Source organism: Hyperolius riggenbachi, chromosome 7 (genome assembly GCF_040937935.1).
Source record: "Hyperolius riggenbachi isolate aHypRig1 chromosome 7, aHypRig1.pri, whole genome shotgun sequence".
In the NCBI taxonomy this organism is placed as follows: Eukaryota; Metazoa; Chordata; class Amphibia; order Anura; family Hyperoliidae; genus Hyperolius; species Hyperolius riggenbachi.
In genome coordinates, this window is record NC_090652.1 from 58,086,937 (window position 1) to 58,159,025 (window position 72,089).

Here is a 72,089-nt window from a genome sequence, read left to right on the forward strand (position 1 = left end):
CTACTTAGCGACAGCAAGCGTCCAAAACCAGACAGACTGGAATGAGGCAGCCAATGCGATGCGGCGATGGCGTGCCTCACAAAGACAGGACAGGATAGTCAGAAAATAGCAAGATTAAGATAGATGAACGTAACACAGATAAATATACAATAAGTATGTTTTCCTAGCGTATTACAATTACAGCTATCAATGAAACTATTTGTAACGTCTGACTAACATATGTATATATCGGCAATGAACCGATATATGACATAAGCAGGAACGCTGACTAGGACTGGAGTAATACAGGGAACAGGACTCAGAAGGATTCGCTATCTCTTCGCAGAGATGAAACGCAATCCACAAACGGTAACAGAACAGGATTCCGAAGGATTCGTTATCTCTTCGCAGAGATGAACGCAATCCACAAACAGTAACAGAACAGGATTCAGAAGGATTCGTTATCTCTTCGCAGAGATGAACGCAATCCACAAACAGTAACAGAACAGGATTCAGAAGGATTCGTTATCTCTTCGCAGAGATGAACGCAATCCACAAACAGAACCAGGAGCAGGGTAACTACCTCAGCACGGGTGGTCACGGTACGCGCAACCTACCAAAACATGCTGGAAGCTGACTAACTGCACACAGGATATAAACAGTTCGTGTACGTATACATCAGCGACACTGATGTATCAAACGTAACACGAATACAAGGAAAATAATAAACGTGCTGGTATGCATATATATTGGCAATGAACCAATATATGATGCAAAGACCAGCAAAGTATCTTTATAACAAGAAACACGATCGGGGGCTAAAGCGACAGCAAGGCAGGCTTAAGCTGAAGCTATGAAAACCCCAGGAAACCCTGCAGGAAGCAGATCTTTATACTGAGGTCATCCAATGGGAGCAGACATGCAGATTCCCACACAGGTGAATGATAATCAGTCACAAGCTGACAGCAGGGAAAGACAGACAAGGCTATGCAGCTTGCATGGAAATAGATCAGAACTGCCTGAGCTGCAGCACTACTACTTCCAGCAATAGCTGCTGCAGCAGCGATCATTACATTTATGTGTTTATATGGTTGGATTGCTCTGTACTAGTGATGGGCAAACAGTGTTCGCCACTGTTCGGGTTCGCCTGGATTTTGGCCTGTTCGGGTTCGGTTCGGCACCCCCGAACACCTCATGGTGTTCGGGAGGGTGCTCGGGCACGCTGCCCGAACCCGATCAGGCCTTCTGTGTTCGGCCGAACACAGCCGTGTCCGGCCGAACATAGCCCCCTATAGAGTCCCAGCATAAAGGGAGAGCATGCCCCGAGCGCGGGGGGGGGGGGGGGGGGTGTCGGAAATGCCCCCCATCCCTCCCCGCTAAGCTCTCCCTTCTGCTGGACCCTATAAAATTAAATAGAAGTCCCCCAAAGTACCTGTAGCAGGCTGGCAGGGTACGTGTCATCATGTAGATGACTCGTACCCTCGTACACGTCATCGTGGTACTTCTGCTCTCTCTTGACGCGACTTACAAATGTAAACAGGAAGTGCATCAGAGAGTGGGCGGAAGTACCAGATGGTACTATCACCTATGCCCTCCGGCACTACTCTGTACATCTTGCTTTGACTGTAGTTCATCAATATCTTTACCTGTATCACATATATCACATGCAATATAAACTTTATGAGATGCATTTCCACCAATTTGAGTGTTGTGTGGTTTCTGTGTCTCTTAGCTAGACAGAGAATATTCACATCATAGGGGAATTGAATCCACTGGGTTGCAGATCTGATATCTGCTAAATCATCTTGTAGCTGCCTCCGATGAAATTGAGCTATCAGAATTCCTCTAAGTTAGATTATGAAAGATCTCTCACTTCTGACAATTATCAGTTATGGGCAAAAGCCAGACATGATCACAAATTAGTACTACTCAATAGAGCAAAGCGGCGGGAATTTATCACACATCAGAGAATGTTCAAATGTGGTAATAAATCGAGCAAGATTCTTGCCTCTATGCTTTGTGCTCAGCATTCCCCAGTTGCTATACCCAGAATTGTCTTGGAGTCAGGTCAGGAATGCTGCAACTCTGAAGATATTCTGGAAACTTTTATAGCAATTTATATAAAAAGACCCCTTTGTGTAACCAGTCTTCCCTGAATCACTTTCTGCTAGATTGTCAGCTCCCGCCTTTGGACGATTTGGATAGGCAAATGCTTGATGCCCCATTGTCTTTGGGAGAGATCTCAGACGCTATTAAGGACCTGAAATCTAATAAAGCTCCGGGCCCCGATGGTATCCCATCGGAGTGGTACATTAAAAGCAAGTCACTCACTGCCCCTGCCCTGCTGCAAACTTTTAATAATGATCTGGAGATGGAAACATTACCAGACTCAATGTGTGAAGCCCACATAACCCTTCTATTAAAACCTGGGAAAAACCCAGATTCCTGCGATTCATATCGCCCTATATCGTTACTTAACACTGATGTTAAGGTACTTGCCAAAGTTTTGGCGGGTAGATTAAAATTGTAATGAACTCTGGACAGGTGGCTGCGGTAGATAGCGCTACTACCGCAGCTGCCTCCGGTTCCCTGCCTGGTAGTTTACCCGTGTCTCGGGCGTCTAGCACGCTGAGAACGGGTTTGTCAGCTGCACATAGAGCGGTCTTGTCGTGTGCGCGTGCGCACAGACAGGACCTTTATGCGGGGAGGAGGCGCGTCAGCTGACCGGCCGGTCGGCTGACGTCAGAGGAGACACTCGCCGCTCCTCATTGGCTTAGAGGAGTAGGCATGCCCGAGGGGTCTCCTCTGCTTCTTAAGCCACGCTGATTCACTCGAAACTTGTCTGCTGTTGTGAATACTTCATGTTAGCGCTCAGACCTTTGATAGCTATAATTATAATTCATTGAAGACTGTATTTATCTGTGTATGACTCTGGCTCGTTCTGACTTCTCTTCTGTCTTACGATTCTGTACCTTTGCCCATCTGATCTCGCTGCCGACTCTGCCTGTTAAAACCTTCCAGTCTTTGCCTCCTGATTTTGTACTTTATCTGCCTGTCTGTTGCCAACTCGATTTGCCTGACCACTCTACTCTCACCAGAGGGCCCTGACTCTGGTGAGGGGCTCTGAACTGCTAGACCCACCAGCTCCTCTGGTGAGGTATTGCAAACTGTCAGTTCTTACTGTTGCACCAAGCACTATACTGTACATTAGCTATCACATCAGCGGTCTGGTATACTTGTATTATTGGTGATTCTGCAGATCACCATACAATCAGGTATATATCTGGATTATAGGTGATACTGCAGATCACCTAATAATCAGAATTCTGTTTCTTGCTGACACAAATCGTTACAAAAATCAGTTATTGAGAAACTGATATCCCCAGATCAAACAGGTTTTATCCCCTCCAGATCTACTAAGTTAAATTTAAGTAGACTGTTGTGTAACCTACAACACTCTCATAGCAACGCGGGCTCCAGGATCTTACTTGCTTTAGATATGAATAAAGCATTCGACACTGTTTCCTGGCAATATCTCCTGGAAGTTCTTACGGCTTTTAGATTTGGAGGTACTTTCAGGAAATGGGTGAAACTCCTATATACTAACCCACGTGCGAGATTACGAGTAAATTGATATCTGTCAGCTCCTTTTGACATCGGTAGAGGCACTAGGCAGGGATGCCCATTGTCACCGCTGCTCTTTGCTTTAGCTATGGAGCCTCTGGCAGCATACTGTAACTATTGGTGTTAGCAAGAACAGAGTTCTGATTATCAGGTGATCTGCAGTATCACCTATAATGCAGATATATACCTGATTATATAATGATCTGCAGAATCACCAATAATACAGATATATAGATACTGATGTGTTAGCTAGCAATGCTAATACCACCAAGAAGTAACGTGACCTAGTCACACTTTAATGCACTGAGTGTAGTGATTGGTGCAACAGTAAGTACTGATAGTATTTGCAATACCTCACCAGAGGAGGTGGTGGGCACTACCAGTACTGTACCTCTCACCAGAGACAAGGGCTCCCTGGTGAGAGTAGAATGGTCAGACAGATCAGTTCGGCAACAGGCAGACAGATAAGGTACAGAATCCACAGACAGAGGCTGAACGTATTTAAGGCAGGGTTGGCAACAAGATCAGATGGGCAGAGGTACAAAATCAGGAGACAGAGACAGAACGGTAATCAGGCTAGGTTGGCAACAGGATCAGATAGGCAAAGGTACAGAATCACTGAGAGTAAGGATTGGTCAGAACTAGCCAGAGTCATACACAGATAATAAACAGTTTTAGTACAATTAAGCTATCAAGTCGATTCTAACTTAGTGTGAATTCCCAGCTCCTGCTGGTTCTAACACACTAGGGAACTGACTAAGGTCTGAGCGCTAACACAAAGTATTCGCAACAGCAGACAACTAGCAAGTGAAGCCGAGAGGCTTAAGAAGCGGAGGAGACCCCCAAGACACGCCCACCAGCCTCGGCCAATAAGGAGCGGCGAGCGTGTCCCCTGACATCAGCCGACCAGCCAATCAGCTGACGTGCCTCCTCCTGGCATAAAGATCCTGACGGTGAGCGCGCGCGCGCGCGCTAATGTCCCCCTGAGCAAAGCAGAGACACGCGTCCTCGGCGTACTAGACGCCCGAGACGCGGAGAACCCGGCAGGAAGGGACCCAGCAATGACCGCGGTGGACCCACCATCCACCGCAGCTGACATGTGACTATCCCCCACACCCGTCCTCGGCGTGCTAGACACCCGAGGTGCGGGGAGACTGGCAGGCAGAGAACCAGAAGCAGCTGTGGTGGTACTGCTATTCACCGCAGCTGACATGTAACTATTCATTACACATACATTAGAAAAGACCAGGAGATTGGAGGGTGGGGAATTAAGCGTGTGCACGAAAAAATCTCTTTATTCGCGGACGATGTCCTTCTATATTTAGATAATCCTGGATCTTCTTTGCGGAGAGTGTTGCGGGTATATGATCTATTTGGGGATTTATCTGGGTTACGGGTAAATTGGTCAAAATCTGTTCTTCTGCCTGTTGATACTCTTCCTCCTGAGGTTCTCCCAGATAGCCTTCCCTTACAAGTTTGCTCGTCCTTTAAATATCTGGGCATAGTAATCACTCCACGTAATGAAGATTTTATTCAAAATAATTTAGCCCCTGTTATGACATCTATTGGTAAAAAGCTTAAAAAATGGTCTTCTTTACCCCTGGATCTTTTGGCCTGTACGAATACTATTAAGATGATTATAGCACCTAAGGTGCTATATGTGCTACTTATGTCCCCAGTGTGGATTCCTAATCAGTACTTTGCTAAGCTAAACACGTTGGTTCAAAGCTTTCTATGGGCTAATTGACCCCCTTTACTATCTATGGATACTCTAAGGCTGCCAGTATCTAAAGGAGGCCTTGCCCTCCCTCATTTTCAACAATATTATTATGCAGCCCAACTTACCAATGTATACTGTTGGCTTCATAATATAAGAAATGATGCCTCTATGGATGCTGAGGCGGACATGGCGTATTCATATGAAACTCTATGCAACATTATATATAGGGGAGAAATGTTTGCGGATAGTGGTGTTGACATTCTAAAATATTCCCTCAAGATCTATTATAAATGTCAAAAATTAGTTGGGGATAGTGTCAGAAATAGTGAAGTTACCTCCAATGCGGATAGCGGCGCGACCACTGCTTCTGCATCTGACGTCGCGGCTGTCACCACTGCGGCGTCTCCGGGCCTCCCAGCAGTCTCTGGGAGGTCTGGTCTGTCAGTGCTTCATAGAGGACGGCTGGCTCACGCGCGCACGCAGCGCGAGCATCTTTATGGGCTACGGAGACATGACCCGGAGGTCGGCTGACGTCAACCTGCTCTCTGATTGGCTGGGCCTTCTGGGTGGCTCGGGGAATTGCTGTTTGTATTTAAGGATGTGCGGGTCATTTGCTCCTTGTCTGTTGTTGCTGAAACTTCGCAGTGAAAGCTCTCAGACCTTAGTCAGATCTGTGTGTGCTTGATTCGGCAGGGGATTCACACTTAGCTCAGGAAAATATATTATTGTTATTGTGTATGACCTATTGCCTGTTCTTCTGACTATTCTTTGCTCAACGATTCTGTACCTCTGCCAATCTGATCTGTTGCCGACCTCTGCCTGAATACTTACCTTGCTCTTGTATCTCGATTCTGTACTTCTGCCAATCTGATCTGTTGCCGACTTCTGCCTGTATACTCACTACGATTTTGCCTGATGACTTTGTACCTACACTGACCGATCTGTTTACGACATTGCCTGTACGACTACGCTCTGAGTTAGTGATAGCCCATGTCACTAGGGCTATCACTCATATGTATTCCGGAATACAACTGTGCACCTAATCACGTGTGATCACACTCTAATAAAGTACTGACTATTGTGCTGATAGAGCTCATTCTGTTTATCAGATACATCACTGATCATTACATAACAACAGACCATGACCACTATGGAGGCCTTATGTGCGCAGGTTCAGGCTCTTACTACAGCGGTGGAACAGTTAAATAATACTGTTATGGCACAGCAGACTCAGATGAATCTCCTGTCTGATACTGTACACAATTTGCAGGAATCTGCATCATCATTGCCTCCCTCCTGTGTAGTTGAACCTAAAATGGCACTCCCAGTAAAATTTTAAGGTCACAAATCAGACTTTAGAAATTTTAAGAACAGGTGTTTGTCTTATTTTGAAATGAGACCTATATCGTCAGGCACTGAAACTCAAAGGGTGATGTTAATAAAAACTTTATTACATGAGGATTCTCAGACCTAGGCTTATAATCTGCCTGACGGCCATGGGGCATTGCTGTCGGTACAGGCATTTTTTAAGACAATGGCAGTCATTTCCGCTACAGCTGAGAGGCAACTGAAAAATCTTCGTGAGGGCCACAATACTGTCGAAGATTATGCCTCTGAATTTAGAAAATGGGCAATGTCTTCCCGGTGGGAACACTTTGCCTTGTTGGATCATTTCCTTAAGGGGTTGTCAGAATCAGTTTCAGACATCATGATTAGTCACCCTGAACCCAAGACATTAGATGAGGTAATCACCTTAGCTATTAAGGTAGATCGTAGGATCAGATACCATAAACAGGGCAGATCTCGTGCTCCTCTCAGAGCTATTGCTTCCACACCCTCAGTCCCGGCCAGCACTGTTGAGCCTATGCAAATAGGTCATTCCAGATTATCAGAGTCAGAAAAGGCTAGGAGGAGAAAAGAGGGCCTTTACCTGTACTGTGGGGAGAAGGGTCATCTGGTACAAAACTGTAGCAAGAAGTCGGAAAACTTCTCCGCCTAGGTGTAGTTTGAGGTACTACCCTGGGCGAACCTGTTTTACCTCCAAAAGATTCTAAGGTGTTGCTGCCCTGTTTGGTTACGTGGGGAAACCAAATTCACGCCACCCAGGCTTTTATTGACTCAGGTTCAGCAGCAAACTTTATTGACACAGATCTCGCTTTAAAATGGAATATTCCCATCCTTTCCATGAAAAGGCAGATCTATGTAACTGCTATAGATGATTCTCCCCTACAGAACAGGCAGCCACTCTCGCAGACCCCTCCTCTCACTTGTCGAGTGGGGGTTCTGCATAAAGAGGAGATACAATTTTATGTGCTAAATATGTCCTCTTCCTCTGTTGTCCTTGGTCTCCCCTGGCTACGTAAGCATTCCCCTCAGATTGATTGGAATACCGGGCAACTACTGGCCTGGTCCTCAGAGTGTCAAAGGAATTGTTTAGAGAAAAATTTCTCTATGTTCTGCTGTGGTCCATGTTGAGGGTGTACCTTCTCAGTACATGGAGTATTCAGATGTCTTTTGTCCGCGCTCAGTGGATAAACTCCCACCTCACAGGGAATTTGATTGTCCTATTGACCTAAGACCCGGTACCATGCCTCCCAGGGGACATCTCTATAACCTCTCAGATCCGGAGCAGTTGGCCATGAAAAACTATATAAAGGAAAACCTTGAGAAAGGTTTCATCCGCCCCTCCAAATCCCCAGCAGGGGCAGGGTACTTTTGCGTTAAAAAAAAGACGGTGGTCTCCGACAGGGCCGGATTTGTACTTTCCAGCGCCCTAGGCCGGCTGTCACCAACCGCCCCCCCATTCTGTCCAATTCAGACTAGTTTGAATGGGCCCTCCTCTGTTTTGCTGCTTTGCCCTGTTCAACAAAGAAGCAGTGCATGCTCTGTCCACTCCATGTAATTTTGCACTCCTGTCTGCATGCACAGCAGGCGATAGTGTTGTGGGGTTGCATACTTCAGAAATGATGCTCATGTATGAGCAGCACTTGTCAAGTACGCATACCCATAACACTCCCTCGGCTCCTGTGCACATGCATACAGGAGTGCAAAATCACAAGGAGTCCCAGTGGACAGTGCTTCTTCTTTGTCCTCTGTGCTCCTTGCTGCTGTCAGAGCCACAAATAGGGGACAGTGCAGCACAATGCAGAGAAGCCCATCCAAAACAGAGAACAGGTAAGTAGAAGGATCTGACACTACACACACTGGCATAGATGTAGTGTAATGCTATGTACATATGATGCAACTTTCTGACAGATTTACTGTCAGGTCGATTATTTCCATCATGTTTGATCTGATTTCAATTTTTTGATCAATTTGCTGTTCACTTCTATGAAAAATCATTCAGAAAATTGATTGGAAAGCAGATCGGACATGTTGAAAATAGTCGATCTGACAGTAAATCTGTCAGAAAATTGCATTGTGTGTACCCAGCATAAGCTCAGGTGTACTTTAAACAGTGACAATTTAGCACTTAAGACAGATCTTAAAATCAGTCAGCAGGAAGTTTTGTAACAGAATAACACTTTTTATTGGCTAACCAAAAGAAAAACAGTGAGCCTTTGGCTAATGAGCCATACAAGATGTTAGGGCACACAGCTTTATATATACAGTCAGCAGGAGATGCACGATTGTTTTGTAAATATAAATAAATGTAACACAGTTGTCATTCTGTTTCAAAACATCCTGCTTTCACTGATGGTCAACACAGTACTTTGCTGGCAAAAAAAAGCCAGGAAAGAGTTAAACTAGCACAAAGAATGTTGTTGTCATTCTCTAGGAGAAGAAAAAGCCATAAAATTAACAGATCTGAGGTCTTTAACAGCACTGACCTACTAGTAATAAACTAACATCAGTCAGGAAGGGGGAGAGCTGCTAATTCCTGCCCGTGAATGTGTGCTGCATGAAAAAAACCAATCGGAACTCAAGAGTTCTGCTACTTGAGCCCATATATTTTTCTTCTCACAGCAGATTGTTTGTCCCCTCTCATCATACAGGTGACAGCAGATGCTGACTGCCATAACACACACTTTGCACAAGTAAGAGAGATGCAGGGATCTCTGGAATTCAGGCAGACCAGAGCAAAGCAGGAGAGGTGATTTACTTTGACATGTGACCTCTTATCTCTCCAAGTCCTGCGCCCTGCTGATTTTTATCACCCTAGGCCGTGGCCTCTGTGACCTTCCCAGAAATCCGGCCCTGGTCTCCGACCTTGTATTGACTACAGGGCCCTGAATAAAATTACCATTCCCAATCGGTACCCCCTGAGGTTGATTGAGGATCTTTTTTCGCAAGTAGCCGGAGCCCAACTGTTCTCCAAACTATACCTGAGAGGAACTTACAATTTGATTCGCATAAGACAGGGGGATAACTAGAAAACGGCCCTCAACACACCCGATGGGCATTATGAATATTTTGTGATGCCCTTCGGGTTGTGTAACGCTCCTGCAGTTTTTCAGAAGTTAGTTAACAAAATTTTCAGAGAGGTACTAGGTCGATTTGTTGTTGTATATTTAGACGACATTCTGATTTTCTCAAAAAATCTGGAGGAACACAGAAAACACGTAAAGTTTGTCTTGAATAAACTAAGGCAAAATTGTTTATATGCTAAAATCGAGAAATGTTCATTTGAGGTCTCTGAGGTTCCTTTCCTGGGGTATGTTATATCCAACACAGGATTGTCTATGGACCCCAAGAAAGTCTCTGCTGTTTTGGAGTGGCCTCAACCCGTGGGGTTGAAGGCACTCCAAAGATTCCTGGGTTTTGCTAACTATTACAGGAAGTTCATCAAGGGCTTTTCCTCTGTGGTCGCCCCTCTCACCAATTTGACTAAAAAAGGGGCTGATGTTTGTAACCGGTCCGAGGAAGCCTGTGTAGCCTTTTCACAGTTAAAGGCCCTGTTCTGTTCTGCCCCTATCCTCAGACATGTGGATGTGACCTGTCCTTTCATCGTGGAGATAGATGCCTCCGAGATAGGGGTGGGGGCTGTTCTGTCTCAGCACTCAGGAACTCAGGGACGTTTGCACCCATGTGTGTTCTTGTAATAGATTGCGGAAAAGCCGCCGCACGGACTGGCAGTGAGGCGGCTGGTTCCGCATCCAGCTCAGCGGTTTACATGCGGCAGCGTGCGTCTGATATGGCTGGGCCTTCTAGTGCACACAGATTGAGGAATACGCGCGCGCGGGCTGAGAGGCAGAACCTTTTATGACAAACGAAGAGGGATCAGCTGACCAGGTTGGTCAGCTGATCTCAGAGCGGGCGGCTATTGGTTGATCAGCGATGGGTGGCGCCGGGGAGCGCCGCTCTATATATAGTTATTGCTGGTCAGTCTCAGGTTGTCTGCCGTTGTGAACACTTACGTGAAAGCACTTGGACTATAGTCAGATCCCGCAGTGTGTTAGAACCAGGAGGACCTGGGAATTCACACTGAGCCAGATTACTACTGTGTTACTATTGTGTTATACATCAGACTAGTTCCAGGGTGTTGAGACCACGGACCTCACACCCAAGACTAGGGATACTGTGTTACTATTGTATTATACTTCAGACTAGTTCCAGGGTGTTGAGACCACGGACCTCACACCCAAGACTAGGGATACTGTGTTACTATTGTGTTATACTTCAGACTAGTTCCAGGGTGTTGAGACCACGGACCTCACACCCAAGATTAGGCCTTGTTTGATATCTGTTATGACCTATTGCTTTCCTGACTCTCCTTCTCCTTTCTGATTCGGTACCTACGCATATCTGATTACCTGTTGCCAACCCTGCCTGTCCCTGGTTACCGAATCAGCCTTCTGTCTCTGTACCTTATTTGCTCGTGTGTTGCCGACCTAGCCTGCCCAACCTTGTGAGCTATCCCTCTCCATTGAGAGATTATTCTTCAGTCCTGCTTGTGACGCCCACCTCCTAGGTGTCACTTAGCCACAGGGCCTTCCTGCTATTCAGCCTGGGGCTCCACCCCCTTGGAAGTCTCAGGCTGCTGGAGGGTCTTCGCACTTCCCAGAGGGAGGTATTTCTCATACTGCCAAGGACCACCTGCTCCTCGGGGGGTCCTACTCAAAGTCATTACTGTTGGACCAAACACTCACACTATATAGGTGTCCAGAGGTTAGTTATACTTGTATTATTGGTGATTCTGCAGATCATCAATAATCAGGTATATATCTGTATTCTTGGTGATACTGCAGATCACCAATAATCAGATTCTCTCTGTGTGCTGACACCGATCGTTACAGAACGGCAGACCATAAAAATAAAATGGACGCACTTAACAGCCGTCTTGATGCACTCACCACCTCGGGGGAAAATTACATCCGAGTGCTGGACAGTCATCAGACCCAGATCAACGCTTTGTCTGGGTCTTTACAAGTCCTTCAGACGGCTGTGAATACAGTGCGATCTCCTCCAGGTACAGACTTACATATGCCTGTGCCCGAAAAGGTTTTCTGGTCACAGATCTGACTTTCAGAATTTTAAAAATTGAGTGTTGTCATACTTTGAGTTGAGGCCTAATTCATCAGGAACCATGACACAGAGAATTACTTTTATTAAGACTCTGTTGTCAGGGGATTCCCAGACCTGGGCATATAGTCTCCAGACAGATCATGAGGCCCTAACTTCAGTTGAGGAATTTTTTAAAGCGATGGCTATAATTTATGATGATCCGGACATTGCTTCCACCGCTGAGCGGAAGCTCAAGACTTTGTGGCAAGGCAAGGATCCGGTTGAAATTTACGCAGCTGAGTTCAGGAAATGGGCAGTATCAGCTAGATGGGGGTCATTTGCACTTCTGGACTGATTTTTGTCAGGGTTGTCAGACGCGGTCTCTGATCTAATGTTGGGACATCCTGAGCCGAAGTCTATTGATGAGGCCATTTCATTAGCAGTCAGGGTTGATCATCGTCTATGCTACCAGAAGCAGACTCGGAGTAGGAACAATGTGAAATATGTCTCCTACGCCTCTCCTCCACCCGCTTCACCTCCGCCTGAGCCAGTGCAGATTGGTCGGTCAAAATTGTCCCGGGTGGAGCAGAATCGCAGAAAGACAGAACAGCTCTGTTTATACTGTGCAGAGGAGGGTCACAGAGTGCAGAATTGTCCCAAAAAGTCGGGAAACGCTGCCGCCTAGGTGTAGTCAGAGGTAATACCCTAGGCGCGCAGTCTTTACCTCTAAACGATAAACGTTTGCTCCTTCCTTGTTCTATATCATGGGAGGATCAAACAGTTGCTACTGCAGCCTTCCTAGACTCTGGCTCAGCAGCCAACTTTATGGATTACGAATTTGCGAAAAAATTGGGGATTCCTATTTTTCCTTTGAATCAACAGATTCTGGTCACTGCAGTAGACGACTCTCCTCTGAAGAGAAATACCCTCTGTCTCAGACCCCAGAGTTAAGGGTCATGGTGGGGTTGTTACATAGAGAGAGTCTACAATTTCTGGTTTTGCGGATGACAACTTCCACGATCATTCTTGGCATGCCATGGTTACAACTTCACTCCCCTCAGATCAATTGGGCTTCAGGTCAGCTTACGAGCTGGTCTACCCATTGCCATCATCATTGTTTAGCGAAGGTAACCATGGGTAACACCAAGATTCAGGTGGAAGGTTTGCCAAGCCAGTATTCAGAATTTGCTGACGTGTTTTGTCCCAAATCAGCGGATAAACTTCCTGCCCACCGTCCCTTTGATTGTCCCATCGATCTCAGGTCTAGTTGTATGCCCCCTAGAGGTCATCTCTATAATTTGTCTGGGCCAGAGAAATTGGCTATGCAAGAATACATCAGAGAAAATTTGGCTAAAGGTTTTATTTGTCCCTTTCGGTCACCAGCAGGGGCAGGCCTCCATCCCTGCATTGATTATCGGGGCTTAAATAAGATTACAGTGAAAAATTGCTATCCTTTGCCTTTAATTAACGATTTGTTTACTCAGGTCACCAATGCAAAAAATTTCTCGAAACTGGATTTAAGGGGTGCATACAACCTTGTACGTATCAGGGACGGTGATGAATGGAAGACAGCCTTTAACACACCCGACGGGCATTACAAGTATCTGGTGATGCCCTTCGGGTTGTTTAACGCCCCGGCCGTCTTCCAGGAGCTGATTAACGAGGTGTTCAGGGAGGTGTTGGGCAAATTCGTCTTAGTGTATTTAGATGATATACTAATTTTTTTCATCCAACCTCTCAGAGCATAGGAAACATGTTAAGTTTGTGTTACGGAAATTGAGACAGAATCTGCTGTATGCCAACTTGGAAAAATGCATTTTCGAAGTGACCTCTGTCGACCTTTTTGGGGTACATTATCTCGACCTCTGGCCTCTCTATGGACCCTGGAAAGGTTTCTGCTGTCTTGGAGTGGCCTCAGCCTGTGGGACTGAAGGCACTCCAAAGATTTCTGGGGTTCGCCAACTACTACAGGAGGTTCATAAAGGGGTACTCTACGGTGATCTCGCCTCTCACCAGTCTCACCAAGAAAGGGGCAGATACTCACCACTGGTCCACAGAGGCCCATGCTGCTTTTTCCACTCTAAAAAAAACTGTTCTGTTCTGCACCCATATTTAGACATGTAGGTGTCACCTTCCCCTTTATCGTGGAGGTTGATGCCTCAGAGGTGGGGGTGGGGGCTAGTGTTGGGCGAACAGTGTTCGCCACTGTTCGGGTTCTGTAGAACATCACCCTGTTCGGGTGATGTTCGAGTTCGGCCGAACACCTGATGGTGTTCGGCCAAACCGTTCGGCCACATGGCCGAACTAAGAGCGCATGGCCGAACGTTCCCCGAACATTCGGCTAGCGCTGTGATTGGCCGAACGGGTCACGTGGTTCGGACCCGAACGCGCTCTGATTGGCCGAACGGTTCACGTGGTTCGGACCCGAACGCGCTCTGATTGGCCGAACGGTCACGTGGTTCGGGTAAATAAATACCCGAACCACGTCATATCTCCGCCATTTGTCTGTGGGTTTAGCTTTGGGTAGGCAGGCAGGGTAGTTCTCTCTCCAGCCAGGCTAGCCAGGGTCCCCCCAGTCATTGTGTCGCTGCTGGAAACAGTAGTACACCGCTCGCTCAGCCACACTATATAGCATTGTGTTTACTTACTGCCACTCTGTGTACCTCGCTCAGCCACACTATATAGCATTGTGTTTACTTACTGCCACTCTGTGTACCTCGCTCAGCCACACTATATAGAATTGTGTTTACTGCCACTCTGTGTCTGCTGGGAATAGTAGTACACCGCTCGCTCAGCCACACTATATAGCATTGTGTTTACTGCCACTCTGTGTACCTCGCTCAGCCAGACTATATAGCATTGTGTTTACTGCCACTTTGTGTCTGCTGGGTATAGTAGTACACCGCTCGCTCAGCCACACTATATAGCATTGTGTTTACTGCCACTCTGTGTACACCGCTCACCCAGCACTATATAGCATTATTGTGTTTACTTACTGCCACTCTGTGTACCTCGCTCAGCCACACTTTATAGCATTGTGTTTACTGCCACTCTGTGTCTGCTGGGAACAGTAGTACACCGCTCGCTCAGCCACACTATATAGCATTGTGTTTACTGCCACTCTGTGTCTGCTGGGAACAGTAGTACACCGCTCGCTCAGCCACACTATATAGCATTGTGTTTACTGACACTCTGTGTCTGCTGGGAACAGTAGTACACCGCTCGCTCAGCCACACTATATAGCATTGTGTTTACTGCCACTCTGTGTACACGGCTCAGCCACACTATATAGCATTGTGTTTACTGCCACTCTGTGTACACCGCTCAGCCACACTATATAACATTGTGTTTACTGCCACTCTGTGTACACGGCTCAGCCACACTATATAGCATTGTGTTTACTGCCACTCTGTGTACCTCGCTCAGCCACACTATATAGCATTGTGTTTACTGCCACTCTGTGTACACGGCTCAGCCACACTATATAGCATTGTGTTTACTGCCACTCTGTGTACACGGCTCAGCCACACTATATAGCATTGTGTTTACTGACACTCTGTGTCTGCTGGGAACAGTAGTACATCGCTCGCTCAGCCACACTATATAGCATTGTGTTTACTGCCACTCTGTGTACACGGCTCAGCCACACTATATAGCATTGTGTTTACTGACACTCTGTGTACACGGCTCAGCCACACTATATAGCATTGTGTTTACTGCCACTCTGTGTACACGGCTCAGCCACACTATATAGCATTGTGTTTACCGCCACTCTGTGTACACCGCTCAGCCACACTATATAGCATTGTGTTTACCGCCACTCTGTGTCTGCTGGGAACAGTAGTACATCGCTCGCTCAGCCACACTATATAGCATTTTGTTTACTGCCACTCTGTGTACACGGCTCAGCCACACTATATAGCATTGTGTTTACTGCCACTCTGTGTACACGGCTCAGCCACACTATATAGCATTGTGTTTACTGCCACTCTGTGTACACCGCTCATCCACACTATATAGCATTCTGTTTACCGCCACTCTGTGTCTGCTGGGAACAGTAGTACACTGCTCGCTCAGCCACACTATATAGCATTGTGTTTACTGCCACTCTGTGTACACGGCTCAGCCACACTATATAGCATTGTGTTTACTGCCACTCTGTGTACACCGCTCATCCACACTATATAGCATTCTGTTTACCGCCACTCTGTGTCTGCTGGGAACAGTAGTACACTGCTCGCTCAGCCACACTATATAGCATTGTGTTTACTGACACTCTGTGTACACGGCTCAGCCACACTATATAGCATTGTGTTTACTGCCACTCTGTGTACACCGCTCAGCCACACTATATAGCATTGTGTTTACCGCCACTCTGTGTCTGCTGGGAACAGTAGTACACCGCTCGCTCAGCCACACTATATAGCATTGTGTTTACTGACACTCTGTGTCTGCTGGGAACAGTAGTACACCGCTCGCTCAGCCACACTATATAGCATTGTGTTTACTGCCACTCTGTGTACCTTGCTCAGCCACACTATATAGCATTGTGTTTAGTTTACTGCCACTCTGTGTACATGGCTCAGCCACACTATATAGCATTGTGTTTAGTTTACTGCCACTCTGTGTACACGGCTCAGCCACACTATATAGCATTGTGTTTACTGCCACTCTGTGTCTGCTGGGAACAGTAGTACACCGCTCGCTCAGCCACACTATATAGCATTGTGTTTACTGCCACTCTGTGTCTGCTGGGAACAGTAGTACACCGCTCACCCGCCACTGTATAGCATTGTGCTTTGTGTCGCTGCTGGCAATAGTGGTACACCGCTCACCCACCACTGTATAGCATTTCTGTACTGCCACTGTACTGCTGCCAGTCAGCGTGTACTTTAAGGATAAGTGAAATGAGGAAGAAATCCGGTGAAAGAGGGAGGGGCAAGGAAAGAGGTGTTTCCCCTGACGGTTCACGTACAGGCCACAGGGGAGCACCCAAGAAAACCCACTCAATACCGCCCATGTTGTCCAGGACAACAACCCTCACAAATCCAAAAGAACAGGACCAGATAATTACTTGGATGACCTCTCAAGCGTCCAGCAGTGGGTTAAGCAGCACCAGCACATCACGCACGAGGTCCGAGTCCTCAGCCAGTTACAAGGAGCCAGTGGGCACAAAGCTGACACAACCGGCAGCGACACCACGCACACAACTGCCAGATAACCAGTCCGATGAATTTCCTCAGGACACAATGGGGTATTCGCAGGAGCTATTCCCAGCCCAACAAACTTCCACCTTTCAAAGGTCAATGGAGGAACAGCCAGAAATGTTGTGCCCGGATTCACAACCATTAACTGTGGGAAATGCACCGCGCACTGAAATACAAGGCGAGTCCGAGGACTTTGAAACCCAAATCCCAGAGCAAGTTGGGCAGGAGGGTTGCAATTGCAGGAGGTCGGCCGAGAAGATCTGGAAGACGACGTTGGAGTGAGCTGCGCAGAGGTTGTGCTGGGGAGCTCTACTCCACGGCGGCGGCCCCCCACAATGACATATGACGAGTTTGAGGAGATGGAAGAGGAGGGTATGGACAATGTGGACATAGACCCAGATTTTGTTTGTGAACGAGAACATCGCCGTCGTAGCAGCACAGATGAGTCTGTTGAAGAACCCACTGCTGCACGAGTTCGCCTTGTGCCACAAGGTAGGCGGCGCGCAATTTCAGGCAACACAAGCGTGGAAGTTCAAGTGAGAGGCAAAAGAGGCGCAAACAGAAATCGCCAGCAAGGCAGGTGCTCCAAAGTCTGGGCTTTCTTTGAAGACTGCACTGAGGATGGTACCATGGCGATTTGCAAGGTGTGCAAGACCCGCCTGAGCAGGGGGAAAAGTATTAACAACCTCTCCACCACCAGCATGAGCCGCCACATGCTATCCAAACATCCCACTCTGTGGGCAAACGCGGCAGGACAGGGTACCATCAACACTGCCTCCCTTGGGGTCACCAGACTCACCTCAGCAGCAGCAGTAGCCCAGCCATTGCGTGGTTCACAACATTCACAAACATCAGACGACGCTGACACTGTCACTTTCCGGAGTAGTGCTCTGGTCTCCCAGTGTTCATCATCAAACACAACAACCAACAGCCCTTCAGTGTGCAGCCCTACAGTTCAGTTGTCTGTGTCGGAGATGTTTGAGCGCAAGAGGAAATTGCCAGCAAATGACCCCCGGGCCGTGGCAGTAACAGCCAGCATAGCCAAGCTTCTGGCCTGCGAAATGCTGCCATATCGAGTGGTGGAGACAAACAGCTTCAAGGGCATGATATCAGTGGCCATCCCACGTTACGTGGTTCCTAGCCGCTACCACTTTGCGCGCTCTGCAGTGCCTGAGTTGCATGAGCATGTGGTCAGCAAAATAACCCGAAGCTTGAAGAATGCCGTTGCCTGCAAGGTTCACCTCACCACTGACACCTGGATGAGTGCGTTCGGCCAGGGTCGATACATCTCCCTTACCGCGCACTGGGTGAACCTTGTGGAGCCTGGCAGCGATTCCTCACCTGCTACGGCGCGGGTGTTGCCCACGCCGCAAACAGCTGCACCGCCGTCCCTCCCACTGGATAACAACAGCAGCACCTACCTCTCTGACTCCTTCTCCTCCAACACATCTCAAAGCTGTACCTCATCCGGAAACGCTAACCCAGCACCAGCAGCAGTAGGATCGTGGAAGCAGTGCAGCACAGCTGTTGGCATGCGTCAGCTAGCGTTGTTGAAGCTGATCTGCCTTGGGGATAAGCGGCACACAGGGGAGGAAATTTGGAGGGGAATAAAGGAACAGACGGATTTGTGGCTGGCACCGCTGGACCTGAAACCGGGCATGGTTGTGTGTGATAATGGGAGTAATCTCATTCGCGCTTTAAGGTTGGCTAAGCTGACACACATCCCTTGCCTGGCGCACGTGATGAACCTAGTAGTTCAGCGGTTCCTGAGGACATACCCAGGTGTCGCCGATCTTCTGTTGAAGTAGCGAAGAGTGGCCAAACATAGTAGAAATCCCAGTACTGCTTCGGGGGCACTCGCCATCGCTTGCTGTGTGATGTCCCTACGCCCTGGAATTCTACGCTGCACATGCTAGCCCGCTTTTGCGAGCAGAAGAGTGCAGTGGTCCAGTACATGACGGCGCAGTACCGAGGCACATCCGGACAGCTGCCAAGCTTCTGTGGATCCGATTGGGCCAACATGTTGGACCTCTGCCAAGTCCTCCAAAATTTTGAGCAATCCACGTTGCTTGTGAGCAGTGACAACTCTTCAGTCAGCATTACCATACCACTGCTGTGTTTACTGAAGAGGTCAATGTTGAAAATCAAGGAAACAGCTGCCATGATGCAACTGGGGGAATGTGACGGAGAAAACGATCAGCGTGATGGTACCAACATCAGGCCATCTGCCTCAGGAAACGCTGGCCCCAGCAGCAGCTATGACGAAGAAGAGGAGGAGGAACAGCTGGAGTTGGAGCAGGAATTTCAGGCCACCACTGACGAGGGCCAGAGCGGTGCACGTTGGACTTCCACAATTCAGCGCGAATGGTCAGCAGAAGCAGACCAGGAAGAAGGTGACGACTATGATGCATCACAACAATCACAACGCCCACAAGAGGATGATGATGGTTCTGGCAGGACTCTGGCACACATGGCTCAATTCATGCTAGACTGCATTGAACGCGACCCACGCATTGTGCGTATTCAGGACAACACCAATTACTGGGTTTATACCCTTCTGGATCCACGGTACAAACACAATGTTCCAAAACTGCGATGACCTGGAGGGCAGCAAACAACACAATCCGCAGCTAGTGCCCAAAAGGGAATGGTATCGGCAGTGTCCTTGGAGTGGGAAAATTTTCTGACACCCATGCAGCAGCCCACAGAACAGCAAGCGTGCGCATCCACCTCCAACACCGATCGCCTGGAGAAGATGGTCAAGGACTACATGTCAGATGGCGTAGCTGTGTTGAACAATCCATCTGCACCCTTCAACTATTGGGTATCGAAGCTAGACACCTGGCACGAACTGGCAATGTACGCAATAGAGGTGCTGGCTTGCCCGGCAGCCAGCGTTATGTCGGAACGCTGTTTCAGTGCTGCCAGAGGCATCGTCACAGATCGGCGTATCCGCCTCTCCACAGAAAATGCAGACCGTCTGACTCAAATTAAAATGAATCAATCCTGGATTGGAAACGACTACGCAACACTCCAGGACCCCAACCAAGTAACATGACCAATGAACATCTGGGATGGTTTAGTGTTGCCGGTCCCTTGTTACGGAACCTCTCATCTGTATTACATTTGTGACTGCATGGCGGCAAAAAGCATTGCTGCTATATCCGCACGCTTTTTGTCCTCATGCAAGGCCTGTGTTGTTGTGTCTCAAAAAGCGTGGCCTTCTCCTCCTGCGCCTGCTCCTGTTCCATCACGTGTGCTGCTGCTGGGTTAGCGTTGCCGGTCCCTTGTTACGGAACCTCTCATCTGTATTACATTTATGACTGCATGGCGGAAAAAAGCATTGCTGCTATATCCGCACGCTTTTTGTCCTCATGCAAGGCCTGTGTTGTTGTGTCTCAAAAAGCGTGGCCTTCTCCTCCTGCGCCTGCTCCTGTTCCATCACGTGTGCTGTTGCTGGGTTAGCGTTGCCGGTCCCTTGTTACGGAACCTCTCATCTGTATTACATTTATGACTGCATGGCAGCAAAAAGCATTGCTGCTATATCCGCACGCTTTTTGTCCTCATGCAAGGCCTGGGATGTTGTGTCTCAAAATGCGTGGCCTTCTCCTCCTGCGCCTCCTTCTGTTCCATCACGTGTGCTGCTGCTGCTGCTGGGTTAGTGTAGCCGGTCCCTGTTTATTGAACCTCTCATCTGTATTACATTTATGACTGCATGGTGGCAAAAAGCATTGCTGCTATATCCGCAAGCTTTTTGTCCTCATGCAAGGCCTGGGATGTTGTGTCTCAAAAAGCGTGGCCTTCTCCTCCTGCGCCTCCTCCTGTTCCATCACGTGTGCTGCTGCTTCTGCTGGGTTAGCGTTTCCGGTCCCTGTTTATTGAACCTCTCATCTGTATTACATTTATGACTGCATGGCGGCAAAAAGCATTGCTATATCCGCACGCTATTTGTCCTCATGCAAGGCCTGGGATGTTGTGTCTCAAAAAGCGTGGCCTTCTCCTCCTGCGCCTCCTCCTGTTCCATCACGTGTGCTGCTGCTGCTGCTGGGTTAGCGTTTCCAGTCCCTGTTTATTGAACCTCTCATCTGTATTACATTTATGACTGCATGGCGGCAAAAAGCATTGCTATATCCGCACGCTATTTGTCCTCATGCAAGGCCTGGGATGTTGTGTCTCAAAAAGCGTGGCCTTCTTCTCCTGCACCTCCTTCTGTTCCATCACGTGTGCTGCTGCTGCTGCTGGGTTAGCGTTTCCGGTCCCTGTTTATTGAACCTCTCATCTGTATTACATTTAAGACTGCATGGCGGCAAAAAGCATTGCTATATCCGCACGCTATTTGTCCTCATGCAAGGCCTGGGATGTTGTGTCTCAAAAAGCGTGGCCTTCTCCTCCTGCGCCTCCTCCTGTTCCATCACGTGTGCTGCTGCTTCTGCTGGGTTAGCATTTCCGGTCCCTGTTTATTGAACCTCTCATCTGTATTACATTTATGACTGCATGGCGGCAAAAAGCATTGCTATATCCGCACGCTATTTGTCCTCATGCAAGGCCTGGGATGTTGTGTCTCAAAAAGCGTGGCCTTCTCCTCCTGCGCCTCCTCCTGTTCCATCACGTGTGCTGCTGCTGCTGCTGGGTTAGCGTTGCCAGTCCCTGTTTATTGAACCTCTCATCTGTATTACATTTAAGACTGCATGGCGGCAAAAAGCATTGCTATATCCGCACGCTATTTGTCCTCATGCAAGGCCTGGGATGTTGTGTCTCAAAAAGCGTGGCCTTCTCCTCCTGCGCCTGCTCCTGTTCCATCACGTGTGCTGCTGCTGGTGCTGGGTTAGCGTTACCGGTCCCTTTTCCTGGAACCTCTTCTCTGTATTACATTTATGACTGCATGGCGACAAAAAGCATGTTACCTGTGCAAAGAAACATGACATTTTCCACATTTAAAAGACAGTTTTTCCTTTGAAACTTTACAATCAATTTTCTCAAAAACTATAAGCTCTTTTTCAAATATTTTTTTTCCTCTTGTACCCACTCCCAAGGTGCACATACCCTGCAAATTTGGGGTATGTAGCTTGTAAGGAAGCTTTACAAAGCACGAAAGTTCGGGTCCCCATTGACTTCCATTATGTTCGGAGTTCGGCGCGAACACCCGAACATCGCGGCGATGTTCGGCGAACGTTCGTGAACCCGAACATCTAGGTGTTCGCCCAACACTAGTGGGGGCTGTATTGTCTCAGCGTTCTGGTTTGCAGGGAAAACTCCACCCATGTGCCTATTTCTCTCGTAGGTTTTTACCCGCAGAGAAAAACTATGATATCGGCAACTGGGAACTTCTAGCCATCAAGTTGGCCTTTGAGGAATGGCGACATTGGCTAGAGGGGGCAGAACACACCATCACAGTTTACACGGACCACAAAAATTTAGAGTACATAGAGGGCGCCAAGAGACTTAGCCCCCGACAGGCCTGGTGGTCGTTGTTCTTTTCAAGATTTAGATTTGTAATTACGTATACCCCTGGTAGTAAGAACATCAAGGCCGATGCCTTATCCAGGTGTTTCGAGCCTGAGACAGCACAGCCCTCAGCCCCTGAGACCATTCTACCTCAGAAGGTGGTCTTGGCAGCCACTGAGACCTGGAAAGACTGGACTGTCACTCTGAGCCCATACCAACAGGATGTTCCAGAGGGGAAGCCTGAGGGGGTTCTGTTTGTGCCATTGCCTTTTCGCCTACAACTGTTGCAGCTGTTTCATTCCCACAAGAATGCTGGGCATCCTGGGGCCACCAGAACTCAGGACCTGCTTGCTAGATGTGCTTGGTGGCTGTCATTGGCAACAGACTGTAAGGAGTTTGTGAGAGAGTGTGCAGTGTGTGCTAGGAGAAAACCCTCCCGTCAGGCACCTGTTGGAACGTTGCAGCCGTCACCAGTTCCGAGTGAACCTTGGACCCATTTGTCCATGGATTTTGTGGGAGAACTCCCCAGGTCTGAGGGCAAGACGGTCATTTGGGTGGTAGTTGATAGATTCAGTAAGATGGCTCATTTTGTCCCCCTGAAAGGACTCCCCTCGGCCCAGGAATTGGCTGATCTCTTCATCCAGCACATTTTCCGGCTGCATGGCATTCCGGAAAATGTAGTGTCAGATCAGGAAGTCCAATTCGTATCTAAGTTTTGGAGGGCATTCTGCCATCAGTTAGACATGGATCTTTCGTTTTCATCAGGCTACCACCCACAGACCAATGGCCAGACCGAAAGAGTCAACCAGTCCCTGGAACAGTTTCTTAGATGTTGCAGATGCACAAACTGACTGGGTAAAGTTTTTGCCGTTTGCAGAATTTGCACACAACAATCTGAAAAGTTCCTCTTCAGGATTTTCCCCATTTCATGTGGTGTCGGGAAGGTCACCCAAGTTTTCCCCATTGCCAGTAGTGTCTACTCTGTTTCCAGCCCTGGAGGATTGGCAGAGGGCCTTGAAACAAATTTGGGGAATGGTTAAAGGAAATTTGGGGAAGGCTTTTCAGAACCAGAAGAAACAGGCTGACAAGAGACGATCCATAGAATGGGAATTCTCTCCAGGGGATTTGGTCTGGGTGTCCACACGACATTTGGCTCTGAAACAACTGTCACCCAAACTGGGCCCTAGATTCATAGTAAGGGAGGGGAACACCGAGAGCCCGATATGGTGCAGTATGTTTTGTAAAATTGGAAAGAAAATGGTATAATGAGATTTATACTCACAAACATGGGTTGCCCTCCAGGCAACCACTGTATAAGCAGGTGGGGAGATTAGACCTGTCCCCACTCAGGATTAAGAAGTCGCTCTCTGTAGTTAGGAAGAAAGAAGGGGGCCAACCCCTCCACCAAGGGTGGACAACTTGTGTAGCACGGAACAGAGGCGCCAAAAGTGTAAAACAAGATAAAAAGTTTAAAAGTCGGGGGGGGGGGGGGGGGGGGTGATGGGTGGATCCACCTCTCCCGCAAGCAAACAAGAGAAAATGTTGATTTTTCAACATATATAGGATTTTTATTCATACACTCCAAACAGTATTGCAACGCGTTTCGCGGGTTCAACCCACCTCATCGGGCTATGAAACGGAGTATAACACTTGTGTGCAGGGTTTGTCAGCTTAGCGCTAAGCTGACAAACCCTGCACGCAAGTGTTATACTCCGTTTCAAAGCCACTCCGTTTCAAAGCCTGATGAGGTGGGTTGAACCCGCGAAACGCGTTGCAATACTGTTTGGAGTGTATGAATTAAAATCCTATATATGTTGAAAAATCAACATTTTCTCTTGTTTACTTGCGGGAGAGGTGGATCCACCCATCACCCCCCCCCCCCCCGACTTTTAAACTTTTTATCTTGTTTTACACTTTTGGCGCCTCTGTTCCGTGCTACCCTAGATTCATAGGTCCTTTTCCAGTGACCAGAAAAATTAATAATGTCACTTATGCTATTGATCTCCCTACCAGCATGCGAGGTGTAAGGTCATTTCATGTGTCTTTGCTTAAGCCGGCAGTACACGTGGATTCCGCTCCCTCCCCCCCCCCTGTGTTGATTGATGACCAACCTGAGTATGAGATAGAAAAGATTCTGGACTCCCAGCTTGTGCAGAACTCCGTGCAGTATCTGGTTCACTGGAAGGGATATGGTATAGAGGAGAGAACTTGGGTGCCAGATTGCCGCATGCACGCAGAGGAATTAAAGAAGGAATTTCATGACTCACATCCTGGGAAGCCTGGTGGGAAGTGTCCGGAGTCCACTCCTTAGGGGGGGGGGGTACTGTAATAGATTGCGGAAAAGCCGCCGCGCAGACTGGCAGCGAGGCGGCTGGTTCCGCATCCAGCTCAGCGGTTTACACGCGGCAGCGTGCGTCTGATGTGGCTGGGCCTTCTAGTGCACACAGATTAAGGGAATACGCGCGCGCGGGCTGAGAGGCAGAACCTTTTATGACAAACGAAGAGGGATCAGCTGACCAGGTTGGTCAGCTGATCTCAGAGCGGGCGGCTATTGGTTGATCAGCGATGGGTGGCGATGGGTGGCGCTGGGGAGCGCCGTTCTATATATAGTTATTGCTGGTCAGTCTCAAGTTGTCTGCCATTGCGAACACTTACGTGAAAGCACTCAGACCATAGTCAGATCCCGCAGTGTGTTAGAACCAGGAGGACCTGGGAATTCACACTGAGCCAGATTACTACTGTGTTACTATTGTGTTATACTTCAGACTAGTTCCAGGGTGTTGAGACCATGGACCTCACACCCAAGACTAGGGATACTGTGTTACTATTGTGTTATACTTCAGACTAGTTCCAGGGTGTTGAGACCACGGACCTCACACCCAAGACTAGGCCTTGTTTGATATCTGTTATGACCTATTGCTTTCCTGACTCTCCTTCTGCTTTCTGATTCAGTACCTACGCATATCTGATTTCCTGTTGCCAACCCTGCCTGTCCCTGGTTACCGAATCAGCCTTCTGTCTCTGTACCTTATCTGCTCATGTGTTGCCGACCTAGCCTGCCTGACCTTGCGAGCTATCCCTCTCCATTGAGAGATTAGTCTTCAGTCCTGCTTGTGACGCCCACCTCCTAGGTGTCACTTAGCCACAGGGCCTTCCTGCTATTCAGCCTGGGGCTCCACCCCCTTGGAAGTCTCAGGCTGCTGGAGGGTCTTCGCACTTCCCAGAGGGAGGTATTTCTCATACTGCCAAGGACCACCTGCTCCTCGGGGGGTCCTGCTCAAAGTCATTACTGTTGCACCAAACACTCACACTATATAGGTGTCCAGAGGTTAGTTATACTTGTATTATTGGTAATTCTGCAGATCATCAATAATCAGGTATATATCTGTATTCTTGGTGATACTGCAGATCACCAATAATCAGATTCTCTCTGTGTGCTGACACTGATCGTTACAGTTCTTTTCTCATAAATTTTCATCAGCAGAGAGAAATTATGATATCAGTAACAGAGAGTTATTGGCAATTAAAATGGCATTTGAGGAGTGGCGTCACTGGTTGGAGGGAGCTGAACATGTGATCACAGTTTATACTGACCATAAGAACTTAGAGTATATTGAAGGGGCAAAGAGGCTCAACCCAAGACAGGCTCGGTGGGCACTCTTCTTCTCTAGGTTCAGATTCATCATTACCTGAAAGCCGGGCAACAAGAATATCAAGGCAGATGCTTTATCCCGTAGTTTTGAGTCTGAGACAGTTCAGCCCTCATCGCCCGTTGGTATTCTGCCTGAGCATGTAGTGGTAGCAGCTACTGAGCCTCAGGAGGATCTGTCAGCCACTCTGGGGTCGTTTCAGCAAGACTCGCCGGAGGGGAAACCAGAGGGTCTCCTGTATGTGCCACTCCACCTGCGGCTTCAGATTTTACAGTTGTTCCACTGTCATAAAAATGTAGGACATCCAGGTATCACTAGAACCCAGGAGATCTTGTCCCGTTGTGTGTGGTGGCCATTGATAAAAAGTGACTGTAAGGAATTTGTACTGTCCTGTTCAGTTTGTGCTTGCAGCAAAGTTTCCAGACAAGCTCCTGCAGGGACACTACAACCTTTACCAGTACCTTCTGAACCTTGGACTCACATTTCGATGGACTTCGTGGGGGAACTCCCCAGTTCAGAAGGAATGATGGTCATATGGGTGGTAGTGGACAACTTTAGCAAAATGGTTCATTTTGTGCCCCTGAAAAAACTTCCCTCAGCTCAGGAACTTGCTGACTTATTTATCACCCACATTTTCCGGCTGCATGGGATACCAGTAAATGTGGTTTCAGACAGAGGAGTACAGTTTGTGTCCAGGTTTTGGCGAGCGTTCTGTCAGTCACTTGGGTTAACTCTGTCTTTTTCTTCAGGGTACCACCCCCAGACTAACGGTCAGACTGAAAGGATGAATCAATCCCTCAAACAATTCCTTAGGTGTTATGTGGCGGATTTTCAGCATGAATGGGTTAAGTTCCTTCCCTTTGCAGAATTCGCACATAACAACCTCAGAAATGTGTCCTCAGGCTTTTCACCATTTCAGGTAGTCACAGGGAGATCTCCTAAGTTCTCTCCTGTACCTGTGGGTAATTCTCCCTTTCCAGCTTTAGAAGGGTCTTTGAAAAGAACATGGCCATGGTGAAAGTTAATTTAGAAAAAGCTTTTGGAATTCAAAAGAAACAAGCTGACAAAAGGCGATCTCTTGAGTGGGTATTTTCACCTGGGGACATGGTCTGGGTCTCCACTCGTCATATTGCCTTAAGGCAACCCTCAGTCAAGTTGGGGCCTAGGTATATTGGTCCGTACCCCATTAGTGAAAAGATTAATGAGGTGACATACAGAGTTGCGCTTCCGACCAGCATAAGGGGCGTAAAATCGTTTCATGTTTCACTATTAAAACCTGCTGTGCATGTTGATTCCTCGACCCCCCCCCCCCCCATCCCCTGTAGTGATTGATGGGGAACCTGAATTTGAAATTGAGGAGATTCTGGATTCTCGTAGGGTTCGGAATTCTGGTCAGTATCTGGTCCACTGGAAGGGTTATGGTCCTGAGGAGAGATCATGGGTTCCTGCCAAACATCTCCATGCTGAAGAATTAAAACAACAATTTCATTTGTTGCATCCCGAGAAACCATTTTTTGCATGTCCGGAGTCCACGCCCTGGGGGGGGGGGTAGTGTCAGAAATAGTGAAGTTACCTCCAATGCGAATAGCGTCTCGACCGCCGCTTCTACGTCTGACGTCGCGGCTGTCACCACTGCGGCGTCTCCGGGCCTCCCAGCGGTCTGTGGGAGGTCCGGTCTGTCAGTGCTTCATAGAGGATGGCTGGTTCACACGCGTGCGCCGCGCCAGCAACTTTATGGGCTACGGAGACATGTCAGCTGACCCGGAGGTCAGCCGACGTCAACCTGCTCTCTGATTGGCTGGGCCTTCTGGGCGGCTCAGGGAATTGCTGTTTGTATTTAAAGATGTGCAGGTCATTTGCTCCTTGTCTGTTGTTGCTGAAACTTCGCAGTGAAAGCTCTCAGACCTTAGTCAGATCCGTGTGTGCTTGAACCGGCAGAACCCCGGGGATTCACACTTAGCTCAGGAAAATATATTATTGTTATTGATTGTTATTGTGTATGACCTATTGCCTGTTCTTCTGACTATTCTTTGCTCAACGATTCTGTACCTCTGCCAATCTGATTTGTTGCCGACCTCTGCCTGAATACTTACCTTGATCTTGTCTCTCGATTCTGTACTTCTGCCAATCTGATCTGTTGCCGACTTCTGCCTGTATACTCACTACGATTTTGCCTGACGACTTTGTACCTACACTGACCGATCTGTTTACGACATTGCCTGTACGACTACGCTCTCAGTTAGTGATAGCCCCTGTCACTAGGGCTATCACTCATATGTATTCCGGAATACAACTGTGTAGCTAATCACGTGTGATCACACTCTAATAAAGTACTGACTATTGTGCTGATAGAGCTCATTCTGTTTATCAGATACATCACTGATCATCAGTGATGTGGCGAACTGTTCGCCCGGCAAACATTTCTGGGGGTTTTACTACTTCCGGGTCGCTCTGACCCGGAGTAGTACACCTGCGCTGCCTGGCGGAGCGCGTCCTATATCGCGCTCCTGTTGCCGGACACTCTCTGCGCATGAGTGTGACGTCGTTCATGACATCACGCACATGTGCAGAAAGTGCCCGGCAACAGGAGCGCGATCTAGGACGCGCTCCGCCGGGCAGCGCAGGCGTACTACTCCGGGTCAGAGCGACCCGGAAGTAGTAAAACCCCCCGGGATTCAGAGAAGTTCGCCGGCGAACGGTTCGGGAACCGTTCACCACATCTCTACTGATCATTACAGATAGTAAATTAAATTGTTCCCCTATCGCCCCACTTTGGAGTAGTCCGAAACTTCCTGAATTCCCTCTACTGGGAGATGTAAGTTTTTGGGTAAATAGAGGGGTAAAATATGTAAATCACCTTTTTCATGACAATAAATTTAAATCTTGGTCCCAAATGGCTCTTGAATTTTCTCTACCAGCTCACATTCGATTCCAATATTACCAGCTTCGACACGCAGCTAAATCCCAATTTGGTGACTTTACTGTCGTTCTATCTCTGGGTATTACTGAAAAGTGGCTTTTAAACACAGATTCTTCCAAGCTTATCTCAAAATTCTATTCAAGTCTAATGGAACATAGATACAATTTAAAAATATCCAGGGCCAGGTTGAATTGGGAGACATGGGGGGAAGAGATTTGGTTACCTGATTGGCAGGACTTTGAGGAGACCTTCCAGAGACAAGCTCATACAGCTACGCTGGTTCCACCAGATATATTATACTCCGGTTAAAATTTCTAAATTTGCTAGTGATTCTAGTGATATGTGCTGGAGGTGTGGCTATATCCCAGGCACATTTAAACATATGACGTGGGATTGTGACAACAAAAGATCCTTTTGGGATAAAGTCTTACAATTTATTAAAGGGGAGCTGGGCTTGCATGTGGTCTCTTCATATAGGTACTGTCTTTTGGGAATGGTAGATGCATTATCTCTGGGTAAAAGTAAAAAACTATTGGTTAGACTATTATTCTTTTATGCCAGGAAGTCTATAGCTTTAGAATATAAGAAGCCCTCAGAGCCCTCGTTGACTCTCTGGAAACAATTAATAAGCTCTGCCTTACCATTATATACAGTGGCTTGCAAAAGTATTCGGCCCCCTTGAAGTTTTCCACATTTTGTCACATTACTGCCACAAACATGAATCAATTTTATTGGAATTCCACATGAAAGACCAATACATAGGGCTTAATTCACAAAGCGGTGCTAACTGTTAGCACGCCTGTGAAAACCCCCTTAGCACGTCTAAACAAGCTTTTCGCACATAAAACTTTACGCGCGCAAAACTTTATGCGCGTAAAACTTTACGCGCATACTGCACAGAGCGCAGGGCGCTCCGCGCGAAGTGCCCATTAAAGCCTATGGGACTTAGCGCGCGTAAAACTTTGCGCGCGTAAAACTTTGCGTGCACAAAGTTAGTGCGCGATCTGATTGAGAAATCCGGTGCTAACCTACTTAGCACCCTGGTTAGCGCGTCTAAAGACTTTAGACGTGCTAAGTAGGTTAGCACCGCTTTGTGAATCAAGCCCAAAGTGGTGTACACGTGAGAAGTAGAGATGGGCCGAACGGTTCGCCGGCGAACGGTTCCAGGCGAACTTCAGTGGTTCGCGTTCGCCATGCAAAGGCGAACTTTTGCGGAAGTTCGATTCACCCCATAATGCTCTATGGAGAAGAACTTTGACCCTCTACATCACAGTCAGCAGGCACATTGTTGCCAATCAGACTGCACTCACTCCTGGACCCCCACCCCCCCTTGGCTACAAATCCTTAAGCAGTGGCTGGAAGGTGTAATGGTTAAGGGCTCTGCCTCTGTCACAGGAGACCAGGGTTTGAATCTTGGCTCTGTCTGTTCAGTAAGCTAGCACCTATTCAGTAGAAGACCTTAGGCAAGTCTTCCTAACACTGCTACTGCCTATAGAGTGTGCCCTAGTGGCTGCAGCTCTGGTGCTTTGAGTCTGCCAGGAGAAAAGTGTGATATAAATGTTATTTGTCTTGTCTAATTTTCCTCTTGGATTGAGCATAAATGGTACATGCTAGGCTAGTTTCAGCTAGTAGTGTTGGTGGTATTATGGATATGTTAGTTACCTACCATACACTGAGACCTGGGTTTAATTCCCAGCCATGTTATGTAAGCTGGCTTTTGAAATACTATAATTCTCTGGAAGATGAGACCCTCCTCCCTCCGGGAGGAGGGAAGGAGGCCAGGCCTGTAATTGAAAATTGACCTTAAAATAGGGGTTTATGTGAAACCTAGATTTTTGCCTGGGACTTTTGATGTGTATTTCACTCAATCATGTCTGCCTCCAGGTATTAGATCCCTTGAAACATGTTTTCTATCATTTTTCCAGCCGGTAGAATTATTTCTATTTTTCAAAGTCTGACTCCCCATTGAAGTCTATTGCGGTTCGCGAACTTTTTCGCAAACCGAACTTTTTGCGGAGGTTCGCGAACAGGGTTCGCAAACCGAAAATCGGAGGTTCGGCCCATCTCTAGTGAGAAGTGGAACGAAAATCATACATGATTCCAAACATTTTTTATAAATAAATTACTGCAAAGTGGGGTGTGCATAATTATTCAGCCCCCTTTGGTCTGAGTGCATTCAGTTGCCCATAGACATTGCCTGATGAGTGTTAATGACTAAATAGAGTGCACCTGTGTGTAATCTAATGTCAGTAAAAATACAGCTGCTCTGTGATGGCCTCAGAGGTTGTCTAAGAGAATATTGGGAGCAATAACACCATGAAGTCCAAAGAACAAACCAGACTGGTCAGGGATAAAACAATTGAGAACTTTAACGCAGGCTTAGGCTACAAAAAGATTTCCAAAGCCTTGAACATCCCACGGAGCACTGTTCAAGTGATCATTCAGAAATGGAAGGAGTATGGCACAACTGGAAACCTACCAAGACAAGGCTGTCCACCTAAACTCACAGGCTGAACAAGGAGAGCGCTGATCAGAAATGCAGTCAAGAGGCCCATGGTGACTCTGGACGAGCTGCAGAGATCTATAGCTCAGGTGGGGGAATCTGTCCATAGGACAACTATTAGTCGTGCACTGCACAAAGTTGGCCTTTATGGAAGTGTGGCAAGAAGAAAGCCATTGTTAACAGAAAAGCATAAGAAGTTCCTTTTGCAGTTTGCCACAAGCCATGTGGGGGACACAGCAAACATGTGGAAGAAGGTGCTCTGGTCAGATGAGACCAAAATGGAACTTTTTGGCCAAAATGCAAAACGCTATTTGTGGCGGAAAACTAACACTGCACATCACTCTGAACACACCATCCCCACTGTCAAATATGGTGGTGGCAGCATCATGCTCTGGGGGGTGCATCTCTTCAGCAGGGACAGGGAAGCTGGTCAGAGTTGATGGGAAGATGTATGGAGCCAAATACAGGGCAATCTTGGAAGAAAACTTCTTGGAGTCTGCAAAAGACTTGAGACTGGGGCGGAGGTTCACCTTCCAGCAGGACAACGACCCTAAACATAAAGCCAGGGCAACAATGGAATGGTTTAATACAAAACATATCAATGTGTTAGAATGGCCCAGTCAAAGTCTAGATCTCAATCCAATTGAGAATCTGTGGCAAGATCTGAAAACTGCTGTTCACAAACGCTGCCCATCTAATCTGACTGAGCTGGAGCTGTTTTGCAAAGAAGAATGGGCAAAGATTTCAGTCTCTAGATGTGCAAAGCTGGTAGAGACATACCCTAAAAGACTGGCAGCTGTAATTGCAGCAAAAAAGGTGGTTCTACAAAGTGTTGACTCAGGGGGCTGAATAATTACGCACACCCCACTTTGCAGTTATTTATTTGTAAAACATGTTTGGAATCATGTATGATTTTCGTTCCACTTCTCACATGTACACCACTTTGAATTGGTCTTTAACGTGGAATTCCAATAAAATTGATTCATGTTTGTGGCAGTAATATGACAAAATGTGGAAAACTTCAAGGGGGTCGAATACTTTTGCAAACCACTGTAGATTAACATGGTTAGCAAGGGGTTCTATGTCTACATTTTCTAAGGTTTGTGATGTATTGGTAAATAATGTATGGGTAAATAATGAAAGATCTGCCATTGTCAATCTGGATGTAAATCTGAATATTGTGGATTCATTGTTTCCAATAGGGATGCTCACTGGATTCCGTGATTCCGGGCGGAATTAGGTCGATTCTGACTCCGGCTGTCGGAACGGAATTGCTATACCTGTGAAACGGAATTCCACAGAATTTTTTTTATTTCCGCTGAATTTTCCGGAATTGAAAAAAAATCTCTCTCCTCCTCCTGGAGGGAAGAGGGTATCATCTTCCAGGGAATTGTAGTTTTTCAAAAGCCAGTTTACACACCATGGCTGGGAATTGAATCCAGGTCTCAGTGTGTGTTAGGCAACTGACTTATCCGCTATACCACCAACAACACTACATGCTGAAGCCAGCCTTGCATGTACCATTATGATCAATTCAAGAGAAAAAGTAGCATGCTTAAGGATTTGTAGTATGTCAAAAACCAACTCACTGTGGCTGGGAAGGAATTGAACCCAGGCTGGGAATTTAACCCAGGTCGCAGTGTGTGTTAGGCAACTGACTTATCCACTATACCACCAACAACACTACATGCTGAAGCCAGCCTAGCATGTACCATTATGATCAATCCAAGAGAAAAATTAGCTTGCTTAAGGATTTGTAGCCAGGCATGGCCTTGCCATTTGTGTTCAACAGTTGAGAACCCCAGATAGCCAGGTAGATTCATCTCTCTCTCTCTCTCTCTCTCTCTAGTAGGGATGGTGACCACTTTCCGCGGAATTGTATTTTCCGGAATTTTTAGGCGGATATTGCTCATTCCGTTCCATTGCTCATTCCGTTCCATTAGGCAACTGACTTATCCGCTATACCACCAACAACACTATATGCTGAAGCCAGCCTAGCATGTACCATTATGATCAATTCAAGAGAAAAATTAGCATGCTTAAAGATTTGTAGCATGTCAAAAATTGACTCACCGTGGCTGGGAATTGAACCCAGGCTTAGAATTGAACCCAGGGCGCAGTGTGTGTTAGGCAACTGACTTATCCACTATACCACCAACAACACTACATGCTGAAGCTAGCCTAGCATGTACCATTATGATCAATCCAAGAGAAAAATTAGCTTCCTAAGGATTTGTAGCCAGGCATGGCCTTGCCTTTTGTGTTCAACAGTTGTCCGAAGAGAACCCCAGATATCCAGGTAGATTCATCTCTCTCTCTCTCCCTCTCTCTCTCTCTCTCTCTCTCTCTCTCTCTCTCTCTCTCTCTCTCTCTCTCTAGTGGGGATGGTCACCGCTTTGCATGGAATTGTATTTTCTGGAATTTTTAGGCGGAAATTGCTCATTCCATTCTGTTTTGTCGGAACGGAATTGCTTTTTCAATCTGGCGGAATTCTAAAAATGCCTGTGAAATTCTGCCGTTATAGCGGATAAGTCAGTTGCCTACCACACACTGCGACCTGGGTTCAATTCCCAGCCACGGTGAGTTGGTTTTTGACATGCTACAAATCCTTAAGCATGCTACTTTTTCTCTTGAATTGATCATAATGGTACATGCAAGGCTGGCTTCCGCATGTAGTGTTGTTGGTGGTATAGCAGATAAGTCAGTTGCCTAACACACACTGCGACCTGGGTTCAATTCCCAGCCACGGTGAGTTGGTTTTTGAGATGCCAGTCATTGTACAATTATAGAAATACAATAAAAAAAAAAAATATGCGTAGAAAAGGGCAGGAAAGGGTGTCACTTTAATAAGGACTCTGAGAAGCTAATAAACTCACAGAGTAACAGTAGAAATTAACTGAACAAGTAGTAGTAGTAGTGGTAGTAGTAGTACGCAACTACAGTGGATTGCAAAAGTATTCGGCCCCCTTGAAGTTTGTCACATTACTGCCACAAACATGAATCAATTTTATTGGAATTCCACGTGAAAGACCAATGCAAAGTGGTGTACCCGTGAGAAGTGGAACGAAAAACATACATGATTCCAAACATTTTTTACAAATCAATAACTGCAAAGTAGGATGTGCGTAATTATTCAGCCCCCTGCGTCAATACTTTGTAGAACCACCTTTTGCTGCAATTACAGCTGCCAGTCTTTTAGGGTATGTCTCTACCAGCTTTGCACATCTAGAGACTGAAATCCTTGCCCATTCTTCTTTGCAAAACAGCTCCACCTCAATCAGATTAGATGGACAGCATTTGTGAACAGCAGTTTTCAGATCTTGCCACCGATTCTTAATTGCATTTAGATCTGGACTTTGACTGGGCCATTCTAACACATGTATATGTTTTGTTTTAAACCATTCCATTGTTGCCCTGGCTTTATGTTTAGGGTCGTTGTCCTGCTGGATGGTGAACCTCCGCCCCAGTCTCAAGTCTTTTGCACATACCAAGAGGTTTTCTTCCAAGATTGCCCTGTATTTGGCTCTATCCATCTTCCCATCAACTCTGACCAGCTTCCCTGTCCCTGCTGAAGAGAAGCACCCCCAGAGCATAATGCTGCCACCACCATTTTTGACAGTGGGGATGGTGTGTTCAGAGTGATTTGCAGTGTTAGTTTTCCGCCACACATAGCATTTGCATTTTGGCCAAAAAGTTCCATTTTGGTCTCATCTGACCAGAGCACCTTCTTCCATATGTTTGCTGTGTCCCGCACATGGCTTGTGGCAAACTGTAAATGGGACTTTTTATGCTTTTCTGTTAACAGTGGCTTTCTTCTTGTCACTCTTCCATAAAGGCCAACTTTGGGCAGTGCACGACTAATAGTTGTCCTATGGACAGATTCCCCCACCTGAGCTGTAGAGATCTCTGCAGCTCATCCAGAGTCACCATGGGCCTCTTGAATACATTTCTGATCAGTGCTCTCCTTGTTCGGTCTGTGAGTTTAGGTGGACAGTCTTCTCTTGGTAGGTTTACAGTTGTGCCATACTCCTTCCATTTCTGAATGATCGCTTGAACAGTGCTCCATGGGATGTTCAAGGCTTTGGGAATCTTTTTGTAGCCTAAGCCTGCTTTAAATTTCTCAATAACTTTATCCCTGACCTGTCTGGTGTGTTCTTTGGACTTCATAGTGTTGTTGCTCCCAATATTCTCTTAGACAACCTCTGAGGCCGTCACAGAGCAGCTGTATTTGTACTGACATTAGATAACACACAGGTGCACTCTATTTAGTCATTAGCACTCATCAGGCAATGCCTATGGGCAACTGAATGCACTCAGACCAAAGGGGGCTGAATAATTACGCACACCCCACTTTGCAGTAATTTATATGTAAAAAATGTTTGGAATCATGTATGATTTTCGTTCCACTTCTCACGTGTACAGCACTTTGTATTGGACTTTCACATGGAATTCCTATAAAATTGATTCATGTTTGTGGCAGTAATGTGACAAAATGTGAAAAACTTCAAGGGGGCCGAATACTTTTGCAAACCACTGTATCTATAAATCGCTAGTGTACTACACAATAACTAAGGCAGACAGTGAGTGACAATTAAAGTCGGTCACACACGGTCAGACGCAATCAATCAATAGGGTCGGGCAGATGACTGTCACAGATCACAACAGATGCTGGCCTGTACACAGTCAGTAAGTTAACTAACTATTAACTAACACAGTACTGAAGCTAATAAACTACAGCCTACAGACTACAGCAGTACAAATTAAAGGAATTCTATCAAAGATTACATTTTTGAGGAAACATCTTTAATCAATGTAAAATAAATGTAAATAAAGAAATCAGCATATATTTTTCTGTGCTGTAATTTTCTTTCAACATGTGTGTGTAACAGTGTGCCCTGAGGACACACTGACGGCGACGGGGTACTGGAACAGTCCATGGTGACAGGTGACGCCAGGTGTATAACAGAGCATTGCAGGCTATTCCCTGGCTCCCCCACCCGTGGCCGCCGCAGTAACAAGCCATCCGTTCTGCCAAGTTATACCCGCACAATAGTATTAAGAGGTCGCACTTCCATATGCGCACAGTGTCCCGGCGAGTCAGTGGATGAGGTTTGCTATCGAGGCAAAAGAGAGCGGAAGTGTTCCGTTCTGACAGAGCGCACATAATTATTACAGCGCTCTGTCAGAGCGGAACACTTCCGCCCTCCTTTGCCTCGATAGCAAACCTCATCCACTGACTCGCCGGGACACTGCGCATATGGAAGTGCGACCTCTTAATACTATTGTGCGGGTATAACTTGGCAGAACGGATGGCTTGTTACTGCGGCGGCCACGGGTGGGGGAGCCAGGGAATAGCCTGCAATGCTGTTATACACCTGGCGTCACCTGTCACCATGGACTGTTCCAGTACCCCGTCGCCGTCAGTGTGTCCTCAGGGCACACTGTTACACACACATGTTGAAAGAAAATTACAGCACAGAAAAATATATGCTGATTTCTTTATTTACATTTATTTTACATTGATTAAAGATGTTTCCTCAAAAATGTAATCTTTGATAGAATTCCTTTAACTAAACTAGTACTAGTACAAAACTAACTATAATCTCTACCCTACCTAAGCTAGTAGTAGGCCAGTGGCGTTCCTACAATAGGGCGCAGGGGGGGCGTGGCGCACCGGGTGACAGCCAGCAAGGGGGATGTCGCCACGACCCCCCATTGTTGCAGACAGTGCAGGAGGGGAAGAGCAGCGCTGGAAGGAGGGGTGTCTGGGATAGCGGCGGGGAGGGGGGAAAGATCCCCTCCCTCACCTGGGTCCCCTCCTTCTGCCTCTCTTCCCCTCCAAATGACAGCGGGGGCAGCGGGCAACTTAGAGTCAGGGCGGGCGGGCAGAGACTACTAACTTTACTTCTGCGTTCCAGCAGCTGGAACGCTGGGTCGCCGTCACGTGCCTCTTCTGCGCCTCCAATGCTGTGACACGCATTGGAGGCGCAGAGGCACGTGACGGCGACGGAGCGCTCCAGCTGCCCGCCCTTACTCTAAGTTGCCCGCTGCCCCTGCTGTCATTTGGAGAAGAAGAGAGGCAGAAGGAGGGGACCCAGGTGAGGGAGGGGGGGGGGATCTTTCCCCCCTCCCCGCCGCTGCCCCCACTGCCCCTCCTTCTAGCGCTGCTTCCCCCCTCCTGGAGCAGCTATACTGGGGGCAACTAAACTAGCTATACTGGGGGCATCTATACTAGCTGTACTGGGGGCAGCTATACTAGGGGGCAACTATACTGGGGGCAGCTATACTAGCTATACTGGGGGCTGCTTCCCCCCTCCTGGAGCAGCTATACTGGGGGCAGCTATACTAGCTATACTGGGGGCAACTATACTAGCTATACTGGGGGCAACTATACTAGCTATACTGGAGGCAGCTATACTGGGGGCAACTATACTAGCTATACTGGGGGCAGCTATACTAGCTATACTGGGGGCAACTATACTGGGGCAGCTCCGGGGGCAACTATACTATCTATACTGGGGGCAGCTATACTGGGGGCAACTATACTAGCTATACTGGGGACAACTATACTGGGGGCAACTATACTAGCTATACTGGGGCAACTATACTGGGGGCAACTAAACTAGCTATACTGGGGGCAACTAAACTAGCTATACTGGAGGCAACTAAACTAGCTATACTGGGGGCAACTATACTATCTATACTGGGGCAGCTCTGGGGGCAACTATACTAGCTATACTGGGGGCAACTATACTAGCTTCACTGGGGCAGCTATACTGGGGGCAATTGTACTAGCTATACTGGGGGCAACTATACTAGCTATACTGGGGGCAACTATACTAGCTAATACTTTAAATTACAGTTAGCTCCGCCCTCATCCGGTCATGACCACGCCTGATTTTTTGCCAGTTGTGGCCACGCCCATTTTTTAAGGGGGGGGGTGTCTTAATACCCAGCACCGGGTGCCAAATGCCCTAGGTACGCCCCTGTAGTAGGCTAAGGCTGCCCTAGGCTAGCAGGCCTAGCCTGCACACATACAGTATACACTAGCTGACTAAAAACAATCAAATTACTATCTAACTATTAAAGAGTACAATATACAGTGGCTTGCAAAAGTATTCGGCCCCCTTGAAGTTTTCCACATTTTGTCACATTACTGCCACAAACATGAATCAATTTTATTGGAATTCCTCGTGAAAGACCAATACAAAGTGGTGTACACGTGAGAAGTGGAACGAAAATCATACATGATTCGAAACATTTTTTACAAATCAATAACTGCAAAGTGAGGTGTGCGTAATTATTCAGCCCCCTGAGTCAATACTTTGAAGAACCACCTTTTGCTACAATTACAGCTGCCAGTCTTTTAGGGTATGCCTCTACCAGCTTTGCACATCTAGAGACTAAAACACTTGCCCATTCTTCTTTGCAAAACAGCTCCAGCTCAGTCAGATTAGATGGGCAGCATTTGTGAACAGCAGTTTTCAGATCTTGCCACCGATTCTCAATTGCATTTAGATCTGGACTTTGACTGGGCCATTCTAACACATGTATATGTTTTGTTTTAAACCATTCCATTGTTGCCCTGGCTTTGTGCTTAGGGTCGTTGTCCTGCTGGAAGGTGAACCTCCGCCCCAGTCTCAAGTCTTTTGCAGACTCCAAGAAGTTTTCTTCCAAGATTGCCTTGTATTTGGCTCCATCCATCTTCCCATCAACTCTGACCAGCTTCCCTGTCCCTGCTGAAGAGAAACACCCCCAGAGCAGGATGCTGCCACCACCATATTTGACAGTGGGGATAGTGTGTTCAGAGTGATGTGCAGTGTTAGTTTACCGCCACACATAGCGCTTTGCATTTTGGCCAAAAAGTTCCATTTGAATCTCATCTGACCAGAGCACCTTCTTCCACATGTTTGATGTGTCCCCCACTGTGGCTTGTGGAAAACTGCAAATGGGACTTCTTATGCTTTTCTGTTAACAATGGCTTTCTTCTTGCCACCCTTCCATAAAGGCCAACTTTATGCAGTGCACGACTAATAGTTGTCCTATGGACAGATTCCCCCACCTGAGCTGTAGATCTCTGCAGCTCGTCCAGAGTCACCATGGGCCTCTTGACTGCATTTCAGATCAGCGCTCTCCTTGTTCAGCCTGTGAGTTTAGGTGGACGGCCTTGTCTTGGTAGGTTTACAGTTGTGCCATACTCCTTCCATTTCTGAATGATCGCTTGAACAGTGCTCCGTGGGATGTTCAAGGCTTTGGAAATCTTTTTGCAGCCTAAGCCTGCTTTAAATTTCTCAATAACTTTATCCCTGACCTGTCTGGTGTGTTCTTTGGACTTCATGGTGTTGTTGCTCCCAATATTCACTTAGACAACCTCTAAGGCCGTCACAGAGCAGCTGTATTTGTACTGACATTAGATTACACACAGATGCATTCTATTAAGTCTTTAGCACTCATCAGGTAATGTCTATGTGCAACTGACTGCACTCAGACCAAAGGGGGCTGAATAATTACGCACACCCCACTTTTCAGTTATTGATTTGTAAAAAAATGTTTGGAATCATGTATGATTTTCGTTCCACTTCTCACGTGTACACCACTTTGTATTGGTCTTTCACGTGGAATTCCAATAAAATTGTTTCATGTTTGTGGCAGTAATGTGACAAAATGTGGAAAACTTCAAGGGGGCCAAATACTTTTGCAAGCCACTCTAAGTGTTCAGGAGGTGATTAGGAAGCAAAACGCTAGGTTTAGCACAAGAACTGCACTTGCTCTCAGACGCAGCAGCACTGGAGATGCTCTCAGTACCACAAGTCACTAAGCAAGGACAGGGCTCCGCAAGATGGCCGCCGCCTTATATAGAGGAGGGGAGGGCCAGGCTCCCTCCTCTGATTGGTTGCTAGGGTTGCCAGGGCCTCGGCCGGAGGACTTCTGATTGGCCCAATGACGTCATCAGTGGATACCGAAGACGAACCTTGTGATCACCGCGTCATCCGGCCGAATTCGAGTGCGCCTATTCGGAACCCTTCGCATTCTAATTCGGCATGACACGTAAACTGCGGGTTCGGCTTCAACTTCAGCCAGGGGCGTTCCTAGGAGATTGGGGGCACCTGTGGGCGTGGCCATACAGTGTGTGGGCGTGACCATGGGTGGGGCCACATTTACGTGAACTTAGCAGCGGTGTAAGCTACAGATAACGGGCATGCCCATCAAAATATTGGATGGAGCCCCATGTCCTTTATTTAGATCATTTACAATCAGTATAGGCATAGATCAAAGATGTATACGCACATACAATTTTGATTGGTCAATCACTGACCAATTTTACCACCCCCATGCAATATGTGGGCCAACAGACAATGAATTTGATGAACAGAGCTAAAATTGGCTAATCAAAATTGTATGTGTGTACCAGGCTTTACAGCTAATACTGTACATACTGAAAGTAGCAGGGATCAGCACACACTGCAGCTAGTTTACTATCAGTACAGGCACAGCGTAACAGCTTATACTGTACATACTGTAGGCAGCAGAGATCAGCACACTGCAGCTAGTTTACTTTCAGTACAGGCACAGAGTAACAGCTTATGCTGTACATACTGGAGGCAGCAGAGATCAGCACACACTGCAGCTAGTTTACTATCAGTACAGGCACAGAGTAACAGCTTATACTCTACTCACCAGAGGTAGCAGAGATCAGCACACTCTGCAGCTAGTTTACTATCAATACAGGGACACAGTAACAGCTTACACTGTACATACTGGAGGTAGCAGCGATTGACTCACACTGCAGCTAGTTTACTATCAGTACAGGCACAGAGTAACAGCTTATACTGTACACACCAGAGGTAGCAGAGATCAGCTGGGCACTGCAGCTAGTTTACTATCAGTACAGGCACAGAGTAACAGCTTGAACTGTACATACTGGAGCTGGCAGAGATCAGCACACACTGCAGCTTTACTATCAATACAGGGACACAGTAACAGCTTCTACTGTACATACTGGAGGCAGCAGAGATCAGCACACACTGCAGCTAGTTTACTATCAGTAAAGGCACAACCTAACAGCTTATACAGTACACACTGGAGGTAGCAAAGATCAGCACATACTGCAGCTAGTTTACTATCAGTACAGGCACAGAGTAACAGCTTATACTGTACTCACCAGAGGTGCGGAATGGCGCTATGCTATTGGCCAGTGCGGCAAGGGCAGAGAGCGGTGGCGTCATAGCAACAGACGCAACGCTTCCTTTCGGGGATACAAGTGCCCCGCATCTCTGTCCAGAGGTTTGTGGCACTGTGGGCGAGATCCGTAGCTCGTGCTGCGGATCTTTAGCCCTAGCGATGCGCCTGACTTCAGCTAGTGTTGGGCGAACACCTAGATGTTCGGGTTCGAGAACGTTCGCCGAACATCGCCGCGATGTTCGGGTGTTCGCGTCGAACTCCGAACATAATGGAAGTCAATGGGGACCCGAACTTTCGTGCTTTGTAAAGCCTCCTTACATGCTACATACCCCAAATTTACAGGGTATGTGCACCTTGGGAGTGGGTACAAGAGGAAAAAAAAAATAGCAAAAAGAGCTTATAGTTTTTGAGAAAATTGATTGTAAAGTTTCAAAGGAAAAACTGTCTTTTAAATGCTGAAAATGTCATGTTTCTTTGCACAGGTAACATGGTTTTTACCGCCAGGCAGTCATAAATGTAATAAAGAGAAGAGGTTCCATAAACAGGGACCGGTAACGCTAACCCAGCAGCAGCAGCAGCACACGTGATGGAACAGGAGGAGGCGCAGGAGGAGAAGGCCACGCTTTTTGAGACACAACAACCCAGGCCTTGCATGAGGACAAGAAGCGTGCGGATAGCATGCTTTTTACCGCCATGCAGTCATAAATGTAATAAAGATAAGAGGCTCAATAAACAGGGACCGGTAACGCTAACCCAGCAGCAGCAGCAGCACACGTGATGGAACAGGAGGAGGCGCAGGAGGAGAAGGCCACGCTTTTTGAGACACAACAACCCAGGCCTTGCATGAGGACAAGAAGCGTGCGGATATAGCAGCAATGCTTTTTGCCGCCATGCAGTCATAAATGTAATAAAGAGAAGAGGTTCCATAAACAGGGACCGGTAACGCTAACCCAGCAGCAGCAGCAGCACAGAGCACATGTGATGGAACAGGAGGAGGCGCAGGAGGAGAAGGCCACGCTTTGAGACACAACAACCCAGGCCTTGCTTGAGGACAAGAAGCGTGCGGATAGCATGCTTTTTACCGCCATGCAGTCATAAATGTAATAAAGAGAAGAGGTTCCATAAACAGGGACCGGTAACACTAACCCAGCAGCAGCAGCAGCACAGAGCACACGTGATGGAACAGGAGGAGGCGCAGGAGGAGAAGGCCACGCTTTGAGACACAACAACCCAGGCCTTGCATGAGGACAAAAAGCGTGCGGATATAGCAATGCTTTTTGCCGCCATGCAGTCATAAGTGTAATACAGATGAGAGGTTCCATAAACAGGGACCGGCAGGCGGCAACGCTAACCCAGCAGCAGCAGCAGCAGCACACGTGATGGAACAGGAGCAGGCGCAGGAGGAGAAGGCCATGCTTTTTGAGACACAACAACCCAGGCCTTGCATGAGGACAAAAAGCGTGCGGATATAGCAGCAATGCTTTTTGCCGCCATGCAGTCATAAATGTAATACAGAGGAGAGGTTCAATAAACAGGGACCGGAAACGCTAAACCATCCCAGATGTTCATTGGTCATGTTACTTGGTTGGGGTCCTGGAGTGTTGCGTAGTCGTTTCCAATCCAGGATTGATTCATTTTAATTTGAGTCAGACGGTCTGCATTTTCTGTGGAGAGGCGGATACGCCGATCTGTGACGATGCCTCCGGCAGCACTGAAACAGCGTTCCGACATAACGCTGGCTGCCGGGCAAGCCAGCACCTCTATTGCGTACATTGCCAGTTCGTGCCAGGTGTCTAGCTTCGATACCCAATAGTTGAAGGGTGCAGATGGATTGTTAGACACAGCTACGCCATCTGACATGTAGTCCTTGACCATCTTTTCCAGGCGATCGGTGTTGGAGGTGGATCTGCACGCTTGCTGTTCAGTGGGCTGCTGCTGCATGGGTGTCAGAAAATGTTCCCACTCCAAGGACACTGCCGAAACCATTCCCTTTTGGGCACTAGCTGCGGCTTGTGTTGTTTGCTGCCCTCCTGGTCGTCCTGGGTTTGCGGAAGTCAGTCTGTCGTCGGCGTACAACTGGCTAGAGGAGGGGGAGGATGTCAATCTCCTCTCTAAAGTCTCCACAAGGGCCTGCTGGTATTCTTCCATTTTGACCTGTCTGACTCTTTCTTCAAGCAGTTTTGGAACATTGTGTTTGTACCGTGGATCCAGAAGGGTATATAAACCCAGTAATTGGTGTTGTCCTGATTGCGCACAATGCGTGGGTCGCGTTCAATGCAGTTTAGCATGAATTGAGCCATGTGTGCCAGAGTCCTACCAGAATCCTCATCATCCTCTTGTGAGCGTTGTGATAGTTGTTGTGATGCATCATAGTCGTCACCTTCTTCCTGGTCTGCTTCTGCTGACCATTCGCGCTGAATTGTGGAAGTCCAACGTGCACCGCTCTGGCCCTCGTCAGTGGGTGCAGGAAATTCCTGCTCCAACTCCAGCTGTTCCTCCTCCTCTTCTTCATCATGTGTCAGCTTAGCCAACCTTAAAGCGCGAATGAGATTACTCCCATTATCACACACAACCATGGCCGGTTTCAGGTCCAGCGGTGCCAGCCACAAATCCATCTGTTCCTTTATTCCCCTCCAAATTTCCTCCCCTGTGTGCTGCTTATCCCCAAGGCAGATCAGCTTCAGCAACGCTTGCTGACGCATGCCAACAGCTGTGCTGCACTGCTTCCACGATCCTACTGCTGCTGGTGCTGGGTTAGCGTTTCCGGATGAGGTACAGCTTTGAGATGCGTTGGAGGAGAAGGAGTCAGAGAGGTAGGTGCTGCTGTTATCCAGTGGGAGGGACGGCGCTGCAGGTGTTTGCGGCGTGGGCAACACCCGCGCCGTAGCAGGTGAGGATTCGCTGCCAAGCTCCACAAGGTTCACCCAGTGCGCGGTAAGGGAGATGTATCGACCCTGGCCGAACGCACTCGTCCAGGTGTCAGTGGTGAGGTGAACCTTGCAGGCAACGGCATTCTTCAAGCTTCGGGTTATTTTGCTGACCACGTGCTTATGCAACTCAGGCACTGCAGAGCGCGCAAAGTGGTAGCGGCTGGGAACCACGTAACGTGGGATGGCCACTGACATCATGCCCTTGAAGCTGTTTGTCTCCACCACTCGATATGGCAGCATTTCGCAGGCCAGAAGCTTGGCTATGCTGGCTCTTACTGCTGCTGCTGAGGCGGGTCTGGTGGTGAGTATGGTGAACCCAAGGGAGGCAGTGTTGCTGGTGGTACCCTGTCCTGCCGCGTTTGCCCACAGAGTGGGATGTTTGGATAGCATGTGGCGGCTCATGCTGGTGGTGGAGAGGTTGTTAATACTTTTCCCCCTGCTCAGGCGGGTCTTGCACACCTTGCAAATCGCCATGGTAACATCCTCAGTGCAGTCTTCAAAGAAAGGCCAGACTTTGGAGCACCTGCCTTGCTGGCGATTTCTGTTTGCGCCTCTTTTGCCTCTCACTTGAACTTCCACGCTTGTGGTGCCTGAAATTGCGCGCCGCCTACCTTGTGGCACAAGGCGAACTCGTGCAGCAGTGGGTTCTTCAACAGACTCATCTGTGCTGCTGCTACGACGGCGATGTTCTCGTTCACAAACAAAATCTGGGTCTATGTCCACATTGTCCATACCCTCCTCTTCCATCTCCTCAAACTCGTCATATGTCATTGTGGGGGGCCGCCGCCGTGGAGTACAGCTCCCCAGCACAACCGTCAGGGGAAACACCTCTTCCCTTGCCCCTCCCTCTTTCACCGGATTTCTTCCTCATTTCACTTATCCTTACAGTACACGCTGACTGGCAGCAGTACAGTGGCAGTACAGAAATGCTATACAGTGGTGGGTGAGCGGTGTACCACTATTGCCAGCAGCGACACAGAGCACAATGCTATACAGTGGCGGGTGAGCGGTGTACTACTGTTCCCAGCAGACACAGAGTGGCAGTAAACACAATGCTATATAGTCTGCTATATAGTCACCCCGAACGGGGTGATGTTCTGCAGCACCCGAACAGTGGTGAACACTGTTCGCCCAACACTACTGGGAACGCAGATTTTAGTACCTAAACACACGATACAACATGTTTTCCGGGGTCGGACTCTGAGGCACATACAGATGGTCCCGATCATCATCCTCATCATACAACTCTTCTCCTGAGTCTGACCCACCCACCACCTCTGCCACCCCAACATCCCCAGACACAGTCGAAGACCCCTCATCGTCCTCAACATTAACTTGGGATGCTGGCCTGAGCCCGACCTCCTCCTCCACATCAGGCCCCATCATCTCCTCAATGGCAGCCCTCATTAATCGCTCTGGCGCCGGACCGATGGACACAACGTTCTCCTCCGGGGAGGGCTGCTGCTGACCACTGGCTGCTGGGGTGGATGTTATAGCTTGCGTGGGGCGTTGGCTGTTGCTGTTGTTGGGAGTGCTGCTCACAGCGGAGGTCTCTGAGGAACTCATGGTGAGCTCATATAGTGGTTGACGGTGAGTGGAGTATTACTGATCCCAGCAATATACACACTGACTGGCAGAGTACGCAATGCTATATAGTCTGGCTGAGCCGTGTACACAGAGTGGCAGTGAACAATGCTATATAGTCTGGCTGAGCGGTGTACACAGAGTGGCAGTACACACAATGCTATATAGTCTGGCTGAGCCATGTACACAGAGTGGCAGTAAACAATGCTATATAGTCTGGCTGAGCCGTGTACACAGAGTGGCAGTGAACAATGCTATATAGTCTGGCTGAGCGGTGTACACAGAGTGGCAGTACACACAATGCTATATAGTCTGGCTGAGCGGTGTACACACAGTGGCAGTAAACAATGCTATATAGTCTGGCTGAGCGGTGTACACACAGTGGCAGTACACACAATGCTATATAATCTGGCTGAGCGGTGTACACAGAGTGGCAGTACACACAATGCTATATAGTCTGGCTGAGCGGTGTACACACAGTGGCAGTACACAATGCTATATAGTCTGGCTGAGCGGTGTACACAGAGTGGCAGTACACACAATGCTATATAGTCTGGCTGAGCGGTGTACACAGAGTGTCAGTAAACAATGCTATATAGTCTGGCTGAGCGGTGTACACAGAGTGGCAGTACACACAATGCTATATAGTCTGGCTGAGCGGTGTACACACAGTGGCAGTAAACAATGCTATATAGTCTGGCTGAGCGGTGTACACAGAGTGGCAGTACACACAATGCTATATAGTCTGGCTGAGCGGTGTACATACAGTGGCAGTACACAATGCTATATAGTCTGGCTGAGCGGTGTACACAGAGTGGCAGTACACACAATGCTATATAGTTTGGCTGAGCGGTGTACACACAGTGGCAGTACACAATGCTATATAGTCTGGCTGAGCGGTGTACACAGAGTGACAGTACACACAATGCTATATAGTCTGGCTGAGCGGTGTACACAGAGTGGCAGTACACACAATGCTATATAGTCTGGCTGAGCGGTGTACACAGAGTGGCAGTACACACAATGCTATATAGTCTGGCTGAGCGGTGTACACACAGTGGCAGTACACAATGCTATATAGTCTGGCTGAGCGGTGTACACAGAGTGGCAGTACACACAATGCTATATAGTCAGGCTGAGCGGTGTACACACAGTGGCAGTACACAATGCTATATAGTCTGGCTGAGCGGTGTACACAGAGTGACAGTACACAATGCTATATAGTCTGGCTGAGCGGTGTACACACAGTGGCAGTACACAATGGTATATAGTCTGGCTGAGCGGTGTACACAGAGTGACAGTACACACAATGCTATATAGTCTGGCTGAGCGGTGTACACAGAGTGGCAGTACACACAATGCTATATAGTCTGGCTGAGCGGTGTACACAGAGTGGCAGTACACACAATGCTATATAGTCTGGCTGAGCGGTGTACACAGAGTGGCAGTACACACAATGCTATATAGTCTGGCTGAGCGGTGTACACACAGTGGCAGTACACAATGCTATATAGTCTGGCTGAGCAGTGTACACAGAGTGGCAGTACACACAATGCTATATAGTCTGGCTGAGCGGTGTACACACAGTGGCAGTACACAATGCTATATAGTCTGGCTGAGCGGTGTACACAGAGTGACAGTACACACAATGCTATATAGTCTGGCTGAGCGGTGTACACAGAGTGGCAGTACACACAATGCTATATAGTCTGGCTGAGCGGTGTACACAGAGTGGCAGTACACACAATGCTATATAGTCTGGCTGAGCGGTGTACACACAGTGGCAGTACACAATGCTATATAGTCTGGCTGAGCGGTGTACACAGAGTGGCAGAACACACAATGCTATATAGTCTGGCTGAGCGGTGTACACACAGTGGCAGTACACAATGCTATATAGTCTGGCTGAGCGGTGTACACACAGTGGCAGTACACAATGCTATATAGTCTGGCTGAGCCGTGTACACACAGTGGCAGTAAACAATGTTATATATAGCGTGGCTGAGCGAGGTACACAGTGGCAGTACACACAATGCTATATAGTCTGGCTGAGTGAGCGGTGTACTACTGTTCCCAGCAGCGACACACAATGACTGGGGGGACCCTGGCTAGCGTGGCTGGAGCGCGAACTACCCTGCCTGCCTACCCAAAGCTAAACCCACAGACAAATGGCGGAAATATGACGTGGTTCGGGTATTTATTTACCCGAACCACGTGACCGTTCGGCCAATCAGAGCGCGTTCGGGCCGAACCACGTGACCCGTTCAGCCAATCAGAGCGCGTTCGGGGTCCGAACCACGTGACCCGTTCGGCCAATCACAGCGCTAGCCGAACGTTCGGGGAACGTTCGGCCATGCGCTCTTAGTTCGGCCATGTGGCCGAACGGTTTGGCCGAGCACCATCAGGTGTTCGGCCGAACTCGAACATCACCCGAACAGGGTGATGTTCTGCAGAACCAGAACAGTGGCGAACACTGTTCGCCCAACACTAACTTCAGCAACCCTGAAAATTCACCCAAATTTTTGGGTAGATTCGCATTTGAGAGTCCTGATGAGCACCCCTGTGCACCACTTTATTGTTTGTGAATTTTTTGCAGATAGATTTTACAATGTTATTTACACGTTACTTTTGGCACGCAAGTGGTTAAATCCACTTTTTAATGTGATATGCACAATCCCTGCACGCACGCAGTACAAGCCCGCATAAGATGTTTATTGAAACTTCACTTCAGCTCTCGCTGCTAGACGACGAGACTCCGCCCCCTCACCTTTGATCCCGATGTCACTCACTCCTTCCACCAATCGCAGACCCCGGAGGCGCGATTTGAGAGCATAACGCTGGAAGCCGTGCGGCGCTGCCATTGTTTACAGGACACACACATGAACAAGCGCCAGTCCGGCGCGAAACGGCTGTAGTGCCGTTCTCTCATCACTCCCCCCTGGTCACCCGAATCCTGAACACCCCTGCACTGTCTCCAAGTCAGGTTTGACGCATTTATTCAAATAATGACTGTCACGTATGCATTGTTTATGGCATGAATTGAAGAATAAAATAGTGAAGTGACAGTGCCTGGTTTGCTTACATGTACTTTGATTCTGAAACATTTTCTGCACAATCCAGCCAGTAGCACATCCCTCTACATATTCTAAGTGCCACATACAATAGGTGTTTGAGGTGGAAATTCCCACATTATACGCTAGAAGTGCAGGTCAGAGCTCCTGCTCCCAACAATTTACAATCTGAGTGCCGAGTGTTTACTTTTCTACAGTGTACTCACCCATCAATCACCCCCTGTCACTGCTACCCATTATACCCATCAGATCAGACCCTCATCTGCCCCTTGCGGGCACCCAATCACCCACCCACACCCTCAGATTGCCCTCAGACCCCCCTGATCACCTCTCCAGTGCATTGCTTGCATCTATTCCCCCCTCTAATCACACCCTGAGACACACATCAATCAACTCCTGTCACCACCTGTCACCCACTAGCACACCTACCCATCAGATCAGGCCCTAATTTGCCCTATGTGGGCTCCTGATCACTCAGCCAAACCCTCAGATCCCCCTCAGACCCCCTTCCGATCACCTCCCCAGTGCATTGATTGCATCTATTCTCCCCTCTAATCACCCCCTGAGATACCCATCAATCACTTCCTGTCACCACCTGTCACCCCCTAGCACTCCTATCCATCAGATCAGGCCCTAATCTGCCCCCTGCGGGCTTCTGATCACCCGACCAAACCCTCACCCGCCCCACCGTAGTGACAGAAATTTTTTTTCTGATTACTGCTGGTCTCTACGACTAAATTGTGGCTGAGACCAACCGTTATGCCACACAATACGCAACCACCACTCCAAGAAGCTACCATGCCCAGCCTTTTCGGTGGAAACCACTCCAAGTTTCCAAACGTAACATTTTTTGGGGCTTTCTCCTTAACATGGGTCTAGTCAAAAATAATGTATTGCGGTCTTATTGGTCTACGCACCCAATACATCACTTGCACATGTTCTCTGCTGCCATGTCCAGGTCACGATTTTAGAACATCCTGCGCTTCCTGCACTTCAGTGCCAATACGGCCTGTCATCTAAGAGGCCACCCTGCTTATGACCGGTTCCACAAAATTCGGCCCCTCATAGACCACCTGTCATCCAAATTTGCAGATGCTTATACCCCTGAACAGTCATTTTGAGGCATTTAGTTTCCAGACTACTCTTCACGGTTTTGGGCCCCTAAAATGCCAGGGCAGTATAGGAACCCCACAAGTGAACCCATTTTAGAGAGAAGACACCCCAAGGTATTCCATTAGATGTATGATGAGTTCATAGAAGATTTTATTTTTTGTCACAAGTTAGTGGAAAATGACACTTTGTGAAAAAAAAAACAATAAAAATCAATTTCTGCTAACTTGTGACAAAAAATAAAATCTTCTATGAACTCATCATACTCCTAATGGAATAGCTTGGGGTGTCTTCTTTCTAAAATGGGGTCACTTGTGAAGTTCCTAAACTGCCCTGGCATTTTAGGGGCCCTAAACCGTGAGGAGTAGTATGGAAACCAAATGCCTCAAAATGACCGGTGAAATCCTAAAGGTAGTCATAGGAGGTTGGGCCCCTTAGCGCACCTAGGCTGCAAAAAAGTGTCACACGTGGTATCGCCGTACCCAGGAGAAGTAGTATAATGTGTTTTTGGGTGTATTTTTACACATACCCATGCTGGGTAGGAGAAATATCTCTGTAAATGGACAATTGTGTGTAAAAAAAATCAAAAATGTCATTTACAGGGATATTTCTCCCACCGGTTAGGGGCTTATACCCCTGAACAGTCATTTTGAGGCATTTAGTTTCCAGACTACTCTTCACGGTTTTGGGCCCCTAAAATGCCAGGGCAGTATAGGAACCCCACAAGTGAACCCATTTTAGAGAGAAGACACCCCAAGGTATTCCATTAGATGTATGATGAGTTCATAGAAGATTTTATTTTTTGTCACAAGGTAGTGGAAAATGACACTTTGTGAAAAAAAAAAAAAACAATAAAAATCAGTTTCCGCTAACTTGTGACAAAAAATAAATTCTTCTATGAACTCACCATACTCCAAACGCTAACTACTGGAATAGCTTGGGGTGTCTTCTTTCTAAAATGGGGTCACTTGTGGGGTTCCTAAACTGCCCTGGCATTTTAGGGGCCCTAAACCGTGAGGAGTAGTCTGAAAACCAAATGCCTCAAAATGACCTGTGAAATCCTAAAGGTACTCACAGGGCCGGTTTAAGCAACAATGGGGCCCCAGGGCAAAATAAACCTGGGGGGCCCCCCCAACATATACCCCGGAACAAAAATTGGCATTAGGGGACCTTTTTTGCAGCTGGTATAGTCAGGGTGTGAAGTCCCAATCGGTCGGAGCTCCACATTCTGGCTATCCCTGCCTGCATGGGGGACAAGGGGTTAAAAAGTTTCAGGAGGGGGGATCCCACAATTTTTTTTTTTAAATTCCCACACTCTAAACATAAAAAAAAAAAAATTGGGAAAATAGGAAAACATGCCAGGGATCTTCATACAGCCATATTGCGGCTGTATAGCGATCCCTGGCCAAAGCGCTGCGGCTGCGTATAGACCCCCTGGAAACCCCGTCAGGAAATTTATTGCGCTTTCGTTTGATGCATGTAAAATTACACTACCGTTAGGTTTGCTACTAAAAGTGACATTTACCGCATTTAAAAGTATACTTTTTTTCCTTCGAAACTTTAAAATCGATTTTCTCAAAAACTATAAGGTCTTTTTGAAAAATTGTTTTTTCCTCTTATTCCTAATGATCTCCTTAACATACCCTGCAAATTTAGGGTTTCTAGCATTTAAGGTGGATTTGCTATTAACCATTAAAGTCGGCAGGTTTTTAAATGTGTTTTTTTTTCCTTTGAAACTTTAAAATCGATTTTCTCAAAAACTATAAGGCCGATTTTGAATTTTTTTTTTCCTCTTGTAGCCACTGGGGGCCCCTACAAGCTCTGGGGCCCTGGGGCAGCTGCCTCCTTTGCCTTAATGGTAGCGCCGGCCCTGGGTACTCATAGGATGTTGGGCCCCTTAGCGCACCTAGGCTGCAAAACAGTGTCACACATGTGATATTGCCGTACTTAAGAGAAGTAGTATAATGTGTTTTGGGGTGTATTTTTACACAGTAGCCAAGCATAGGTGCTATCAATATAGGAAGTCAGGTGTAGGTGCATCAGTATAGGTAGCCAAGCACAGGTTTCCCCAGTATAGGAAGTCAGGTGTAGGTACAACCCATATAGGTGGCCAGCTGAAAGTGCCGCCAGTATAGGTAGTCAGCTGTAGGTTCCCTTCAGACAGTAAATGTGCTGGTGGCAGCAGCAGCTGATCACTCACCACCTCACCACCTCCACATATTCCAGCGCTGATGTCACTCTTCTCTCCCCACCTCCGTTCCATGTGTAGTTAGAGCAGGGCTACAAGAAAATGTTTGCCAATGTAAACATTTTCTTGTAGCCCTGCTCTAATTACAGATGGAGCAGAGCTGCAGAGGTGGGGAGAGACAGAGCGGGGTGGCAAGTGGTGACACTGTGCTGTGAACGTGCGTCCTTGGAAGCCGGCACCCTGAGCGACTGTTATACTCACCGCAGAGGTCTTCTTCAGCATTCCCGTGCGCGTGTCCTGGGTGCGCTGGGCTTTGTAGTCCACTTTGCTCACTTACTGCGTAGGTCGTTACGCCGTACGCGCACGCGCGCTAGCGGTTGCGTGCGCATGCGCAAACAGTTGCAATGCGCACTGCGCATGCGCAGGCGTTAATTTCGGCGCCAAGCTCAATTTGCCACAGTATATAAACAGCACTGTCCTCTTTGGCAGTGCTGTTCGTTCTGACAGTTTTGGCGATTGTGCCAGCGCTCCTATTTATCCTGTATTGATTCCTGTTGTGACCCCGGCTTGTGACCTCGACTAACGCTTTTATCTCCACCTGTCCTGACCTCGGCTTGTGACCCTGATTATCCTCTGATCTCCGCCTGCCCCGACCTCTGGCTTGTGACCCCGACCTACGCTGATTGCCGCCTGCCTCGACCTTTGGTCTGTTACTGGAATACGTTTGATTACCTACTCCGCTAAGCAGTGTCCCCTGTTCTCCAACCCACTGTGGGATTATTCTGAGCATAACCTGGTGGGCACTAGGCAGTGAAGTTTCCACATCCCCCTCCTGGGGTTGTGGTCCTGCTTCCCCCTCAAGGGGTTGTAGGTGAAGACCCGTGGACACTTAGACTCTGCGCTCAGGTGGTCGAAATCGCAGTGGGGCGGTCAACAGTTCCTGTACCATAACAGTACCGAACAGCCATTATGGACGCTGACGGAGGAAGCTCTTCAGTGGAATTGCTCTGTGAACTGGTCTCCCAGCTCAGAATCTCCGTTGATGACGTTCAGAAGGGTTACCTTGAGATCAGAGAACATCTGCGCGGCCAAGCTCCTGTTCCAGTTCCCGCTCCAGTTTAAGCAGCCACTCCGGCTCCTGCAGTTATTCCAGTGTCCGTTCCAGTGGAAGCAGCTTCTAACATCATTCCTGAGCCAAAGTTACCTCTAACTGATCGGTTTTCTTGAGACCGGTCCAAGTTTCGCTTGTTCCAGAGTGCTTGCCGCCTACATTTTTCGCTTCTGCCTAGAACCTTTGCTAATGAAGAAATCAAGGTCGGGGCCGTTATATCACTCCTCCAGGGGGAACCCCAGGCCTGGGCCCTCCGTCTGGTCGAAGAACGCCATGTTTCTCTCAGAAGTCTTGATACCTTCTTTGAAGCAATGAGTGAACTGTATGATGACCCCGGGAGAACAGCTTCTGCAGAGGTCACTCTCCAGTCCCTCCGTCAAGGAAAGAGACTTGTGGAAGGATATGTGACAGAGTTTCGCCGCTGGTCAGGAGTAGTGTTGGGCGAACAGTGTTCGCCACTGTTCGGGTTCTGCAGAACATCACCCTGTTCAGGTGATGTTCGAGTTCGGCCGAACACCTGACGGTGCTCGGCCAAACCGTTCGGCCACATGGCCGAACTAAGAGCGCATGGCCGAACGTTCCCCGAACGTTCGGCTAGCGCTGTGATTGGCCGAACGGGTCACGTGGTTCGGACCCGAACGTGTTCTGATTGGCCGAATGGTCACGTGGTTCGGGTAAATAAATACCCGAACCACGTCATATCTCCGCCATTTGTCTGTGGGTTTAGCTTTGGGTAGGCAGGCAGGGTAGTTCGCGCTCCAGCCACGCTAGCCAGGGTCCCCCCCAGTCATTGTGTGTCGCTGCTGGGAACAGTAGTACACCGCTCGCTCAGCCAGACTATATATAGCATTGTTTACTGCCACTGTGTACCTCGCTCAGCCACGCTATATATAGCATTGTGTTTTCTGACACTCTGTGTACACGGCTTAGCCTGACTATATAGCATTGTGTGTACTGCCACTGTGTGCACCTCGCTCAGCCACGCTATATATAGCATTGTGTTTTCTGACACTCTGTGTACACGGCTTAGCCTGACTATATAGCATTGTGTGTACTGCCACTGTGCACCTCGCTCAGCCACGCTATATATAGCATTGTGTTTTCTGACACTCTGTGTACACGGCTTAGCCTGACTATATAGCATTGTGTGTACTGCCACTGTGCACCTCACTCAGCCACGCTATATATAGCATTGTGTTTTCTGACACACTGTGTACACGGCTTAGCCTGACTATATAGCATTGTGTGTACTGCCACTGTGCACCTCGCTCAGCCACGCTATATATAGCATTGTGTTTTCTGACACTCTGTGTACACGGCTTAGCCTGACTATATAGCATTGTGTGTACTGCCACTGTGCACCTCGCTCAGCCACGCTATATATAGCATTGTGTTTACTGACACTCTGTGTACACGGCTTAGCCTGACTATATAGCATTGTGTGTACTGCCACTGTGCACCTCGCTCAGCCACGCTATATATAGCATTGTGTTTTCTGACACTCTGTGTACACGGCTTAGCCTGACTATATAGCATAGTGTGTACTGCCACTGTGCACCTCGCTCAGCCACGCTATATATAGCATTGTGTTTACTGACACTCTGTGTACACGGCTTAGCCTGACTATATAGCATTGTGTGTACTGCCACTGTGCACCTCGCTCAGCCACGCTATATATAGCATTGTGTTTACTGACACTCTGTGTACACCGCTCAGCCAGACTATATACCATTGTTTACTGACACTCTGTGTACACGGCTAAGCCAGACTATATAGCATTGTTTACTGACACTCTGTGTACACCGCTCAGCCAGACTATATACCATTGTTTACTGACACTCTGTGTACACCGCTCAGCCAGACTATATAGCATTGTTTACTGACACTCTGTGTACACGGCTCAGCCAGACTATATAGCATTGTGTGTACTTCCACTCTGTGTACACCGCTCAGCCAGACTATATAGCATTGTGTGTACTTCCACTCTGTGTACACCGCTCAGCCAGACTATATAGCATTGTGTGTACTGCCACTCTGTGTACACCGCTCAGCCAGACTATATAGCATTGTTTACTGACACTCTGTGTACACGGCTTAGCCTGACTATATAGCATTGTGTGTACTGCCACTGTGTGCACCTCGCTCAGCCACGCTATATATAGCATTGTGTTTTCTGACACTCTGTGTACACGGCTTAGCCTGACTATATAGCATTGTGTGTACTGCCACTGTGCACCTCGCTCAGCCACGCTATATATAGCATTGTGTTTTCTGACACTCTGTGTACACGGCTTAGCCTGACTATATAGCATTGTGTGTACTGCCACTGTGCACCTCGCTCAGCCACGCTATATATAGCATTGTGTTTTCTGACACTCTGTGTACACGGCTTAGCCTGACTATATAGCATTGTGTGTACTGCCACTGTGCACCTCGCTCAGCCACGCTATATATAGCATTGTGTTTTCTGACACTCTGTGTACACGGCTTAGCCTGACTATATAGCATTGTGTGTACTGCCACTGTGCACCTCACTCAGCCACGCTATATATAGCATTGTGTTTACTGACACTCTGTGTACACGGCTTAGCCTGACTATATAGCATTGTGTGTACTGCCACTGTGCACCTCGCTCAGCCACGCTATATATAGCATTGTGTTTTCTGACACTCTGTGTACACGGCTTAGCCTGACTATATAGCATAGTGTGTACTGCCACTGTGCACCTCGCTCAGCCACGCTATATATAGCATTGTGTTTACTGACACTCTGTGTACACGGCTTAGCCTGACTATATAGCATTGTGTGTACTGCCACTGTGCACCTCGCTCAGCCACGCTATATATAGCATTGTGTTTACTGACACTCTGTGTACACCGCTCAGCCAGACTATATACCATTGTTTACTGACACTCTGTGTACACGGCTCAGCCAGACTATATAGCATTGTTTACTGACACTCTGTGTACACCGCTCAGCCAGACTATATACCATTGTTTACTGACACTCTGTGTACACCGCTCAGCCAGACTATATAGCATTGTTTACTGACACTCTGTGTACACGGCTCAGCCAGACTATATAGCATCGTGTGTACTTCCACTCTGTGTACACCGCTCAGCCAGACTATATAGCATTGTGTGTACTTCCACTCTGTGTACACCGCTCAGCCAGACTATATAGCATTGTGTGTACTGCCACTCTGTGTACACCGCTCAGCCAGACTATATAGCATTGTTTACTGACACTCTGTGTACACGGCTCAGCCAGACTATATAGCATTGTGTGTACTTCCACTCTGTGTACACCGCTCAGCCAGACTATATAGCATTGTGTGTACTTCCACTCTGTGTACACCGCTCAGCCAGACTATATAGCATTGTGTGTACTGCCACTCTGTGTACACCGCTCAGCCAGACTATATAGCATTGTGTTTACTTCCACTCTGTGTACACGGCTCAGCCAGACTATATAGCATTGTGTGTACTTCCACTCTGTGTACACCGCTCAGCCAGACTATATAGCATTGTGTGTACTTCCACTCTGTGTACACCGCTCAGCCAGACTATATAGCATTGTGTGTACTTCCACTCTGTGTACACCGCTCAGCCAGACTATATAGCATTGTGTGTACTGCCACTCTGTGTACCTCGCTCAGCCACGCTATATATAGCATTGTTTACTGACACTCTGTGTACACGGCTCAGCCAGACTATATAGCATTGTGTTTACTTCCACTCTGTGTCTGCTGGGCCTGGGAACAGTAGTACACCGCTCACCCGCCACTGTATAGCATTGTGCTCTGTGTCGCTGCTGGCAATAGTGGTACACCGCTCACCCACCACTGTATAGCATTTCTGTACTGCCACTGTACTGCTGCCAGTCAGCGTGTACTTTAAGGATAAGTGAAATGAGGAAGAAATCCGGTGAAAGAGGGAGGGGCAAGGGAAGAGGTGTTTCCCCTGACGGTTCACGTACAGGCCACAGGGGAGCACCCAAGAAAACCCACTCAATACCGCCCATGTTGTCCAGGACAACAACCCTCACAGATCCAAAAGAACAGGACCAGATAATTACTTGGATGACCTCTCAAGCGTCCAGCAGTGGGTTAAGCAGCACCAGCACATCACGCACGAGGTCCGAGTCCTCAGCCAGTTACAAGGAGCCAGTGGGCACAAAGCTGACACAACCGGCAGCGACACCACGCACACAACTGCCAGATAACCAGTCCGATGAATTACCTCAGGACACAATGGGGTATTCGCAGGAGCTATTCCCAGCCCAACAAATTTCCACCTTTGAAAGGTCAATGGAGGAACAGCCAGAAATGTTGTGCCCGGATTCACAACCATTTAGTGTGGGAAATGCACCGGGCACTGAAATACAAGGCGAGTCCGAGGACTTTGTAACCCAAATCCCAGAGCAAGTTGGGCAGGAGGGGTTGCAATTGCAGGAGGTCGGCCGAGAAGCTCTGGAAGACGACGTTGGAGTGAGCTGCGCAGAGGTTGTTCTGGGGAGCTCTACTCCACGGCGGCGGCCCCCCACAATGACATATGACGAGTTTCAGGAGATGGAAGAGGAGGGTATGGACAATGTGGACATAGACCCAGATTTTGTTTGTGAACATCGCCGTCGTAGCAGCAGCACAGATGAGTCTGTTGAAGAACCCACTGCTGCACGAGTTCGCCTTGTGCCACAAGGTAGGCGGCGTGCAATTTCAGGCACCACAAGCGTGGAAGTTCAAGTGAGAGGCAAAAGAGGCGCAAACAGAAATCGCCAGCAAGGCAGGTGCTCCAAAGTCTGGGCTTTCTTTGAAGACTGCACTGAGGATGTTACCATGGCGATTTGCAAGGTGTGCAAGACCCGCCTGAGCAGGGGGAAAAGTATTAACAACCTCTCCACAACCAGCATGAGCTGTCACATGCTACCCAAACATCCCACTCTGTGGGCAAACGCGGCAGGACAGGGTACCACTAGCAACACTGCCTCCCTTGGGTTCACCAGACTCACCACCAGACCCGCCTCAGCAGCAGCAGTAGCCCAGCCATTGCGTGGTTCACAACATTCACAAACATCAGACGACGCTGACACTGTCACTTTCCGGAGTAGTGCTCTTGAGGTCTCCCAGTGTTCATCATCAAACACAACAACCAACAGCCCTTCAGTGTGCAGCCCTACGGTTCAGTTGTCTGTGTCGGAGATGTTTGAGCGCAAGAGGAAATTGCCAGCAAATGACCCCCGGGCCGTGGCAGTAACAGCCAGCATAGCCAAGCTTCTGGCCTGCGAAATGCTGCCATATCGAGTGGTGGAGACAAACAGCTTCAAGGGCATGATGTCAGTGGCCATCCCACGTTACGTGGTTCCCAGCCGCTACCACTTTGCGCGCTCTGCAGTGCCTGAGTTGCATGAGCACGTGGTCAGCAAAATAACCCGAAGCTTGAAGAATGCCGTTGCCTGCAAGGTTTACCTCACCACTGACACCTGGACGAGTGCGTTCGGCCAGGGTCGATACATCTCCCTTACCGCGCACTGGGTGAACCTTGTGGAGCCTGGCAGCGATTCCTCACCTGCTACGGCGCGGGTGTTGCCCACGCCGCAAACAGCTGCACCGCCGTCCCTCCCACTGGATAACAACAGCAGCACCTACCTCTCTGACTCCTTCTCCTCCAACGCATCTCAAAGCTGTACCTCATCCGGAAACGCTAACCCAGCAACAGCAGCAGTAGGATCGTGGAAGCAGTGCAGCACAGCTGTTGGCATGCGTCAGCAAGCGTTGCTGAAGCTAATCTGCCTTGGGGATAAGCAGCACACAGGGGAGGAAATTTGGAGGGGAATAAAGGAACAGACGGATTTGTGGCTGGCACCGCTGGACCTGAAACCGGGCATGGTTGTGTGTGATAATGGGAGTAATCTCATTCACGCTTTAAGGTTGGCTAAGCTGACACACATCCCTTGCCTGGCGCACGTGATGAACCTAGTAGTTCAGCGGTTCCTGAGGACGTACCCAGGCGTGCCCGATCTTCTGTTGAAGGTGCGTCGAGTGGCCAAACATTGTAGAAATTCCAGTACTGCTTCGGTGGCACTCGCCAAGATGCAGGAGCGCTTCAATCTCCCCCACCATCGCTTGCTGTGTGATGTCCCTACGCGCTGGAATTCTACGCTGCACATGCTAGCCCGCTTTTGTGAGCAGAAGAGTGCAGTGGTCCAGTACATGACGGCGCAGTACCGAGGCGCATCCGGACAGCTGCCAAGCTTCTGTGGATCCGATTGGGCCAACATGTTGGACCTCTGCCAAGTCCTCCAAAATTTTGAGCAATCCACGTTGCTTGTGAGCAGTGACAACTCTTCAGTCAGCATTACCATACCACTGCTGTGTTTACTGAAGAGGTCAATGTTGAAAATCAAGGAAACAGCTGTCATGATGCAACTGGGGGAATCTGAAGGAGAAAACGATCAGCGTGATGGTAGCAACATCAGGCCATCCGCCTCAGGAAACGCTGGCCCCAGCAGCTATGACGAAGAAGAGGAGGAGGAACAGCTGGAGTTGGAGCAGGAATTTCCTGCCACCACTGACGAGGGCCAGAGCGGTGCGCGTTGGACTTCCACAATTCAGCGCGAATGGTCAGCAGAAGCAGACCAGGAGGAAGGTGACGACTATGATGCATCACAACAACTATCACAACACTCACAAGAGGATGATGAGGATTCTGGTAGGACTCTGGCACACATGGCTCAATTCATGCTAGACTGCATTGAACGCGACCCACGCATTATGCGCATTCTGGACAACACCAATTACTGGGTTTATACCCTTCTGGATCCACGGTACAAACACAATGTTCCAAAACTGCTTGAAGAAAGAGTCAGACAGGTCAAAATGGAAGAATACCAGCAGGCCCTTGTGGAGACTTTAGAGAGGAGATTGACATCCTCCCCCTCCTCTAGCCAGTTGTACGCCGACAGACTGACTTCCGCAAACCCAGGACGACCAGGAGGGCAGCAAACAACGCAAGCCGCAGCTAGTGCCCAAAAGGGAATGGTATCGGCAGTGTCCTTGGAGTAGGAACATTTTCTGACACCCATGCAGCAGCAGCCCACTGAACAGCAAGCGTGCAGATCCACCTCCAACACCGATCGCCTGGAGAAGATGGTCAAGGACTACATGTCAGATGGCGTAGCTGTGTCGAACAATCCATCTGCACCCTTCAACTATTGGGTATCGAAGCTAGACACCTGGCACGAACTGGCAATGTACGCAATAGAGGTGCTGGCTTGCCCGGCAGCCAGCGTTATGTCGGAACGCTGTTTCAGTGCTGCCGGAGGCATCGTCACAGATCGGCGTATCCGCCTCTCCACAGAAAATGCAGACCGTCTAACTCAAATTAAAATGAATCAATCCTGGATTGGAAACGACTACGCAACACTCCAGGACCCCAACCAAGTAACATGACCAATGAACATCTGGGATGGTGTAGCGTTTCCGGTCCCTGTTTATTGAACCTCTCATCTGTATTACATTTATGACTGCATGGCGGCAAAAAGCATTGCTGCTATATCCGCACGCTTTTTGTCCTCATGCAAGGCCTGGGTTGTTGTGTTTCACAAAGCGTGGCCTTCTCCTCCTGCGCCTCCTCCTGTTCCATCACGTCTGCTGCTGCTGGGTTAGCGTTGCCGGTCCCTGTTTATGGAACCTCTTATCTTTATTACATTTATGACTGCATGCATGGCGGTACAAAGCATGCTATCCGCACGCTTCTTGTCCTCATGCAAGGCCTGGGTTGCGCCTCAAAGCGTGGCCTTCCCCTCTTGCGCCTCCTCCTGTTCCATCACGTGTGCTGCTGCTGGGTTAGCGTTTCCGGTCCCTTTTTACGGAACCTCTTATCTGTATTACATTTATGACTGCATGCCGACAAAATGCATTGCTATCCGCACGCTTTTTGTCCTCATGCAAGGCCTGGGTTGTTGTGTCTCACAAATCGTGGCCTTCTCCTCCTGCGCCTCCTCCTGTTCCATCACGTCTGCTGCTGCTGGGTTAGCGTTGCCGCGTGGTCCCTGTTTATGGAACCTCTTATCTTTATTACATTTATGACTGCATGCATGGCGGTACAAAGCATGATATCCGCACGCTTCATTGTCCTCATGCAAGGCCTGGGTTGTTGTGTCTCACAAAGCGTGGCCTTCTCCTCCTGCGCCTCCTCCTGTTCCATCATGTCTGCTGCTGCTGGGTTAGCGTTGCCGCGTGGTCCCTGTTTATGGAACCTCTTATCTTTATTACATTTATGACTGCATGCATGGCGGTACAAAGCATGCTATCCGCACGCTTCTTGTCCTCATGCAAGGCCTGGGTTGCGCCTCAAAGCGTGGCCTTCTCCTCTTGCGCCTCCTCCTGTTCCATCACGTGTGCTGCTGCTGGGTTAGCGTTTCCGGTCCCTTTTTACGGAACCTCTTATCTGTATTACATTTATGACTGCATGCCGACAAAATGCATTGCTATCCGCACGCTTCTTGTCCTCATGCAAGGCCTGGGTTGCGCCTCAAAGCGTGGCCTTCTCCTCCTGCGCCTCCTCCTGTTCCATCACGTGTGCTGCTGCTGGTGCTGGGTTAGCGTTACCGGTCCCTTTTCCTGGAACCTCTTCTCTGTATTACACTTATGACTGCATGGCGACAAAAAGCATGTTACCTGTGCAAAGAAACATGACATTCTCCACATTTAAAAGACAGTTTTTCCTTTGAAACTTTACAATCAATTTTCTCAAAAACTATAAGCTCTTTTTCAAATATTTTTTCCCCTTGTACCCACTCCCAAGGTGCACATACCCTGCTAATTTGGGGTATGTAGCATGTAAGGAAGCTTTACAAAGCACAAAAGTTCGGGTCCCCATTGACTTCCATTATGTTCGGAGTTCGGCGCGAACACCCGAACATCGCGGCGATGTTTGGCGAACGTTCTCGAACCCGAACATCTAGGTGTTCGCCCAACACTAGTCAGGAGATACAACCTGGAATGAGTCTGCCCTTAAGTTCCAGTTCAGACAGGGACTCTATGATCAATTAAAAGATGAGTTGGCCAGGGTCGGAGTATCAGCAACCCTGAAAGAACTGATCCATCTGTCTATTCAAATAGACCGCCGACTTAGAGAGAGACGGTTAGAGAGGTCTGGGTCATCTCGCCCAATATGGTTTCCCACTGTTCCTGATGTCTCTCCAGCTGTGAATAACCCAGTCTCTTCTTCTGCTTCTGACATCCCTGAGCCTATGCAGTTAGGTCTGGCCCGCCCGGCCTTGTCTCCAGAGGAAAGACAATGCAGAAGAACCTCTAATCTCTGTCTGTATTGTGGAGCTCCAGGACACTTCTGAGTTAATTGCACAATTAGACCAACGGGGTAGCCTTCTTCTCCAAGTTTAGTCGATAACATTACACTTACACCTACCTCCTCTTATATACCACTTACCCTCTCGTTGCAGGGGCTCCAAGGAAAGACCATTAAGATAAAAGCCATCATTGACTCTGGTGCCTGTTCATGCTTCCTCGATTTCCAGCTTGCCCAACAAATTCAGCTTCCAACTCGTCAGAAACATCTGTCCCTGGCCACCCAACTGGCTGATGGATCTGCCATCAACTCTGGTCCTATCACCTCTGAGACACTTCCGCTACTGATAACCATCCAGGAAGAACACCAGGAATATCTTTGTTTTGATTTGCTGCCCTCTCCACTTTTCCCAGTCATCTTGGGCATGCCCTGGCTAAGAACTCACAATCCAGCGATTAATTGGAGATCTGGTAAAGTGTCCCTTCATTCTGATTACTGTGTACGTCATTGCTACCCTCGGGCTGGCACTCTGTTCTGTTTGAGCTCTCCAAAGAAAGACTTTATTCCTGCTGAGTATCACAATTTTTTGGACGTCTTTGATAAAACCGGGGCTGATGTTCTTCCACCTCATCATCGCATCTATGACTGTCCTATTGACTTACAGCCGGGGGCTCCCATTCCCTTTGGGAGGATCTATCAACTCTCTGAGCCTGAATCTCAAGTACTAAAGGACTATATTGATGAAAATCTACAGAAGGGTTTTATTAGGCCGTCTACCTCCCCGCAGGAGCGGGCATCTTTTTTTTTTTTAAAAAGGACGTATCCCTTCGTCCCTGTATTGACTATAGGGAAATGAACAAGATTACAATAAAGAAACGGTATCCTTTACCCCTCATGCCTGACCTGTTCCAGAGACTTCGCACCGCCAGAGTTTTTTCTAAGCTGGATCTTTGTGGGGCCTACAATCTGGTGAGGATCCAAGAGGGAGATGAATGGAAGACCGCATTTCGCTCCCGTTTCGGGCATTTTGAATATTTAGTGATGCCTTTCGGGCTGTGTAATGCTCCGGCCACTTTTCAGCATTTTGTTAATGACATCTTCCGGGACTTTATTGATGACTTCATGGTGGTCTATCTCAATGATATACTCATTTTTTCTTCTTCCATTAAAGAGCATCATATCCATGTCAAGAAAGTGCTTGCCCGTCTTCGAACTCATAGACTCTATGCCAAAGCGGAGAAATGTGAATTCGATAAGGAGTCCATTCAGTTCTTGGGCTTGAAACTTTCCCCTGAAGGAATCAAGATGGATCCTCAAAAGGTTGCTGCTATCTTGGATTGGCCAATTCCCTCTGATCGAAAGTTTGTACAAAGATTCATCCGTTTTGCCAACTTCTACAGACTCTTCATAAAATACTTTTCTAAAATCGTTGCCCCCATCACCCAGCTGACCAGCACTCGCCAGACCTTCTGTTGGACCTCTGAAGCTCAGTCCACTTTCGACAGGTTAAAGTCATGTTTCACTTCTGCTCCAGTCTTAAAGAGTAACTGTCAGGCTGCAAAAGCTAATTTAAACCTCTATTCTCCTGTGTTAAACAGTTTAGAAGGAAACCAAAAAGGCAATACTGAAGTTACAAATCTCTCTTACTTTTAATGTGTGCTGAACAGCAAGGCTGTTATTCCCAAGCTCGTAAGGAGGACGACAGGCCGCATAACATACTGCAAAGCATTCTGGGGCTGCTTCTCCCCAGTGCACTACCTTAGGTCCTCCCCTTCATTTCCCTAACATTCCCTAAGGCTGTGAGAAGTTACAGGCTCATGTTACAGCAGCCTAAACTCACAGCACTGAAAAGTCACAGGGCACAAGTTCTTAGAGTATACTGCATGAGTCCACTATTGTTCCTAGCCACATGGCTAATTAATATTCACTGCACAGTAGTGTTGTCCAGGATCTTTTTTGTGAGTCGAATCATCAGGAAGCAGGGAGGACATGACATCACAATTGGCTTCATAGGAGACAGACAAACATGGAACCTGCCATGAGCTGTCAGGAGCATCATTCTCTGCAAATACTATATAAAAATTCTGTGAAATCCAAACGTGGACAGTGAAATGCATATGTAATGTAAGTACAGCCAATATTTAGCTACTGATATATGTGGTTTTTTTCTCTGAGACCCTATACCTAACAGCTCCTCTTTAAGACATGATGACCCGTCTAGAGCCTTTATTCTTGAAGTAGACGCTTCTGAAATTGCCATTGGTGCTATCCTGTCCCAACGATTTGACTCCAAGGCTACGCTGCATCCCATAGCGTTCTTCTCCAGGAAGCTCAACTCTGCTGAAAGAAATTATGATGTAGCTGACCGAGAACTCTTAGCCATCAAGGCCGCTCTTGAGGAGTGGCGTTACCTGTTGGAAGGAGCTGAGCATCCCATACTAATTCTTACAGATCATAAGAATCTCAAATATCTATGTTCAGCCAAAAGACTTAAATCTCGTCAAGTCAGGTGGCCTCTTTTCTTCTCCAGATTTAATTTTCATGTAACTTACCGTCCAGGATCCAAGAACTCAAAACTAGATGCTTTGTCATGAATGTTCCAGTCCGAGTCTGCTTCCAGTCCAACTCTGGAACACATCCTGTCTCCTCAGCACTTTCTTCTCCTGCAATCAGATCTTCTTGAAGCTATTAAACAATCCTCCTCTTGTCAAAATATTCAGACCTAACCAACAAAGAAGGTATTTATTATCTCCAGGACAATATTTTTGTTCCACTAAAGGTCCGTCTCTCTTTCCTGCAGGCCTGTCATGATAACAAACTAGCAGGACACTTTGGAATCTCCAAGACCTTGGAGCTACTTCAAAGAACTTTCTGGTGGCCTGAGATGGTGAAAGACTGTAGTCAGTTTATCACATCATGTGAAATCTGTGATCCAAGAGCTCTCGTGCCAAGCCTTGGGGACTACTTAATCCTTTACCTATCCCTGCATGGCCGTGGGAAAACATCGCCATGGATTTCATCATGGAATTACCGCCTTCCAAGGGTTTTACCGCTATCCTTGTAGTGGTAGACAGGTTCTCTAAGATGGCCCATTTTTTGCCACTAAAGGGGTTATCTACCACTGCTGAGACCGCTGAAATCTTTATGAAAGAAATTGTCAAACTCCATGGACTTCCAACTGACATGGTTTCTGATTGAGGAGTTCAATTTACCTCAAGATTCTGGTGGGAATTATGTAAGAATCTAGGAATTCACACTTCTCTCTCCTCTGGATTTTACCTGCAAAGTAACGGTCAGACCGAAAGGACTAATCAGACCCTTGAGCAGTATCTCAGGTGTTTTACATCAGCCTCCCAAGACAACTGGTCCTCCCCCTTACCCACTGCAGAATTTGCTTTTAATAATGCTGTGCATTCTTCCACCAACCAATCTCCCTTCTATGTGAATTACGGGTACCACCCCTCTTTTCTACCCGGCATTAGTTCTAACTCTAATATTCCTGGAGTTCAAGAAAGAATCTCCGCTATGGTCGACAATTTTTCAAAACTACAAGAAATGCTAAAACACTCACAGGAAAAGGGGAGGAGATTTGCCAACAAGTTGAGAAGAGAAGGCCCAGACCTTGCTCCTTGAGATCTCATTTGGCTCTCTACTTTAAACTTAAAACTTCGTTGTCCTTTAAAGAAATTGGGCCCTGTAACGATCGGTGCAACACAGAGAGGATCCGATTACCGGTGATCTGCAGTATCACCGAAAATACAGATATATACCCGATTATAGATGATTTGCAGTATCACCGATAATCAGATATATCTCTAACCTCTGGACACCTGAGAGAGAAGTGAGTGTTTGGTGTAACAGTAATACTTTGAGGAGAGCACCCGTACAGAGGGTGCAAGGCAGTAGGAGGTACTGCCTAAATAACAGATTCCTTCCACTGGCCTGAGGCTCCCCAAGGGGCAGAGCCAGGCTGAGTGTGGGAAGGACCAGAGTGTGAGTGACACCAGTGGTGAAGTGTCACTGACAGGTCTGTGAACTATCTCCAAACAGGGGAAATAGTTCTCGAGGTCGGACAGGCCAGGTCGGCAATAGACGGACAGATCAGGTACAGAGACAGGAGACAGAATCGGAATCCTAGGACAAGCAGAGTTTGGCAACAGAGTATCAGATATAGCGAAGTACAAAATCAGGGATCAAGAGAGTGGTCAGGAAAGCAGGAAGTCATAACAGATAATACAATGCCTATTCTTAGGTGTGAGCTCCGAGATCCTCAACACCCTGGAACTAGTCTGATATATATAACAGAGTGGTAATACAGTTCCCTAGTCTTGGGTGTGAGTTCCTTGATCATCAACACCCTGGAACTAGTCTGAAGTATAACAGGATGGTAATACAGTTCCCTAGTCTTGGGTGTGAGTTCCTTGATCATCAACACCCTGGAACTAGTCTGAAGTATAACAGAGTAATAATACAGTTCCCTAGTCTTGGGTGGGAGTTCCTTGATCATCAACACCCTGGAACTAGTCTGAAGTATAACAGAGTAATAATAACACAGATTCTGACAAAAGGTCTGAGTGCTACCACGTAGTGATCGCAACGGCAGACAACCAGAGAATGACCAGCACCCAGTATATATACCCTAGCGCTCTCCAGCGCCTCCCCTAAGTGCTGGACCTATTGGAAGTGGTAGAATTGTCAGCTGACCGGCTTGGTCAGCTGACACCCTTCTGGCTATCATAAAAACTCTGCCTCTCAACGCGCGCGCGCGTCCTTCTGAACCTGTGTGGACTATCAGTCCCAGCCACACCAGACCTGTTTTGCAATGTATCCGCTGTGCAGGACGCGGAACCAGCAGCACCGCTATCCGAGCACGCGGCGGTTTCTCCGCGTTCCGCCATGCGGACAGATGTAGGCCTATGCGTGCAAACCGCCGCGTCAGACGCGGAATCCGCCGCCTTGTTTACTGGGCATGCAACACTGTTTCTCCGCGCTCCGTCAGGCTAGTGGATGCAGGGCCATGCGCGCAAACTGCCACATTGAACGCGGAATCAGCCGCCCTACTTTGAGTACTCGCGGCGGCTTTTCCGCGTTTTCTCACAGTACCCCCCCCCCCCGAGGAGTGGACTCCGGACAGCTCCTACCCGGTTTCTCAGGATATAAAGCGTGGAACTCCCTCCTTAATTTATCCGCATGCATGCGACACTCAGGTACCCATGTTCTCTCCTCAATACCATACCCTTTCCAGTGAACTAGATACTGCACTGAGTTCTGTACCACACGTGAGTCTAAAATCTTTTCTACTTCGTACTCAGGTTGGTCATCCACCATCACAGGAGGAGGAGGAGTGGAACCTACATGCACTGCTGGCTTAAGCAGGGACACATGAAAGGACCTTACCCCACGCATGCTGGCCGGGAGATCAATGGTATAAGTAACATTGTTGATCTTCCTGGTTACTGGAAAAGGGCCCACAAATTTGGGTCCTAACTTGGGCGAGGGCTGTTTCAGGGTCAAATGACGCGTGGATACCCAGACCAAGTCTCCTGGCCGGAACTCCCACTCTAAGGAGCGTTTCTTGTCAGCTTGACCTTTCTGACTTTGAAAAGCCTTCTCCAAATTATTTTTCACGATCCCCCAAATGTTTTTAAACGACTTTTGCCAAGCCTCCAAAGCTGGAAATGGAGTGGAAGCTACTGGCAGTGGGGAGAACTTAGGCAACTTTCCAGTTACCACCTGAAACGGAGAAAATCCAGAGGAAGAGCTTTTCAAATTATTGTGCGCAAATTCTGCAAACGGCAAGAATCGGACCCAATCATTTTGCGCATACGCAACATAACATCTTAGAAACTGTTCCAATGACTGATTAATTCTCTCAGTCTGACCATTGGTCTGTGGGTGGTAGCCTGACGAAAATGACAGTTCCATGCCCATTTGATGACAAAATGCCCTCCAAAATTTGGAAATAAATTGGACTCCCCGATCTGACACAATGTTTTCCGGAATGCCATGTAGCCGGAAAACGTGGATGATGAAAAGATCGGCCAACTCCTGGGCCGAGGGGAGTCCTTTCAGGGGCACAAAATGGGCCATTTTACTGAAACGGTCGACTACCACCCAAATGACCGACATGCCCTCAGACTTCGGAAGCTCACCCACAAAATCCATGGACAAATGGGTCCATGGTTCACTCGGGGTGGGCAAAGGCTGCAACGTTCCCACAGGTGCCAGACAGGAGGGTTTGCTTTTTGCACATACTGCACACTCTCTAACATACTCCTTGCAGTCAGTTGCCAATGAAGGCCACCACGCACACCTAGCGACAAGGTCCTGTGTTCTGGTGGCCCCAGGATGTCCAGCATTTTTGCGAGAGTGGAACATCTGCAATATCTGGAGACGAAATGGCAGTGGTACAAACATCACCCCTTCAGGCTTTCCCTCAGGGACATCCTGCTGGAAGGGACTTAAAGTCTCCATCCAGTCTTTCCAGGTCTCTGTGGCTGCCAACACTACTCTCTGTGGGATAATAGTCTCTGGGTCTGAGGGCTGTGCTGTCTCTGGCTCAAAGCATCTGGACAAAGCATCCGCTTTAATGTTTTCACTACCCAGAGTGTACGTAATTACAAATCTGAATCTCGAGAAAAACAGTGACCACCGAGCCTGACGGGGACTCAATCTCTTAGCCCCCTCAATGTATTCCAAATTTTTGTGATCAGTGTAAACAGTAATCGTATGTTCTGCTCCTTCTATCCAATGACGCCATTCTTCGAAGGCCAATTTAATGGCTAGGAACTCCCTGTTGCCTATATCATAGTTTTTCTCTGCTGGTGAAAACCTACGAGAGAAATAGGCACACGGGTGTAATCTTCCCTGCAACCCAGAACGCTGAGACAGCACAGCCCCTACCCCGACCTCTGAGGCGTCTACCTCCACAATAAAGGGATAGGAGGTGTCGACGTGTCTCAAAACGGGTGCAGAGCAAAACAATTCTTTCAAGGTGGAGAAAGCAGCCAGAGCTTTGGGGGACCAGTGGTTGGTATCTGCCCCTTTCTTTGTGAGACTGGTGAGGGGTGCTATGACTGTGGAGTACCCCTTTATGAACCTTTTATAGTAATTAGCGAATCCTAAAAATCTCTGGAGAGATTTTAGTCCCACTGGCTGAGGCCATTCCAGGACAGCAGAGACTTTGGCAGGATCCATAGAAAGGCCCGAGGTGGAAATTATGTACCCCAGAAAAGTGACAGATGTTACCTCAAAAATGCATTTCTCCAATTTAGCATAAAGCATGTTCTGTCTTAACTTGTGCAGTACCCATTTGACATGAGCCCTGTGTTCAGAGAGGTTATCTGAGAATATTAGTATATCATCCAGATATACTAGGACAAATTTTCCCAACACCTCCCTGAATACTTCATTAATGAGTTCCTGAAAGACGGCCGGAGTGTTACACAACCCGAAGGGCATCACCAGGTACTCGTAATGCCCATCGGGTGTGTTAAAGGCCGTCTTCCACTCATCGCCCTCTCTGATCCACACCAGGTTGTATGCACCCTGCAAATCCAATTTCGAGAAAATCTTAGCACTGGTGACTTGAGTAAATAAATCGTCTATCAAAAGCAACGGATAGCGATTTTTTACTGTGATTTTATTCAGGCCCCGGTAATCAATGCATGGCCGAAGGCCTCCGTCTTTTTTCTTTACAAAGAAGAAACCTGCTCCGGCAGGCGACCGGGAAGGGCGAATGAAACCCTTAGCTAAGTTTTCACAGATGTACTCTTGCATGGCCACTTTTTCCGGCCCAGACAAATTGTAGAAATGACCTCTAGGGGGCATACAACCAGATCGGAGGTCGATGGGGCAATCGAAAGGGCGATGTGGAGGTAGTTTATCTGCAGCTTTGGGACAAAACACATCTGAAAATTCAGAATATTGTTCCGGTACTCCCTCCACATGAATCCTGGTCTGACCCAAGGTTACCTTCATTAAACAATGAAGAAAGCAATGGGCTGACCAGTTTGTTAGCTGACCAGTGGCCCAATAGATCTGAGGGGAGTAAAGGTGTAACCAAGGCATGCCAAGGATGATAGTGGAGGTTGTCATGTGTAACACACAATAAAACAACTTCTCCCTATGCAGCACCCCTATAGTGACTCCCACCTCTGGTGTCTGAGACAGAGGACGGTTACATTGCAGGGGGGAATCATCCACTGCCGTAACTTGGATAGGTGGTGTCACGGGGGTGAGCGGAATACCCAATTTCTTAGCAAATTTGTAATCCATAAAATTAGCCGCTGAGCCTGAATCAACGAAGGCCTCAGTGACTTCAGATTTATCTTCCCATGTAATTGTACAAGGAAGAAGCAACTTTTTATCCTCTAGGGGTAAAGGTTGTACGCCTAGGGTATTACCCCAACTACACCTAGGCAATAGCATTTCCCGATTTCTTAGGGCAATTCTGAACTCTATGACCCCCCTCTCCACAATAAAGACATAACTGCTCGGAAATCCTGCGTCTCCGCTCCACTTGCGACAGTTTTGACAGACCAATCTGCATTGGCTCGGGTGGAGGTGAAACGGGAGGAGGTGGAGTCACAGGAGGTGCTGCGTAAGACCCCATCCTTACATGGGTTCTACCCCGGGTCTGTCTCTGATAGCGTAGCCTACGGTCGATCCTGATAGCCGATGAAATGGCCTCATCAATGGTCTTAGGTTCAGGCTGATTCAACATAAGATCAGAGACTTCATCTGACAACCCTGATAGGAAACAATCTAACAGGGCAAAGGTGTCCCACCTGGCTGATACTGACCACCTTCTGAATTCAGCAGCATACTCCTCGACCGGACTTTTGCCTTGACGTAATAACTTGAGCTTCCGCTCAGAAGTCGAGGCAATGTCTGGATCGTCTTAAATTATTGCCATGGCCTTAAAAAATTCCTCTACAGAGGTTAGGGCTAAGTCTCCAACGGGTAGACTGTACGCCCAGGACTGGGAATCGCCTGATAACAAAGTCTTAATAAATGTGACCCTTTGGGCCGGAGTTCCTGAAGATCTAGGTCTCAACTCAAAGTATGATAACACTCTACTTCTAAAATTTTGGAAATCAGATCTGTGA